A 72,089-nucleotide genomic window follows, 5' to 3' on the forward strand; every position below is an offset into this window, starting at 1 on the left:
ATTTTCTGGGTATAAATTGAACTTACAGAAGAGTGAATGTCTACCCATAAATCAGTCTGGCCAAAAACTAAAACAGAATGACATACCCTTCCACTTGGTGAATTCTAAATTTAAGTATCTTGGTGTTAAAGGTGAACTAAGTAACTTTTGTACCTTAACTGAACAGCTTCAGAGTCATTGGAATGGTTATATTACTTATTTCGGGTTGAATGGTGGTCGTTTCGCACCCCCCTGGTGCCCGTGAGCGGAAAATCCGCACTTGCAACTTTGAGCCGGCGGGCCGCGTCAGGAAGTATCGCGTGATATCAGGTCTCGCGATGTAAACAATTGCTTTAAGGCCAAAAGAAATCTGCTAAAATGCTGTCATTATTGCGCTCCCTCATGTTGTTCGAACCCGAATGAAGAAGACGTTTTAAAGAATGTCCCGTCTGCTTTGATGTCGTTGATCTACTAGCCTCTGGTGTCTGAGAATCGCCAACAAGTTTTTACAACAGTGTTGTCAAATATCTATTCCGAAGCTGTGGGGGGAGCTCTAGAGAGAAACCTGCGAGCAAAAAGCGAGAATACAGCGAAGAAATCCCGAAACTACTGAGCCCCGCTTTAATGTTACGCTTTCTTATTCCGCCTTAAAAGCAGCAAATTTTACACCTTTGGTTTCATACATGAAGTCCGCTTTTTTAAGATGGGCAACTCTCCCATTATCTCCACTAGGTAGGATAAACGCTGTTAAAATGAACATTCTGCCAAAATTTCTTTACCTCTTTCAAGCTATTCCTCTGTTTTTACCCAAATCTTTCTTCAAGAATATAGATAAACTAATAGAGTTTCCAAAATTTTGCTCCAAAAAAGTCGGCTAAGTGGAGGGCTTTCCCTGCCTAACTTTATGTATTATTACTGGGCGGCGAATATTCAGAAATTAGTGTTTTGGGTACAGACCCCCCTCTTTACCATGGCGCCGCTTAGAAGCTAAGTCTTGCATTTTAACATCTCTCCCTGCTATGGTATTCTCTTCTCTCCCTATGTCCCTTTCACATTACACGAAAAACCCAATAGTATGCTCTTCTCTCAAAATATTCTTTCAATTTCGGCGCCATTTTAAAGGGATAGTTCACTTTGAAAATAAATTTTGGTATGTTTTAGCTTACCTCAAGGGCATCCAAGATGTAGGTGTCTTTGTTTCCGCAGTCAGAGGTGGAGAGTCCAGGGGTCAGAAAGTAAAAGTCCTGCCATATGTTTATTCCACCCATGAACTCACACAGCAAAAACTCCAGTGTTAAATGAACTCTCCTGTGAGTTTATTTGGCTCCAGACTCAAGAGTGTTAAAGTTAATGAGATAATTAAGTGATTGTTTGAGTGATGATTGAGCATTATTGAAAACACCTGATGTTAACAAGCAGAATTACTGAAGGAGAAAATCTCTTTTTTAAGTTGCCATTATGGTGATCAGTGTTTGCTTTAGTTGGGCTCTTGACCCTTAAACTAATAACTTTAGATTTTGTTTGGCTGTTGTATCTGGGTTATAACTCTCAGATGAACAAAGAGAAACGTTGATCAGGTGGTGTTGGTTATGTTTTGACATAATCATAATTTGACCTGAATCACAAAACTTATTTAGAGAGTTAACCCTCTAAGCGCCAAAGTCGCAAAATTGCGACAAGACGTCATACTTAATAAAACAGGCTGTAGATCCTAATATGGTGTGATATCTCATTTGTATTCCCTACCACTAGATGGCAGACATGTAATACTTCAATTCAAGACCAAAATGACGTCATGTTCCTATTCAAAGTGTTGGAGGAAACAGCAGAGCAAGTGAGCGATCGTGTCATTGATGCGGAAGCAGTTCAGTTCAGAGCGTCTGAGTAAATTGTCAAATGGCTAATAAAAACTTGTACCGTGAGGATGTGTTGCTAATGTTATTCGCCGATTCTGACTCTGAAGGGGAATATTTGCCTTTTGGAAATGACGATCGGCCGTCTAATGATCGCGCTTCTCCTGGTACAGTACATCTTTGCCGTGCAATGGTGCCGTCCGCGCTTCTCCCGGTACATCTGTGCCATGCAATGGTCCCGCCCGCGCTTCTCCCGGTACATCTTTGCCGCGCAATGGTGCCGCCCGCGCTTCTCCCGGTACATCTTTGCCGTGCAATGGTGCCGCCCGCGCTTCTCCCGGTACATCTTTGCCGTGCAATGGTGCCGCCCGCGCTTCTCCCGGTACATCTTTGCCGTGCAATGGTGCCGCCCGCGCTTCTCCCGGTACAACTTTGCCGCGCAACGGTGCCGTCGTGCAAGGCGCGAGTGTTCACGAAGCACAAACAGATCATTTTGACCATTTGCCCAACGGGGATGGGGGTGGCAGGGGTGGACGTGGTCTTAGTGTACATAGGAGAGCTGTTGCTAGAGGTAAAAAAAACCCCACACCATATATATTTTTTCCTGAATATTACTGATGAACTGATCAAAAAGCAGGCTACTGTTCACATGTGTTTTACTACTAAAGTATTGTAATATAGTAATAATTTAGTACTTTCTCATATTTTATTGTTGGTTTCCTCTTTTCCGATCATTTGGAATGAGGATAAAAAGACTAAATAAATAAATTAATTCAATATCTACTATTTCCTGAATATTACTGATGAACTGATCAAAAAGTAGGCTGTTGTTCACATGCATTTTACTATATAGTATAGTAATAATTTAGTACTTTCTCCTGTTATTGTTGGTTTCCTCTTTTCTCATCATTTGGAATGAGGATAAAAAATATAAATAAAACATGCAAATAAGTTCAAACATCAGTTCAATATCTACTATTTCCTGAATATTATGAAATTCAAGAGGGTCGCCCCATGATGACGTCATAATATGCAAATTAGATGAGTATATTTACACCCAACATAAACTTTCAGTCATCCCCAACATTTTTCTAATTTACAGTAGATCTCTATCTTTAAGCCCTTTCAAGCCACAAGCTTTTGAAATTTTTATGTCAAAATCCAGCATTTTTTCAAAAAAACCTTGGCGCCTAAAGGGTTAAGTTTACTTTGTTAATTATAGCTGCCTGTGATTCTAATATTATGCCATGGTAATCATTTTCAATGTATTTAGAAAGATTTCTTGAAAGTTGTTCTGATCAAAGGACTTTGAAAAATTATATTATTTGGACACACTGACACCAAGAATCATCCTGTGATTCTCAACAATGGTGACAATAATAAAGCATGTTGCAGTGCATTCTGGGTGCCACCAATCAAAACTCATCCATGGCTCCCATCATGCATTGCGGTATGAATCAATTATGATCTGAATTGTCTTGTTTTCCTAATTGAATATTCTTTTTGTCACCATTGTTGAGATTCATACACTGAATCTTGATGTCTGTGTGTGCCTTACCGAAAGATTTTCGGTAACACTTTAAAATACGGATCCTTCGTTAATGAATAACTACACAGGAACAAATGAGTAACACAATGTTAACAATCTAGTAACTACAGTTAACTAACAAGTAACTCTGATTAACGAATTAGTAAGTAATAGCACACAGATTTAAGTGGTAGTTCACTATTAACTAATCAATAACTACTATTTTTTTAATACTTCCCAGAGAACTACTGAATTTTTTACAGATTTAAGTGGTAGTTCACTAATAACTAATCAATAACTACAATTTTTTAATACTTCCCAGAGAAATAATGAAAAAAATTCACAATTCATGCAAAACTTAATAACTAATGCAGGAAAAACTACTAGCACTAGATTAACATTACTGCTAGATACTGTACACTAATTATCAATATGTAGTAGCGTAGCAGACTTATGATTTGGGAAAGCTGTCAATAATTAGCCTATGCACTGCTGTCTTTTAGAGAACTATTCATAAACTAAATAATTTTTAAGAATTGTTTTTATAAATGCACTTGTCTGGAACACTTACCCTGTGGCCGATTTTCCGGCATTCCTCTGGACTGGCTTTGAATAACTACTCATCATGGTGAGTACTGGAACATACTGAGTCATCAGCCATCCAAATACCAGTTATTTTATTATTTAATCTACCTCTCAAAATTGTTTTTATGTATGTCTCTTTGTTCATGTATATATATATATATATATATATATATAGGTGTGTGTATATATATCCTGTGAATGATTAGATGATTCTACCCTTTCGGGTTGGCTCTTCATTAGTAACTACAGCATGGAATCATGATAACTAGTAATGACTCAAGTGTTAATGCATACTTTTATAGGACTTACAAATTATTTGGATCCATATTCTAAAGTGAAGATCATGTTAACTAACTAGTAATGACTCAAGTGTTACTACATACCCCTATAGGAACTACTAATTATTTGGATCCGTATTCTAAAGTGAAGATCATGTTAACTAACTAGTAATGACTCAAGTGTCTCAAATGACTCAAGCTATAATAAAATAACTGATATTTGGATGGCTGATGACTCAGTATGTTCCATTACTCACCATGATGAGTAGTTATTCAAAGCCAGTCCAGAGGAATGCCGGAAAATCGGCCACAGGGTAAGTGTTCCAGACAAGTGCATTTATAAAAACAATTCTTAAAAATTATTTAGTTTTTGAATAGTTCTCTAAAAGACAGCAGTGCATAGGCTAATTATTGACAGCTTTCCCAAATCATAAGTCTGCTACGCTATTACATATTTATAATTAGTGTACAGTATCTAGCAGTAATGTTAATCTAGTGCTAGTAATTTGTCCTGCATTAGTTATTAATTAGTTTTGCATGAATTGTGAATTTTTTTCATTATTTCTCTGGGAAGTATTGAAAAATAGTAGTTATTGATTAGTTATTAGTGAACTACCACTTAAATCTGTAAAAAAATTCAGTAGTTCTCTGGGAAGTATTAAAAAATAGTAGTTATTGATTAGTTAATAGTGAACTACCACTTAAATCTGTGTGCTATTACTTACTAATTCGTTAATCAGAGTTACTTGTTAGTTAATTGTAGTTACTAGATTGTTAATATTGTGTTACTCATTTGTTCCTGTGTAGTTATTCATTAACGAAGGATCCGTATTTTAAAGTGTTACCAGATTTTCTTTTTCTTTATCAGAACAACTTTTAAGAAATAATTTGAATTATATTGAAAAATCTGGAACTTAATCTGTAGAATTACTGTGATGTTGTAATGACCAATATACATTTAAGTCAGAGATTAGGCTCTAATTGAGTTCAGTGATTCAGATCAAATTATGATTATGTTCAAATATAACCAACACCACCTGATCAACTTTCTTTTTGTTCATCTGGCTGTAATAACTCAGATCAACAGCCAAACAAAATCTAAAGATAATCATTTGAAGGTCAACTGCCCAACTAAATCGAACACTAATCTCCATAACAGTGTCTAAAATTGTGATTTTTCTCCTTCAGTGATTCTGCTTGTTAACATCAGGTGTCTTCAATAATGGTCAATCATCACTCAATCAATCACTTAATTATCTCATTACCTTTAACACTCTTGAGTCTGGAGCCAAATAAACTCACAGGAGAGTTCATTTAACACAGGAGTTTTTGCTGTGTGAGTTCATGGGTGGAATAAACATATGGCAGGACTTTTACTTTCTGACCCCTGGAATCTCCACCTCTGGCTCTGAGCAGTGTTAATTTAACACTGGGGAATTTACTGTGTACTCTTACTCTAATATATGTATCATGATACACTCCTCCTGATTCATTATTACTCAATACAAAACTATATTTATTAATACAAAACAAAATAACTCCACATGATGTTTCTCTCTGGGCCATCTAGTGCTTTCAGACAATGATGTGTGTCTTTAATCATTTCTGTGCATGGCTGCATAATGTAATGCCGAAATACAAAATAATATGTTTTAAAGTTTAAAAAGTAAATTAAAATAAATCATGATCGTTTTCTAAAGTATGTTTTCATGGGTGTTAATCGCTTCATTTTTGTAGGAATAAAAAACAACTATCACACTGTGATAAGGGCTGAAGGTGAACGCAGCGAAACGTATTGGTATTGGATGAGAAACCGAACCGTCCCATGTTGCTCCCAATGCTCCAGTAACATTACATTATGTAAATTGCAATGCATTTATGACAAAGAACTGCACCGATGCAGATGTAGGCCTAATATCATAGCAATCTAACAATAAATGCACTCACGACAAACCTTGTACTCTCTGATGTTCGCTCTGCTCGGCGCCCCTGCAGATTGAAAAATGCGCTAACTCCAAGCAGACTCAGATAAGGGGAGGAGCCGAAACTTGACCGCCGTTTCAAATTAGTTTTTTTAAAGGGGACTGAAGCGATCAAAAATGTATTAATCAAATATTTTTAAGGGGGGCTGAAGCCCCCCTAAAAAGGGCCTAGTGACGCCCCTGAACTCAAGAGTGTTAAAGTGTTAAAATATGAGTGTTAAATTAACACTCAAGAGTGTTAAAGTTAATGAGATAATTAGGTGATTCATTGAGTGATGATTGACCATTATTGAAGACATTTGACATACTGTACCCCTATTTCTTAGCCTGGGAAAACCCAGACAACTTCCGGCAAATTTAGATTTGCTCTGCAAGTAGTCTGGCAAAGAGCTCATTCAAGTCCATTTCCCCATGCCGAGAAATCGCGGCACCAATCAGAAACGTTGAGGCGGGCTTTACAAGATGACGATCGCTCTGATTGGTTTTAGGTCTAACCTATCCAATTGTGCCCAGAGGCATTTGAGCAACGTCCACTCCGTTGGTGAAGCGCACCAACTTTTAAATGCAGCATTATTATATTCAGATCGCAAACACATGAGGACAGTCTCCATGAAAGACCCACTGGCAGATGAACGTGCTACTACATTTCTCTCCGAAACGGTAGGAAATTAAATTAGATTTAATAGAGGATTTTAACTGTGACAAGATGATTGACAGGGCAGTTTACGTGACAGGATGCACGCAACAGATCCGTCCGATAAAGATGACGAAGTAGTATGTCCCAAAGCTTGCCTACTTTTTTGCTACACATTCAAAAGTAAAAACCTTTTCTTCACAAAAAGAGTACATATTTTATGGCATAGTGTAACATAGGCGAATTGGGACGCAGCATATGGCTTTACACATGCCGATCGCTCTGATTGGTTTTAGGTTCTATCCAATTGCGCCCAGGGGCATTTGAGCGACATCCGTTGGTGACGCCCCTTTGGAAATGAGTTATTAAAGAAGCTTTGCCAGACTATAACTCAGTTACTACTGAGAATGGTCTGGTTTTAACCAGGCTACCTACACTGTAAAAAATGTTCGTAATTTTAACTGTAAAAAACTGTAAAAAAGCAACGAAAAAAAAAAGTTAATTCCTTAACGGTATGTACCCTTACTATATACAGTGAAAAACTGTAATAGCTCTCACGGGACATTTCATGTAATTTTACATTAATATACTGTTAAATGTACGGATTTTGGAAGTACACTGTAAAAAAAAAACGTAATGTTGCATTTAACGTACCTTACCGTAAAAAATACTGTAGCAAATGTTTACTAATTTTACAAAGTTTTACATCATCGAACTAAAAATTACGTTGAAAAACTGCCAGCTGGTTGCCAGTACTTTACCGTAAAAAATACGGTATAAATATTTATGTTTTACGGAATTGGACTAAAGTTTACGGTAAAAAACTGGCAGCTGGTTGAAAGCGATTTACCATAAAAAATATGGTAGTAATATTTTAGGTTTTACAGCAGTGATCTAAATATTACGGAAAAAAACTGGCAGCTGTGGTTGCCAGTACTGTACCGTAAAAAATACGGTAGAATTTTTTTTGCTTTTACGGCACTGAACTAAAGTTTACGGTAAAACACTAGCAGCTTGCAAGTGCTTTACCGTAAAAAATACGGTAGTAAAATTTTAGGTTTTATGGCATTGAACATTGAACTGAACTTTTATATAAAAAATAAAAAATAAAAACCTGCCAGCTGTGGTTTCCTGTAATCTAATTATTGAGAATTACCAGAGGTTTAGACGTTGATGTTTTATTGAAAATAATAAAGTTTGAAGTTACCATTATGGAGATGAGTGTTTGCTTTAGTTGGGCTCTTGACCCTTGACTTTTTAACTTTAGATTTAAGGCCATTGCACACTGAGTCCGAAATTTTCGTATGCATTTTTTCGTGTTCGTCAGCCTTAAAATTCGTCACGCACAGAAACCTTGCACACTGAGTCCGATGCGTATTTATTAAACCTTTGCGGAAAAAAACGCAAAAAAATACAAAATGGATTCGTCAAGCAGTGAGGATGATTTTGTTGCCCTCTTTCTTCTTAAAAAGAGAAAAAGAAAGAGGAAATATTGGGTCCATCCAATCCTGAGATTGTGCCGAGAGGAAGGAGAGTTTCACCTCCTTATCAAGGAGTTGCTAAATTATCCCGAGCGATTAAAAATTTACCTCAGAATGTCAGTGGAACAGTTTGATGCTTTGCTAGCGATACTGGAGCCACATATTAAAAAGAAGACCACCAATTTCCGTGAACCAATCGATCCTGAACAGAGACTGGCATGTCTATGGACGGACACACACACACGCGGCCGGCAGAAGCGCTGGGCAGACAGAACAGCTGTTTACAGGTTATATTTTATTCAGTGTCTTTGTAATCCGCATTTTGTTTTTCATACAGTACTTGTGCTGCGAGACGAAGTGTATCAACTTGTCAGACGTCATTCTGGATTTTGTCGTTCGCTTGTACGGTGGCTCTGAATTGTCAAAAAACCTCTCAAAATACTGGCTGTGGATGTGAAAAACGCAGAAAATCGAACCCGATCCGAATTTTTTTATTACAGACGAAAGTTTCGTAGACAGTGTGCAAGCATGATTGACATAACATGAGGTCGAATTTTTTTTTTTACGTGCGAAAATTTCGGATGCGAATTTCGGACTCAGTGTGCAATGGCCTTTACTCTGACTGCCTTAACTGTGTGGTTATATAACACAAACGTTATGGCATGAAAATCAGAGAGAAATTGTGACCAGGTGATGATGGCAGGTTAATGATGAGATAATCGTCATATTGTGGCCTGAATCACTGATCTCATAAAGAGTCTTATCTCTCACTTTATGAGCAAATTGATAATATTAATTATAATATTAAAAATAAATATTTCATATTATTGAGTATAATATTTCTGTAAGTGAGCAACAGATAATCTGAAGAACTTTAAAAATACATGGTGTAGAAAAAAAGTTTTGAACTATAGTTTGATTTAAACCAACACAGAAATCAAGATTCAGCGTATGAATCTCAACAACGGTGACAATCAACACAATAATCAGATAAAACTCTGAACATCACAAAACAAGCTACTAAAAAGCTGCAACAAAAACAACATAAAAAATAAAAGCAGATATAATAATGAAAGAAAATACTAAGGCAATTCAGCATAATGTATTCCTGCTGCAATGCATGCTGGGAGATACTGATGAGTTTTGATTGGAGGCTCCATCAAGTGCACTGCACTTTTATCATCACCATTGTTGAGATTCATATGCTGATTCTTGATGTCTGTGTGTGTCTGAAAGATCCAGCAATTCAAACCGTTATTGTACACAATGTTTTAAAAATTCTTCTGATTATCACAGCAATAATGGATCACATGCTGTAGAAGCATAGGGCTACTACAATCAATAATGTAAAATTAATAACACATATAATCAAAGATAAGAGCTCAGTGAATTAAACATGGTGATTGCCATCACTGATACACAACCATCATCACATGATTTATTTTCTCTCTGATTTCCTAGCCATAATCAATATGTCTTATAAACACAGAGTTACAGCAGGCAGAGAAAACCTAATGTCAGAAAGTCAAGGGTCAAGAGCCCAACTAAAGCAGTCACTGATCTCCATCATGGTGACTTCAAATGAAACAATCAATCATCAACATCTAAACCTCTGTTAATTCTCAAACAGAACTGTAGATGTCAGACAGAAATAAAGTCAGTCTGGTTAGTAATAAGTGAAGCTGGTAATGCTGTTTGTGGAGTTGTTTAATCCTCCTCTGCTGAGATCTTCACAGATGTAATGTCTTCTTTTCTCTTCAGTTGATTTCATCTAAGGCTGTGGCTGAAGTCAGTTGTAGTTCTTGTGTTTCTGCTCGTCTCTTTTTTCTGTTCCTGTTGTTTCTCTAAATGGACATTCCCAGAATTCCCTGTGTGACACTTCACATTTGATACTATTTAATTTAAATAATTATGTTTCTTCTTGGTTTTTGTTATCAGTTTTATACATTTGGGGTTTATATTACATCATATATTGTTTAATGAATGTTTATGGCATTATTTGGAGTCATGTGTGTGTCACCATGATGGTGTTTTGTGTTTGTGTGTATGACAATGTGCACCTTCTAAATATTAACATTTGCCTCAGTTTGTGGAAAACTAATGGTGTACTTAAATCATCGTGTGCTTTTCTTTTTTATCTCTTGTGTTATTATGATGGTTATCAGTATATTACAAAGATATAAAGCAGACTTTAATACTTTAGTGAAATTTAATGATAACATTTATCGGTTTATGTAATATAACGGTTGTCCCATGAAAACTAAAAGGTTCCTACTGTATTTTTTATGGTAAAGTACTGGGAACCACAGCTGATGTTTTTTTTTACCACACATTTAAATCCTGCTGTTTTTTTTAACAGTGTATTTCTGACAGTGTAGTTTCATAGCCCCTAAACCTCTGTTATCATGAAAAAAAACCCAGGAAATTTCATTTTTGACAATATCGGACTTTTAAAGAGCAGATAATGCTTTTCACTTTTTATTTTGTTGTTTGATTATTATTAAGTGTACAGACACTATTAGGTTTATTGCGCACTGTCACTTTAAGACCGAGTGTGCAGATCCATTTGCAATGATGCACATCCGATATTCTCACAACTGTACATTCTGCAAAGACTGTGTTTGAAGTCAGTTGTAGTTCTTGTATTTCTGCTCGTCTCTTTTTCTGTTCTCTTCTTTCCTTCAGTGATTCTGCTTGTTAACAGGCTTATTAAGGCTGAGATGACTCCATATTTAATATACACAGACTTTGTGGCTCAGATAAGGTCCAGTTCTGGTTTATTTCTTTGCTCTTGGCTGACATGTGGCATTGCTATGGCCTGCTTGTGGCCCAGATCTGGCAAACAGGAGCGGTCTGCCCAAGTGCCATCATTCCACGCCGCATGTGGGCCAGATCAGTATTCCACAAGTGCCAGATGTGGGCCGGTTCAATGTTGCTATCTAGGAGTAGGTCTAAATGTTTAGTGTTTTTTTATTATACAGATTTTCTTATTAAAACACTGTTGTATTTCATGCTGTAGAAACATTACTGTAATCAATTATATTAAATAATAACACACATGACAGTCTAGAAGAGATCAGCTGATCAGAGCACTACATCTTATACACTTACATCGTTATCATCATCATCATCATCATCATCATCATCACATTGCTGATATCATCTGGTCACAAGACAAAAATAAGAAAACAAATTATCCAAAGGTACACCGCCACATTTGCGCCAGAAAACTACTTTTCGGAGAGCCTCTACTCTTCCCTGTGGATGACCTGTGAACTACTTTCTGAACGATCTAAATATCTGCGTTTTGAATTTTAGAAAACTGAATTTGAAGTTCTGAATTTCTTCTTCATCTTGAAAACTTGAATCTGTATTTTTTAAAACTGTATATTTGCAGTCTAAGAATTCAGAAAAAAAAAACACACAGCTGTTTGAAAATACATGTCTATAGAATTCAGCCATACAAAAAACATTTACATTCGTTACATTTAAAATGCTCAACATCTGTCTGAAGAAATCTAATTCAGAACTATTTAAAATTCCACATAATATTCAGTTTTGTTAGATTACACTTGTCTGTAGTTCAAATTTACACATTTCAAAATTCAAATCATTTTGTCATATTATAAGCTCCACAGTGTCGTCTGTATGCGGAAAACTCAAAGGAAAAATTTCTCCTTTTTAAGCGTATCGTTGTCGTGTAAACGTACCCTTACTCTTCACTTTTTTTCTCCTCTACACAGAAAGAATGGGACATCTACACACTTCTCTCGTTTTGCTTCTCCTCTTCTGTTCACCATGTGCTGGGAAAACTTTCTTTACTCATCTCAGAACAAAGTGTATAGAAGACTGCAAGCTCAATGGTGGCGAGTACAAGTGCAAGTCTATTGATAAAGATGGACAATGCCAAGAAATGTACTGTTCACCTCAGGAAAAGATGGACTACTGGGGTAGGCAATGCTGGGAAGACAGTAAGTGTGGAAAGCATGGTCAAGACTACTATTGGTGCGGAACTGGTACCTTTCATTGGGGATACTGTGGGCTGGTGATGGACGACAAGAACCACTATGGATCTAAGACAGGTTCACTGTGTTACGACCACTGTGACCAAAGATATCAAGACTACTATTGGTGCCATACTGCGGACGGATGGGATTACTGCTCGCCATCAGAAAACACAGATTACAATAATAAGCAGTGTAAAAAAGACAGTCCATGTGGAAAGCAGGGTAATAACTACAACTGGTGCTGGCTGACGGAGGGAAGCTGGGGTTACTGTGGGCTTGTGGAACCAAAGATGTTTCTTCACCTGTCTATTAGTCATTATAGTTGCATAGACGAGTGCCAGTATTATGAGAGTGGTGATTACTACTGGTGCCACACTGCCAACAGCTGGGACTACTGCTCTCCAGAGGTAGATGTAACCTATAAAGGCAAGCCCTGTCGCTCAGACCACTCATGTGACTTACATTATTATATGTACAACTGGTGCTGGACCTCAGAGTCAGATTATGATTACTGTGGACCCATTGAATCTGGAGAGTGCACTTACATCACCTCTCAACATCGCAAGAGGAGAGCCCCAGGTGGCAAGAAGAAAAAACAAAAAACTCCAAGTGACAAAAAACTGATATGCACACTTAAGGACGAGCCTAACAAGATAACATCCACCCTTACTGCAGTTCCAGCGCCTAAAGACATCGCTAATGGCAGTAAATGGAGTAACGAGGCGGAAAACTTAATCAGTCGCTGGGACAATGGCTATCTGGTGGACCAGGCAAAATCAGAACTGATCAAATCAGATCATCTCCGTATCGACATGCAGGGCACGTTTAACCGCAACAATCAGAGATACTACAACCTGCAGATCCAGATGAACACAAACCGGGGTCCTGGTCAAAGCACCACCGTGTCTCAGGTAATCGTGCCTAATGGAGTTCCAGAAGAACACATCCGTAGAGCCTTCCAGGAGAGCTTTGATCGCAGAGCTCGGATTCTTGTTGAGGTTTCAACCCTAAATCAGTGTTCACTGTAAAAAATATGCTGTAAAAAAATGGCCAAATTTTGACAGTAACATGCTGTTTTCCATTAAAACAGCAACATACCATATAAAAAAATGCATTCTGGGTGATATTTGTCATTTTCGAGAAAGTAGCCTACAGGAATATACTGTGAATTAACAGCGCTCAAAGTCAACACTCAGAGACTGTTTTCCCAATCAAACCCTATACCCTCATTCACTATTCCCTACATTAGTTCACTAATATAGTCCACTTGAATGAGTGAACAATTTCATAGTTAAATCAGTTAATTTGCTAAATTAATTAAAACCCAACAAGTTAAGCCAACTCATTTCATTTGAGGACACCGATAACATCAATTCAATTAAGTTTATAAAACACAATAGTTATAAGTACCCTGAACGTGAGTCCACTAAAACTAGGATATTTCTTAATACACAATTAAACTTTACACTGCATTTAAATATCGTATTACTGACAGTGAAAAACACTGAAATTACAAACTTTAAATGAACTTTTAAGCTCTTGCAGTTACTGTTAGCTCACAATATCACACACAATGTCAAATCCTATAAGTTAAGCTAACCTTCGTGAAAAAAGTGTGCTTAATTGTATTAAAAGCTGACTTTTTTTTGTGTGCTTCAAATCATAAAAGTATACTTTTTGAAAAGTGCACTTGCAGATAATATAATAAAAATGAAAGACCACTTAAGTGTACTTAAAGGAATACACTTTTTTTTATTGTCACCATTGTTGTGAATCATATGCACAATCTTGATGTCTGTGTGTGACTATATGATACATTTGCTCAAAACATCATGTGCACATGCTTTTTATATACCTTCAAATAAGTCATAATTATAATGTTTTTGGCACCAATAATGCAGTTCCACAAGGTTGGTGGTTATTAATGCCAAATATAAACACAAATCTTTAAACACAATATTAGATGCCCATTTTGTGATGATTATGTCATCATCAACATTGAGCTGATAACACCTCAAACCTTTTCTAGGCTTTCTCTGCCACAACAATTGTGTTACACACTGTTACAGCAGCCAAAGAAAAGTTAAAGTAAAAAGAAAGGGGACCAAGAGCCCAACTAAAGCAAACACTGATCACCACAATGGTGACACTTCAAATGAAACAAATATCAACATCTAAACCTCTGTTAATTCTCACTAAGATCATCTGACAGCAGTAGTCAAAGTAATTATGTCTAAATGAGACCATAAATGACGTTGAAATATGTCCACAATGGCCACATTTGAACTAGTTTTAACCTTGTACGAAGGTTCGATGAACGTCTATATCGGACGTGCAGAACACGTCAAAAAAAGACGTCATATAAACTTTCATTCTGGCTCCTCAGTGGACGTCATTTCAACGTCCGATTTTTGTAACAAAGACATTGAAAAGACATCTTTCGGACATCATTTTGCTTAGTGGGTCTGGCCTGGTTGTAAAGTAGTTGTAGAGTTTTTGACTGCATCAATAATAATGTATACGATGGGTTATATATTAAATGTTCTAGCATAAAATTGTTAGACGAGCTTTCTTCCAACTTGCCTTCTCCATCACGACGTGTGTGTTCGCGCGATGTTGTTGGTTACCTAGTAACGAACGTACGGTGGCCGAGAGTGTTCCGTCAACTTCCGTGTGTTCGCGCATCTATGTTGCCTTGTAACGAACGCAATCTGGCCGAGATAACGCGCTGGCGGCAGGAAACTTGTGCCTGCGCCTCGTTTACAATGTTATATATAAAGCTTGCAGGACAACTTGGTTGGCATTGCCTTTTCAGCGTGAGAAATGCACGGTGTGGCGTGTGAGCGTGTGAACTGGCTGAATTGCGTGTGTCTCACGGCCAATGCGTGAGACTTGAGAACCCTGGAGACACTGCGCGGAAGTGGGAGATGGCCGCTCCTCCGCGAATTGCTACGGGACACTACACGGTTTAATTTCGTGCTGTTTGTCTCTTTTACTGTTTTATCCACTCCTTGACATGTATGTTAAGAGTGTGCTTGTGCGAACTATCCATAAGGACTACCAGTCCTGTGCCTCGGGTTTTCCTTCTCGCCTCGATCCGTCTTTTACTTCACCTGGACAGAACACACACCCTCTGGCAGACGTTACAACAACAACCCTCTCCGTTTTCCACAACTGTTTTATTCAACCAGTTCTAACTGCAAAGATGTCACTCTCTCCATAACACTATGAAAGAAGAGTAAAAAAAAAAAAAAGTAAATAAACTTAATGTCTTCCACATGAATTCCAAAGAGATCAGATACAATCAAGTGTTTTCTTACTGAAATGTGAGTATTACATTATTTACAAGGACGTTTGGGCAAAAGTAACCATTCAAAATACAACTACTGTACATATTAGCTAAGTATAACTTCACAAGCCTTTATATTCTTTATAACATTTAACACAACAACAAATCTCAGCTTGAACGAAAGCAGCAAAAGTATCACACTTTCTATTACCTGGCTGCGTCACTTCCGTGATCCACTTGTAACAGAAAGTTAACTTCAAAATTAACTCATGAGGTTAGTTAATGTAAATGCTCCACTGTCCCTGCCACACCATGTACTACATAAAATTCCATTTACACCTGGTCACATAAATGTGTTTTTGCGAAACGGATTTAAATCCGATCTTCAATTCCCGCGCTATATGCAGATTTAATGAAGTGCACGTCACGAAAGCAACAGATATGAGTAATGAGCTGCATTTTATTGATCATCAGCTAAAATTTCTAAATCAGAGACCGCAATAAGAGAGAGCGGCAACAGCCCTGGTAAGATCATTTAGTTTCTTTACTTTTAATGATGATGATTGTGTGTTAAGAGTCTGCGATTTACTTTCACTTTGATTTGCGATAGTTTGCACGTTGGCTTAATGAATAGATGCTCATCTGCGGTGACGCGCGTGTTCCAGTAGCGTCGTCATATCTGACTATAACCTTACATATATAACACGCTCTCACACGTTTATATTTCAGCATTTTTGGGAGGAGTACAATTTACATATGTGGTTTCAACAACCAGATGCATTTACACTTGTCCAGTTTCGTCTGGAATGCGTATCAGACCTCCTCCTGAAGTGGTTTGAGCGATCGGATTCAAATCCGTCTTGAATGCGTTTCGGAGGGCATTTACACCTGGTCTCTTCACGATCGGATAGCTATCCGATCTGAGAAAACGCATGAAGTGGCCAGGTGTAAACAGCCCCTAAGTTAGATTACACCTTATAGCTCTCTTCTGGCCTAATCAAACACAACACAAGATGATTCCTGGCTGCATTATGAGTCTGTGATTTCTGTTATTCAGAATTTTCTATACACCTCCTTCTGACTGGAGTCTGAAATACACCACAGAGAGGTTAAGTTCATTGCTGAGTCGTAGTCTGTCCGGCAGGTTGAAATTTGAAATTGGTAACTTAGCCAGGCTTGACTGTTTGCATTAAATGTGACTTAAATGTGCAATGTGTCCCTATCTGATCCTGACGCATAATAAATAAAACTTGTGTTATTCACACACAGCAACAATGGCTCCACCCAGACGTCACCGACGCGGAAGCATGGATGAACCACTTACCATGTCGTGAGATATTGTTATTGTTTTAATATTTAATGTTAATGTTTGTTATGGCTTTCCCATTGATGCAGAGGATTAATAAAAACCCAACCCAGCTCATTGGAAGAACTTCCCAGCCAGCACAGCCATGTGGGGCCCAAATGGGTTTGACCTGGGCTATCTAACTGGGACCCAGCCAGTTTTGTCCTCGGTTTCCATGTTGGCCCCACATGGGTTTGCCCAGATGAAATGAACACTGCTTAGTGTGCACAGTACAGGCTGTTTAATGTAACACTGAATCAGTGTTGGAGGTAATGAGATAATTAAGTGATTGAATAATGATTGTGCATTAATGATGAACACCTGCTGTTAACAAGCATAATCACTGAAGGAAAGAGAAACACAAGAACTACTTCCAGCCACAGCCTTGGATGAAATCAACTGAAGATAAAATACATTAAATCTCTCAATGTAAAATTAGCTAAGAAGCTTGAAATGTCATTGATGATAATGAACCCCAAATGGACGCACGAAACGTAACGGAAAACATTGCAAGGTGTAATGAGACGCAATGTTTTTTGGTGACTAATGATAACTTTGCTAGAAGAGGTATTGCTAATGAAAATCAAACTTGATATATGCTGGTAAATAAGTATCAGGCGGACAGCATAGGCTACGTACCACTCGAAATAGATGTTGTCCCTAGTTTCACTTGTAATGTTATATGTGCAGCTAAGAATACTAAATAATTTTTAAGTAAACTACAACAGTTTTGACGATGTTAGGTAAAGTGATGGTGAAGTTATGCCGTGGCGATCGACTGACCAGCTGATTTTGTGATCTGAGACTATTTCTGGCATTAGGCATAACATTTGTACCTGCAGTGTTGAACTGTGTGTTTTTTTTGTTTTTTTTTAGGTATGAAGGACCACTGTCATCCACTCCCATGAAAAAATGCCCAGTACTGACAGATCTCACTCTAACGAGCATCGGCTCAAGTGATTCTGATAAGTGAGTGTGCCTAACTTGTTTCAGGTCCTACTTTTCCCATCACAGGCATGTTTTACTGTGAACTAGATGTCATTATCATGACTAATTGAAAAGTTCACATTTCTGCCGCAGAATGTTATGTCACATTACCTTTTTATTATTTAGTCCAGTCAATTTTTTGTGTTCAACCTGTTACAGAGACAAGCATACCTCTGAAAAGGCCCGCAAGGGCTCAGCAGGTGTGGAAGAATTGACCAGGCTTGAGTGCAGGTAGGTCATAATGTGCACTGTGATTGCAGCTTCTTCTAAGAGCTTTTCAGTGTTACTTCTTTCTGATTTTGTGTTAATTTAATGTTCTGTCTTATATAATGCTGTTTCTTAGCCTTGGTGAAATGAGCATTGGTGCGGATGAACATCTGGATGAACAAGCCATCAATGACTTGAGGAATAGCACGTGAGTATTTTGATCATCGCAGTTGATGTCACTGAAGAATGTTATCTCGGTGTATATTATGTTATTGACTGTTTTGTCTCATCAGGATTGACTGGGCAGTTAACCCTCCACCTGTAAATGCATCAGATACTGATGATGAGGAGCAGGACAGCTCTGATGAAGAGTACATCCCTCCACTTTCTCTTCGGTAAGTTTCCTAATGTCTCTTGTACTGCAACTTAATACTACCATCAAGTCACATATGTATAGCTTAGAATTCTTGGCTGTATTCGTACTGTTGAAAACAGCCTGGTTGTTCTGGTGACCTACTCTACAAACTTTTTTTATTATGGAGGCACAACTTTATAAAAAGACAACGTATATCAGACAGTTGAAACGACAACCATCACTAATTCATTCCAGTGCATTGCCCAATTGGATGTTCCGAGACAAAGTGTCATGTCAGCCCCCATGTTTGCATGCGGAATAAGGTGAATAGGTGAAATTTCATGCTATGATGTTGATAAAAGGACTCACATGCCAGTTCTCCTTCAGACACTGCCTTGCAATGAAAATGTTTGTTCATGTTTTTGGTAACATATCTATGTTTGTACTGTTTGACTGAAACAGGTTGGGTGGAGCTTTACCAAATGTTCCAAACTTTGATGCGCTGCCAGTCATTGGTTTGGAAGAGACTGTACACGACCTCACTGCAGAATTTGAGTCTGAACCATCTACAGATCCTGACAGCTCCACTGCCTCACCAGCTGATTCAAATGTGCCAACTGTACAGAAGGCAGAGGACATTGTTGGTGCCAAGGCATCGATTGTGTATGATGACTGCTTGAAGTACCTTGCGGCCTTTGTTACACCACCGGTGAAACGGTGCACAGCAAAAAATGTGACCGGTGCAACATGCCAACACCATCCACCGTTCCTGGTGAACATCAAAGGGAAAGGCACTGCAAGCATGTTAGAATGGGTATGTGACACTTTTGTTATGACAATAAATATGTGAATGTACACTTCAAATGGACACAAACATGTACCCTTACCTCTAAATGTTTTTAAGAAAAAGTTAACTGGTACAAAAACTACTATAGCTGTTTTATAATGGCTCGTTTCCACTGAGCAGTACGGTACGGTACAGTACGGTACGGTTCGGGTCTGTTAACCATGGTCTGGCTAGCGTTTCCACTGCCAACAGTACCCTTACTTTATAGGCGTGGTGTTTCGATCGACGTCATTTTCGCGCGAAGAAGAACTTAGTAAACTACAATGGATGACATATACAGCAGATCTTGTTCTTGCTCCTCGACATGTTTGTCACAAGGAGACAAGCGCCGACATTAGGCTTTTCTCAATATTAAGTACGCAAAGTTTGTACTTGCCATGTGCGACTCACTCCTACATGCACATGGTACAGTGCGTTCTTAAAAGCGTCACTCAGCTCGCTCTGCTACTCCGGTTATCTCTGTTACTCTGTATGTAGGCCTACATTTTAAGCAACAATAAAACGAAATATGTTATAAAACACTACTCTGCCTCTTTTCGTTTTCATTTAAATAAATTAAACATTATAGGGACACAAATGTGGTTCATGCGCAACGCATATTGATTATTCACTGCACGTTATACGTTATTCTATTTATAACAAAACGAAATTTAAAACACAACCCTAACGTTAACTGTTACCTCTTTTCGTTTAAATAATAAAAAAAAATTACACATTACAGGCAATATATGCATTTGTACAAATGTTGCAATAAACATCAGTGATAATCTTGTAATAAGAAAATGACAAGAAACCATATTTCTTTTTGTAGAATTTCAGTTTTATCAATAATAGCCAATATAAAAGTTTAAGTAAAAGGTACAAGAAGCTATACAATAGAAATAAAGCAAACAATTCAGTCAAATGCCCAAATGCTGCGCTCTAGTCTAACATTACAACAGTAAAGTTAAATACAAATAGCCTATAATATGAAACTAAACTTAGCCCTCAGCCAAAACGATTGACAGGGAACGAATTATATATTCACTAGACCAAAGATCGCCCGTTAGGTCTGCACAAGACGAATTATATCTCATGTTTAACCACTACCGTCGGAGTCATCGGTGAACGTCAGAAGAACTAACGTTAACTTAGCCGAGGAAAGGCTCATCCAGCCGGGAAACATGAGCGCCGAGCGCCCGCTGATCGCATGGATCTCACAACCGAGGAAAAACAAATCATCTTTATAAATAAACCACAGATTTGAGCTTTAAACAACTACATTCTCGCCTGAAAAACTCTTAAAATTACATTTCGTGACACAGTAACAGTAGTATTATATTAAACTGTATATTAAAAAATGGCGCTTCTTATGTTGTCATTCCCCTCGTAGCACGCGCAAGTGACGATTCTCTGTCAACCAATCAACGTCCTGCAGTGAGTCTAGCTCCACCTTTTAGTACCGTACCACTGTGCTAGGTACCCCAACGGAAGGGTACCCAAAAAGTGGTACGGTACGGTTCGGCTTTTTGGTACCATTCTCAACTTTTGGCAGTGGAAACGCAAATAAAAGGGTACCGACCCGTACCGTACCGTACCGTACCGCTCGGTGGAAACGCGCCATAAGTCTATCTGTTCTTATCATTAGAGCTGTGCTGATGGACACATTGTGTGGCGATGGGTTTCACAGCCCTTGATGAAGTACGGACTCCAGGCTGGAGACTTTATGCTGAGCACCAACATCCTGCTATCAGGAAACAACTACGCTAAAATTGCACTGCTATTTAGATTTATGAACATGGGCATTTTTGGCCCAAACTATTTTTTCACCACCCAAGACACGTACTGTGTTGACTCCATCAAAAATTACTGGATGGAAAAAAGGGCAGATGTGATTGCAAGACTTCAGGACAAAGATGTTGTTGTCCTTGGTTAGTGATACACATACAGTTTATCTTTCTAGAAATTATGTTGCAGTATTTTTATCTAACACAAACTCTCTTATCCTACACATCTAGCTGATGGCAGAAACGACACTCCGGGTCACTGTGCGCAGTACTGTAGTTACACTACAATGGAAAACGAGACATTGGAGATAATCAGTGTTGTCACAGTAGACAAAAGAGAAACCGACAGACGGTCTGCCATGATGGAGAAGGAGGCCTTCATCTTGACTATGGATCAACTAGTCACTGAAGTTAAACTGATCGAAATCTGTACAGATGCCCACTCGCAGATTGGTGCCCTGATGGGTGAGTTTATATCCACATGTCCTAGTTGTTACTTAACATGTAGTCAACATTTGACTTATTTCCATCTGTGCATGTACATGTTTTGTAGATCCTGTAAAGGGGAGGTACAAGGACCATATGATTCATCACAGTTTAGATATGTGGCATGGTGCCAAGAATTTGGCAAAGAAGATTGCGGCTGTGAGTGTCCATAGTAGCAGTTTAATTGCACCCCTGCGCATTATAATGTTGTCGTTGTGCATTGCTATTAATAACGGTTTTTTATCCTTATACCCAGGCTGCCCAGGGAAAAGAACTGTCGGTCTTACTCCTTTGGCTGAAAGATATCGTAAATCACTTCTGGTGGTGCTGCAAAACAGCCGACTCCTATGAAGAGTTCCTGGTAAGTTTTGTGTCATTTCTCCCTTTTAATTTACCAAATCTTATTGTAAATTAACCGAATAAATAAGCCATCGCACTTGTGAACTGCCCACTGATACAGTGGGTCCCATTTAGAAGTGGCCACTTCATTCACGCTTTCCGTGATTTACGCAGCTGTGTGAAATTTATTACAACTAATAACGTACAACGTATTACGACATATTATGTACAACTTGCAACATATTATTTATGGTTGTTTGGGTCATTGTAGTTTCACTGGGGAAATTTAAATAAAAGACACATGAGGTCCCTTAAGAATCACACGTGAAACTGTACAATTCCAAGTGGTACCCACTGTAGATAACAGGTGAAAAACGGATCGTATCTCTGGGTAAGTTAAAGCTAACTATGAAACGCTAACAGATAGGCTACGGTTAGCCATCGCTAACAGTTGCACGTTTATCAGACAGCCTTCGATACATTTCTATGTTAGAACTTCACCTAAAAAACTACACAAACATATAAAACTAACTTCTAGCGACATAATAACAGCATCTTACTTACCAATCCAAAAGAAATGTTGCAACTTCGGAGTCGAACTTCATTTCTTTCGTGTCCATAAGTTGCCTCCAGCGATGGAAAGCAGTCCCAAGGTTAACTCTAGTTCTGTTCCGTTTTTTATCTGATTGTATTTGTGACTCCGAGCGCGTTTTTTTCCATGCAGCGGGTGGTTGTGGTGGTGGTAATGGTCTCTTGCCAAGGGCTTCAGCCATTCTTCTGCTCTCTTCCCTGAACTGAAACGAAGTAGTGGGCTGTACTTTCCACTTGATTGACATCAGGTTCAAGTACGCCCACAATCCGTGCGAGTTATTCGTGTATTGCAGGTTGGCTGGTGGTTATGTTGCCCGCAAAAAAAAAAAAAAAAAATTTTTTATTTAGTTGGGGCGAAAGAATCAACGTTTACTGTTATACTGATTTGAAAAGACAGAAACAAAGATGATCAGATAGTTTTCAACAACATAAAAGTAGAATAATTCACTAATCTCATCACTGACCAAAAGTAGTTATTTGATATCTAACAATACTCTCTTGCCACAGATCGGACATTCTGAATTTTGATTTTTAAAATACATTATGGGGAATTTTATTTTAATACATGAAAATTTTCAAAGCATGTCACCATTGTTGAGATTGATATGTTGATTATTGATGTCTGTGTATTAAGACAAAAGTTGGTTTAGTTTTGAACTAATTCAAGTCTAAGGGTGCTTTCACACTAGCACTATTGGTGCGCACCCGGGTTCGAATGACGTCAGAGCTCGGTTCATTTGGATGATGTGAACGCTGTCTTCCGAACTCGGGTGCGCACCCGCAAACCGTACTCGAGTCCGCTTCAAAAGGGTGGTCTGGGGTACCGTTCATGTGAAATCCAGTATGGTTCGCTGCTGATATTAACGCAGTCGTACCAAATCGCGGAAGTGATTTACTTACCTTGTGTGTGTGTGTGTGTGTGTATACACTTACCTTGACGAAAAGCGGGATTGACGCACTGCAAGCGATTTCTGGCTGCCTCCGCAAAAATTGTCTTCGGCGGACAGCCCGCTGTCTTTGGAACGATTTTAGTACTTTTGCGGCAGACAGACACAACTGTGTTTCTCTTTCTGTATCTTTTCTTTGAAAACAAAACCAAAGGTTCAAAAAAAGAAGAACAAATGTGAAGCGAGCAATTCTTTCCATTTTGGTGCCTTTTCATTCATAGCGGTTACCAAGCAACACGATTACGCACCAGCTGCAACTTGATGACGCAAGCGTACCGCAGTTAGCATACAAATAATATAATGTGAACACAGTCCATCGGGGGCAGGGGGAGGGGGAGCAATCGAACCAAGTGTGAAAGCGCCCTAAGACTCTATGAAGTTCATGGTATGTATTACACACTCCTGTACAGTTGGTGGCGGTATAATACAAAAGTAGTAATCTGCCAAAAACAAGAAGAAAGTTGGTTTGAGCGGATCCCTAGTATTAAAAGGTAAAAACTGTGATATTGTTCTAGTCAGTATTGTTATTGTGCTCCTGCCGAGGGTGTTAACCCCAAAACTCAATATTTTATAATATTTAATACTTAAACAATTTTAATACAATACTTAATAATTTTTCTAATTCTTTTGTTAAGCTGAATGTGCCTTTTGTAACTCATAGGGAGAAGGGTGCCATTTTTCTTTTGTTAATCTTTTTTTATTTGATGAAATACGGAGAGGAATTTGCAAGTTAAAAAATGGAGTGAAAGAATTCAACCAAAAGGCAGAAAGACTATCAGACAGTTTGAATTTAACATGACAAAATTAAAAAGTATGAACTGCTGAGGCTCAACTTGTTATTGGATCCACCTGACAGATAATGAGCAGTATTGCATAATTTCAACATTTTATTGTCCTACAACAACTGATGTTTACGTTGTCAAAAGTCAGAAATAAGTTGTTGTTTTTAGATAAAGGAAATTGATACTTTGTTGAATTCAGACATTCAGGAGTAAGATTGTTTTTGCTCTGCATTTTATTATAGATGTCATTGTGTGTATATTATGTGCTTTATATTAATCACTTTCATAACAAAACATGTAATAAATTGTACACACAAATAAATGTATTTGAAATATAAAGTGAATGAAGAATTTTTTTAAAGGGTTAAACCCTTCTTAACCCTTTAACGTCCTCACCAAGAACAAACACAACTATGGAAAATCATTTTCTTGCAGTTTTTTATTTAGTTGGGGTGATAATAAAGATAATCAATGTTTACTATTATACTGCTAGAAACTAATCTAAATGATTTCACTTTCATTCAGTGTCCAAACCTCAAGAAAAGCCAAATGGGTAACGCTTTAGATTATAGCCCGGAAAGTACTGCGGAATTAAGACAAATTTACAGCTTAGCTTTCAGTAATTATAGTGTACCTATTAAGTACTTGCATGTAAGTATAAGGGAACAATAATTATGCAAAGTTTGGGGAATAAATGGGTAACAACCAGGAGAATTAAAACAATATTTATACTGTAAGTATTATAGAACTAAGGGGTACTTATTCTACTATTATGATACGACAATCTTACACTCTTAAAATGGATGTGTTAAAAACAACACAATCTGTGTTATACAGTGAGGAAAATAAGTATTTGAACACCCTGCTATTTTGCAAGTTCTTCCACTTAGAAATCATGGAGGGGTCTGAAATTGTCATCGTAGGTGCATGTCCACTGTGAGAGACATAATCTAAAAAAAAACATCCAGAAATCACAATGTATGATTTTTTAACTATTTATTTGTATGATACAGCTGCAAATAAGTATTTGAACACCTGAGAAAATCAATGTTAATATTTGGTACAGTAGCCTTTGTTTGCAATTACAGAGGTCAAACGTTTCCTGTCGTTTTTCACCAGGTTTGCACACACTGCAGGAGGGATTTTGGGCCACTCCTCCACACAGATCTTCTCTAGATCAGGTCAGGTTTCTGGGCTGTCGCTGAAAAACACGGAGTTTGAGCTCCCTCCAAAGATTCTCTATTGGGTTTAGGTCTGGAGACTGGCTAGGCCACGCCAGAACCTTGATATGCTTCTTATGGCGCTTTTCCACTGCATGGTACGGTACGGCTCGGTTCGGTATGGCACGCTTTGGCGCTTTTCAACTGCATGGTACAGTACGGCTCGGTTCGGTACGGCTCGCTTTAAATGGTACCACCTCTGTTGAGGTTCCAAGCGGACCGTACCGATGCTAAAATGTGACGTGAAAACACTGCAGATCACTGATTGGTCAGACAGAATCATCACTTGGTCAGCGTCATTGTATTTACGACACGAGACACTAAACCCGCTAGATTTAAATAGCCAGTAGACAACAGCCAACACCGTAGCGCCTGTTTTAAAAGTATTTGCTTAAAAAAAAAAAGAGTATAAACTTCAAAAAAAGAAATGGCTGAATCGTGGTCAGTGGACGAGGTGCAGACGTTCCTCTCGTTGGTTGCCGAGGAGTGGATGGGGAAACACGGAATGAAAAATTCGCATTTAATGTGATGATGTCATGGCAGTAGAGACGGTAATAACGATCAGTCCCACCCACTTTGAAGCGGTACTAACTGCAGTGGAAAAGCAACCGAGCTAAAGCGAACCGAACCGTGCCGTACCGAGTCAAGTCGTACCACGCAGTGGAAAAGCGAAGCGAGCCGAACCGTTCCGCGCCGAGTCGAACCGTACCGAGCCGAACCGAGCCGTACCATGCAGTGGAAAAGCGCCATTACAGAGCCACTCCTTGGTTATCCTGGCTGTATGCTTCGGGTCATTGTCATGTTGGAAGTCACATTTTTTCATTTTTCATTTTTCTTTTTTCCTGGTTTGTTATGGCCCCCTAGTATAAGCTTTAGATAGCTTCTTTGGGGACCAGTTCACATGCATGATTATTTCTTTGTTCTTTGTTTTATCTCAAGTGCATATGAATATATGTATGTGTATGTGAATAAAAACTTTCTTCTTAAAAAAAAAAAAAAAAAAAAAAAAAAGAAGACCCAGCCTCGACCCATCTTCAATGCTCTAACTGAGGGAAGGAGGTTGTTCCCCAAAATCTCGCAATACATGGCCCCGGTCATCCTCTCCTTAATACAGTGCAGTCGCCCTGTCCCATGTGCAGAAAAACACCCCCAAAGCATGATGCTACCACCCCCATGCTTCACAGTAGGGATGGTGTTCTTGGGATGGTACTCATCATTCTTCTTCCTCCAAACACGTTTACTGGAATTATGACCAAAAAGTTCTATTTTGGTCTCATCTGACCACATGACTTTCTCCCATGACTCCTCTGGATCATCCAAATGGTCATTGGCAAACTTAAGACGGGCCTTGATATGTGCTGGTTTAAGCAGGGGAACCTTCCATGCCATGCATAATTTCAAACCATGACGTCTTAGTGTATTACCAACAGTAACCTTGGAAACGGTGGTCCCAGCTCTTTCCAGGTCATTGACCAGCTCCTCCCGTGTAGTTCTGGGCTGATTTCTCACCTTTCTTAGGGGAAAGAGACGTAGAACTCTTAACTTCTGGAGTTCATTTTTGATCCATGTCCCCAGGGGAGGAGGACCTTCACCCACACTTGCCGAACCAATAGGACTCAGGCCGAGAAATCCCCTCATTCGAGATATGCTGTTTGCGTTGGTGGAGCAAACACCAAGGGGTGAGGCATACTGCCTTGATGTTGCGCAAATTGGCCGTCCCCAAAAAAAACTGCTCAACTGCCTATTCCAACTGGAATGCCTTTTAGAAACTCTCATACCCACCAAGTCCCTTCTGTTTGTGGAGAAGGTCAAACAATGTACTGCTCAGGTAGTGTATACTGGCTTCACAATGTGTCTTAAACCTAACCCATCATTGTTGTATTTGAAGGGTGTGTTATTGTTCTTAAAATGTAATAAGAATTTGAAAAGCTCTGTAACATGAATCTGTAGTATGATAGAAAAACACACAATATAATGACATTTTTCATGGCTGGTATAATGGCTGACTTTAAACTCTTTGAACTACTAAAACTAATGGTGTCCACTGAAAGAAAAAATAACATTTTGACAGAACGTGCAAAGTAGCCTACCTTCACTACCTTCATTATCAGTTGGCATGACCAGAGGATTAATCACTGTAGACATCTTTTGCAATTTTGGAACAATATTTCCTTCCCATTTTCGGAGAAAGAGGTCAGCCTTCCCAGGAAACATTTTTTCCAAACTCAGTGTCAAGCTACAACACAGGATAGAATACACAATTACAACACTACTGTGTTTCCTCAGTATGTTCACAAAATATTGAGTCTTTTCAAGTCAAGTCTATGCAATCTTAACTTTAGAGAGGCATTGTGGGTCATTCCATGTTATGAATAACAGTAGAAAAAAAAAAATTCAAGTAAGGCATGTCTACAAATCGAGGATATTTTTCAAAAATCTGTTGGGGACTTGTTTGCGACCCATAACCTGCGATTACTGTATGTTTTCTCCATGCCAGATTTGATGGTATTGAGGTTTTCTGGAGATGGTTTCATCCTTTTGATCACAGTCGTCCACTCCCGAGAGGACTCCTCCTCCACTTCAGCAGTTATTTCCAAAGTGATAGACACTCCAGAGGAATCACTGATTCGACTACGTTTGCGCTGGTAGCGACGCTGATCATCATGAAGTTTCCTCCGTAGATTCCGAAGTCTCTTCTCAATAAATCCACTGTGGGAAACTGGGTCATAGAAATGTTCCTGGATGAAAGGGGGAGGATAACAATTGTAACTTTCACAAGAACCCATGATGTGTGACGGGCAAACCAGCAGAGTGGATGTACTTTTGGTGTTATTGTAACTGTAATATTGGTAATTTAAAAAATTAAAATAAAACCAATTACAGTCACTAAATTTTTAATTGATTTGTAACCTGTTAACTAATTAACATCACACTTACTATTCCAATTTGCATTTATTTAAAGTGGGCTTTGTGTGTTTTAATAAGTGCAACTTACAAATCCTTCATTCTCTTCTCCCATCTTGATCTTCAGAGAAGAAAACAGTGTTACCACACTTTCTGCCAACATCCGTTTCTCTTCATTACAAGGGTAACTATAAGCAAAATAAAGACATAACATGGAAGAATTACCCAATTCAACACATACATAATACATTAAAATAAAATACAGGAACCAAAATCAGTCAGTTTTCTCTGCTGCTGATCAGCAGTTTGTTTTACAAGTTTTTTCCCCAATTATGTTCAAATTATTAAAAGTAATCAGTGTGTTTTCAAAGTATTCAACATCTTTATACGTTATCGCATTCACAGTTGTTTTAGTTAATTTCTCAACTGTAAACTTACAATCCACTTTGTTCCACCAACGCACTGACTCCTACACAGCAAAAACTCCAGCGTTAAATGAATGATTGAATGATGAATGAAGTGATTGATTGAGTGATGATTGAGCATTATTGAAGACACCTGATGTTAACAAGCAGAATCACTGAAGGAGAAAATCTCATTTTTTAAGACACCGTTATGGTGATCAGTGTTTGCTTTAGTTGGGCTCTTGACCCTTAAATCATTAACTTTAGATTTTGTTTGGCTGTTGTAGCTGAGTTATAATTGCCAGAAGAACAAAGAGAAAAGTTGATCAGGTGGTGTTGGTTATGGTTTGATATAATCATAATTTGACCTGAAGCACAAATCTCATTTAGAGAGTTATGTCTACCTTGTTGATTACAGCAGCCTGTGATTCTACAGCAAATGATTATCAGCATTTTCAATATAATCCAAAATATTTCTTGAAAGTTGTTCTGATCAAAAGAATAAATCTTTTGTATCATACAAATAAATAGTTAAAAAATCATATATTGTGATTTCTGTTTTTTTTTTTTAGATTATGTCTCTCACAATGGACATGCACCTACGATGACAATTTCAGACCCCTCCATGATTTCCAAGTGGGAGAACTTGCAAAATAGCAGGGTGTTCAAATACTTATTTTCCTCACTGTAGACATGTTGTGTGTGTGTGCAATGGCACATAACAATGGCAAGTAAATTGTTAGGGACTGCATAACCAAGCATAGAAAGTATCTATGAAGATAGAGCGTTAAATAAGAAAAATTATATTATGAATGATAAGAGGCGTCTTCTCGCCTCTGCTTTTGAACTGTTGCCGCCGGGCCATCTGTATTTTTACACCGTTGTAGATTTAAATGGTCTTTCCTCAAGCAATTATTTTTTATGATATCTTTTTTTATTTTTTATTGTACATTGTGTATGTTTATCTATGCATATTGTGATCTCTGATGCCTGTGTGAACATAAGACAGACTTCACTTTTCACACACACACACACACACACACACAGTTCCATTGCAGGCTATGGAAGTACCCTGTTCGATAGGTCGAGATCGGTCAGAGATCCAGGTCCCCACTTGGCATGTAAAAAAAAAAAGAAGAAGCATATTTAAAGTTATATTATGAAAAAAGACCTTTAAAGAAAATGTTGTATGTCATTTTCGTTTCTTCAAAATGACCAGAAACACTAGTCCCCTCTTGGCCAGTGTAGAGCGATAGTCCCCTGTTAGTAAACTAGACGTGTATGTGTGTTTGTTTGTGTGTGTGTGTGTGTGTGTGTGTGTGTGTGTGTGTGTGTCACCTCTGATAACCAGCTCTGCTCACAGTCAGTATGTGTGTGTGTGTGTGTGTGTGTGTGTGTGTGTGTGTGTGTGTGTGTGTGTGTGTGTGTGTGTGTGTGTGTGTGTGCGTGTGCGTGTGTGATTCACCTCTGAGAATCAGCTCTGCTCAAAGTGTGTGTGTGGGTGTGGGTGTGGGTGTGTGTGTGCGTGTGTGATTCACCTCTGAGAATCAGCTCTGCTCAAAGTAGGTGTGTATGTGTGTGTGTGTGTGTGTGTGTTTCACCTCTGAGATCCAGTTCTGCGCACAGTGTGTGTGTGTGTGTGTGTGTGTGTGTGTGTGTGTGTGTGTGTGTGTGTGTGTGTGTGTGTATAATAGTTAAATAGCTCTAATTTAAGCAGAGACGTCAGAGAGTCAGGCTTCCTGTTTTTCATCTGTTTTTTGTTTTAGTTTTTTTTTGTCTGCACTGAACAGCAAAAACTCCAGTGTTTTATTAACTCTGTGTGCACTGGTGTTTTAGTTTCAGAAGTGAAGCTCGTCAGAAGATTATCTCCTGAACGACAGTTTTCCACTGGTCACTTGGTACTGTATTTTGTGTAAATATAATGTAGCTAAAAATAATGAGAATTAGACTAAATATCTGGTAAATGATGAGAATTTAAAATATTATTCTTTAAAAGCATGAAATGACATGATTTCTGATCGATTACAGGTTTTCTGAATTGCTAAAACACATTTCTTGAAACCATCACTGACTTTCTCAAAACCCCTTATACACAAAACCAAATCTTCAAACCACATCCAGAGAGACTCTGACAATGCTTTCAGATCATACACACATCAGTCAATATTATAAACACTACAGAGAAAAATGGAGATGCAGTTACAGAAGAAAAGTATATTTTAACAAAGTAAACAAATTTAGCAATTACTTAAAAAAGTACAGGAATGACAGCTTACCGTAGTTAGATAAATAAATACTGTATGTCCTGCAAGTGTAGTATTACACTGAATATTGTATTGAATGTCTGTATATTCAGCACTTGTGTATTGTGAAATTACAGTGACTCAACGGCAAAAGCCAAAAAGGTTACAGTAAAAAAAAACTCTTCCTCTTCTTACAAACTCTTTTTTCCTCTTTTCACTCTTATGTTGTTTCCATCCAGTGTTACTATCAACATTAGAGCAACAGTTTTGGCTCTCTGAACGGACTTGTATTATGTAGCTACAGTTGGTTTAGTCACATCATTAGAAATAAGTGTGAACTATTTTGAGTCGTTGTGTTTAAACGATGACAACTGTGTTGTAGTTGTGTTTAACTTTTGCCTGCCCACAAGGCACACAAACATGCCAAATATTAAAAATAAAAGGATTACAATGTAAAATATTAGTATTGTGTACATAAAGACATGGTGGAATCCAGCTTGTCCCATAGATGATCTGCTTGCGTTTTAACCTCTCTCACACACACATACACACACAGCTTTAACCGTAAGGAGGGTTTCAATGTTTCTTAGAAATTGTGAAAAAAAAAAATTCACGTGACATTCAGACTATGAACAACCGTGACTCAAAATAAAACTGAGAGTTGTGCTTGTAATACAAAGCACGTCATAATACATAATAAATTAATTTTAAAGTTGACATTTAATCTAACAGAAGAAAGATAGGCTACTCTGTCACCTCAACACAAAGTAAATCATTTCCACGTTCAGTACAATTCATTGCAAAATTATATCATTATACAACATTCTGCCGTTATAATATAACACTTAGCATTTTTCTAACTCAGTATAAATGGGGTTTCATCCATAAAAACTATATAAACTTCTTTTATGCTTTGGGAATAGGTTCCTTTGCAGGAGGATAATCATATTTACGGCAACTTTTAGCATCAGAGTTTGAAAACTCCTGCTCTCACTTATTCCAAAACAATGTTGCCATAAATGTGCATACAGTGAGAAAGATATTGTGAAATGCTCAGAAATGGTTGTTTTGTGTGATGTGAACATCTGCTTATTCATGCTCTCAGCTAAAGGTCAGAACTTTGACCTTTAAAAGGTCAAATCAGAGATTACGTAACTTCTTCAGCGAGTTTCATTACGTAGAGCCGGAAGTGAAAGTAAATCTGAGCAGCTCGACTCCTGCTGAGTTTGTATTTCTTTCTTGATTTATTAATATGTTTGGTAATGATAAACAAATATTGAGATTGTTTTTACATTTTGAATGGTCTTTGTTTTCTCAGAAGCATTATCCTGAGCTCCTGTTCGTACTGAGAGACAGTTAAAATGGTGACGACATCTAAAACACTTCCTGGTGAGATTCTGTTTGAGTAATAAGAACCCACTAAGCAAAATGATGTCCGAAAGACGTCTTTTCAATGTCTTTGTTACAAAAGTCGGACGTTGAAAAGACGTCAACTGAGGAGCCAGAATGAAAGTTTATATGACGTCTTTTTTTGACGTGTTCTGCACATCCGATATAGACGTTCATCGAACCTTCGTACAAGGTTAAAACTAGTTCAGATGTGGCCATTGTGGACATATTTCAACATCATTTATGGTCTCATTTAGACATAATTACTTTGACTACTGCTGTCAGATGATCTTAGTGAGAATTAACAGAGGTTTAGATGTTGATATTTGTTTAATTTGAAGTGTCACCATTGTGGTGACCAGTGTTTGCTTTAGTTGGGCTCTTGGTCCCCTTTCTTTTTACTTTAACTTTCCTTTGGCTGCTGTAACAGTGTGTTTGTGTAACACAATTGTTGTGGCAGATAAAGTTTAGAAAAAGTTTGAGGTGGTATCACCTCAATGTTGATGATGACATAATCATCACAAAATGGGCCTTTATATTGTGTTTAAAGTTTTGTGTTTATATTTGGCATTCATAATCACCAACCTTGTGGAACTGCATTTATTGGTGCCAAAAGCATTAAAATGATCACTTATTTGAAGGTGTATAAAGAGCATGTGCACAAGATGTTTTGAGAAAGTGTATCACATAGTCACACACAGACATCAAGATTTTGGATATGATTCACAACAATGGTGACAATCAAAACAAAAAAGCTTGGGAATTAAGGATGAGTTTTGTACTATGAAAGCTACCCATCATGCATTGCAGCATGAAGCTTTTTTTTTTTTAATTGTCACCATTGTTGTGAATTAGGGCTGGGCGATTTAAATCGCGATATTGTTATGCGCAGCTCGTCAGTAAAGCCGGTTCCTTGATTTAGTAGTAAATCACCATCACCTGCTTTCAGATGGAGCGGCATTTAGGGCTGAGAAGATAATTAAGTGATTAATTTAGTGATGATTGAGCATTATTGAAGACACCTGATGTTAACAAGCAGAATCACTGAAGAAGAAAAGCACAAATTGTAAGTTACCATTAAGGTGATGGATGTTTGCTTTAGTTGGGCTCTAGACCATTATATGTTTACTTTAATATTTACTGTTGTTTGTCTGCTGTTATTGATTTATAACAGTTAAATGAACAAAGTAAAATGTTATCTTGTAGTGTTGGTTATGTTTTGACATAATCATACTGTGATCTGAAAAGTGAAACATATTAAGACAGTTTGGTTTAACTTGTTAGCAGCAGTTTTGTGATTTTTCAGCCTATGATTATCAGGACTTTACTTATAATTCAAAATATTTAATAAACATTGCTCTTATCAAAAAGACGTTCAGACATCAATAATCAGCCTGTGAATCTCAACAATGGTGGTGACAATAATAAAGCATGTTGCAGTGGCTGCCACCAATCACAACTCATTAATGGCTCCCATCATGCATTGCGGTATGAATAAATTATGATCTGAATTGTCTATGTAATTTACTTTTCCTCATTGAATATTCTGCTCCTCACCATTGTTGAGATGCATAGACTGAATCTTGACATCTGTGTGTGCCTAAAAGAACGTTTTTTTTTTTTTAAACAAGTTTTAAGAAATCCTTTATATCAAAAATTCTGGCCATTTATTCAGATTCACAGTTATGCTGTAACCAACAACATAAATCGAAGTCAGAAAGAAGGATCTTAATGAGCTCAGTGATCAAGTTCAAATGATGATTGTCATAATATAACCAACAAAGATCTTTTTTTTTTCTTTGTTCAACTGGCAGTTTTAACTCAGATACAACCGCCAAACAAAACCTAAAGTACACATGAAAGGGTCAGAGCCCAACTAAAGCAACTACCCATCACAATAATGGTAACTTACAATTTGCGATTTTCTCCTTCAGCGATTCTACTTATTAACATCAGGTGTCTTCAATAATGCTCAATCATCACTAAATTAATCACTTAGTTATCTCATTAACTTAAACACTCTTGAGTGTGGACTCATACACTCCCAGGGGTGTTAATTTAACACTGGAGGTTTTGCTGTATACAAAGAGCCGTAGTTAACTGACAAGCTGAGCCATATCGCATTAAATATCGCTGGCGATACGTCCGCGATATTGATGTGATTTGGCTCAGCTTGTCAGTTAACTACGGCTCTTTGTAGTAAATGCCGCTCCATCTGAAAGCAGGTGATGGCGATTTACTACTAATCAAGGAACCGGCATTACTGATGAGATGCGCATAACAATATCGCGATTTAAATCGCCCAGCCCTATTGTGAATCATATGCACAATCTTGATGTCTGTGTGTGACTATATGATACATTTGCTCAAACATCATGTGCACATGCTTTTTATACACCTTCAAATAAGTGATAATTATAATGCTTTTGGCACCAATAATGCAGTTCCACAAGGTTGGTGGTTATTAATGCCAAATATAAACACAAATCTTTAAACACAATATTAGAAGCCCATTTTGTGATGATTATGTCATCATCAACATTGAGGTGATAACACCTCAAACCTTTTCTAAACTTTCTCTGCCACAACATTATAGCAGCCAAATAAAAGTTAAAGTATAAAGAAAGGGGACCAAGAGCCCAACTAAAGCAAACACTGATCGCCACAATGGTGACACTTCGAATTAAACAAATATCAACATCTAAACCTCTGTTAATTCTCACTAAGATCATCTGACAGCAGTAGTCAAAGTAATTATGTCTAAATGAGACCATAAATGATGTTGAAATATGTCCACAATGGCCACATCTGAACTAGTTTTAACCTTGTACGAAGGTTCGATGAACGTCTATATCGGATGTGCAGAACACGTCAAAAAAAGACGTCATATAAACTTTCATTCTGGCTCCTCAGTGGACGTCTTTTCAACGTCCGATTTTTGTAACAAAGACATTGAAAAGACGTCTTTCGGACATCATTTTGCTTAGTGGGAAGTGCATTCTGTTAGAGTTCATAGTTGATTTATCTTGTAGTTCAGTTTTAGATCATTTCTTCAAAAGTCAATTGGTTCCTATCCAGACCACCTTCAGATTGAGCTAAGATATATCAATTACTGACGGCTTTAAATGACATTTAGTTTGTTTGCTGATGCTGTCTTGTGTGTCGAAGTTTTTCATTCTTTTCTTAAATGTGAGGGATGAAGATACACTTGATCTTGTATATTTTATACGATCATACTTCTTATTTTCTGTCTCTTTCAGTGATCAAGAGATCCAGTCCAGATGATCCAGTGCTCCAGGTCCTTCTGATGGGCAGAAACGGCTCTGGGAAAAGCTCATAGATACACTATACTGGGAGAAAGAAAGTTTAAAGTTCAAAATCATGAGTCTGAAGTGTGTGATGGTAAAACACAGATAGGAGAAAAGCAGGTGTGTGTGACTGATTCTCCTGATCTACTGGATCCAGATCTGAATAAAGAGAAGATGGAGAAGATGAAGGATCAGCTGGTCTCTCGATGTTCATCACTATATGGACTATATGGACAAACTTCAACGAGTAAGTTGAGAATGGTGTGTGTGATCTGTCTCACCGAGGATTCTCTGTGTGGAACTACTCAGTGCTGACAGTGGAAACCCCCCACTCTATGTTAAGCTCCGCCCACTGCTAACTGCTCATATAAACACTGCAGGTCAATCAGTCACAATCACAACACAATCAGAAGCAGAGATTCCAGCAGGAGAACCAGATCTTCACTTATACCGACTTACAGGTATGAATGTACTATTTGATTACTGCAACCTATATTTGCACTGATAAATACATAAGCTTCGTATACAGTTCTGTTGTGCAGCACTGCATTTCACCAAAAGAATCATTGTTTCATTGCGAACTAAATTTTCAATTGCCATTTTATTACATGATGAAAGATAGATTCAACTCAATTGATTTGACATGATTTTGATGACTAAAATGTATTAAATTAATTAAATGGAAAATAATTTTCAAAAAACAGTCTGACTCTCTAACAATTAGGCCACGACTCACCCATAATGTATATTGTTATATTTGAGCTAAAAAATAAAAAAAATAAACTGAAGTTTAATGAAGTTTAAAGCATCACATGACCACGGGGTCTCGATGCAACTGCTGATGTCACTCAGAGCAGGCACTAACACACTGTAAATCTGCATATTTCAGTTGATTGTGATTCTTGATGTGTGAATATCTAAATCACTACACGCTGAAAATCGGTAATTTTTTGTTTTAAAACAGGTTCTTCATTTGAGTTGAATCATGATGTCTAACATCAGTGTGTGTTGTGGAGAGATTGAGAGCGCTGTGGGGTTTGTGTATGTGATTCTGCCTGTTATACTGAATCACACACTCAATGAAGACTGTGAGCAGAGCTGGTATTCAGAGGTGTCTATTACACACACACACACACACACACACACACACACACACACACACACACACACACACACACACACACACACACACACACACACACACACACACACACACACACATTCTTGTACATCTATCTTTATGAGGACTTTCATTGACACAATGCAACCTCTAGCCGCTTACCCTAACCTTACCCATCACAACTAAGTGCCTAACCCGACCCCTTACCCTAAACCGACCCTTAACCTAATTATAACCTGATCCCCAAAACCAATTATTGACCCTCAAACAGGCCTTTAAAGGGCTCTCAGAGAGGGAGGACCGGCCAACATGTCCTCACTTTACTCTCTTTGTCCTCACTCCAATGGTCTAAAACTCAAACTGGTCCTCACAAAGATAGTTGTACACACACACACACACACACTCTCTCATGATCTGATCCTCTTGTGTGTGTTCAGGACTGAAACACTGATGGATCCTGTTAGTTCAGTCTCATCGGATCGACTCGTCACGTCTCGCTGTGTGAACGTCCTTCATGAGATCCTCTGTGACGCTTCAGGAGTAAATCAACTCTCAACACATCATTCCTCTGTTTTCATATTTCAGACTGATCTCATGAAATGGCGTATGTATGACACGCCAATTCGTATTTCCATTTTTGGCGTGCTATCAACACGCATAATTGCTTTTCAGCGTGTTTATCAACGCCGTTGACTTAACGTTACATTACTGTATAAATATGACCTACCCCAGCTCCGTCCCTAAACCTACCCGTCACTGGGGTTAATACCATTTATGAGTCTTCCCCTACCATCCTAGGAAAAAAAATATCGATCCCCAGATGTAGATATACATTTTGCTCCGGTTTCGCTCGGACATTTAACGGCGTACACATACACGCGAAATAACTCTGACATTTAACGGCGTAGACATACACGCGGAAGATGACGGCGCGGACATACACGCGGATAGCTCAAAATGCGTATAGACAACACGCCACTTGACTTGAAAGTGGCGTGTATGTTTACGCAAAGTCATGATGTCATGTTGCATATTTAATCTTTCATGAACATGATTCTCTAATGCTTCTTTCTTTCTTCACAGTTCAGAATGGAGACCCTGTTCAGAGGTGAGAGAGACACTTGAGTAAAACATCAGTCCTGAATCAGACTAAAACTGAATCTTCTGGAAGTGAATCATGATGATTGTGAATGTGTTTTTCAGTGAGGAATGAAACTGCAGCGACTCCAAACTCAGGTGAGTTTCAGCTGATAAACGTGTGTCTGATTCACTAATAAAACACTGATTCAGATCTGATTCAGACTCAATCCAGTGGGAATGTTTTCTGTCATACTGTCTGATATCTGTGATCGTTGTGTGTTTTAAAGATGTTCTGAATGAAGTGACTCCGTCTCTCCAGATCTCAGGTCAAACATTTAAGAGCTTTAAACACCAACTCTAATATTGATTTATCATTATAGATCAGCTGATTTGATATTTGATCACTTGTATAGATCAGCTGTGGTGGCTGTTTGCTCTCTTCATCATCATCTTCATCATCTTCATCTTGATATGTTTCATGCTGCCTAAAAGGATCTTTGGGTGAGTCATGAGTGTTTAATTGTGTCTAAAAGAATAATAAGTCATATTAAAGGACGCCTAAACTATAAAATCTCTCCGAATAAATAGAAAATACTTTGCTGAATATAATAGTGTTTAATAATCAGTCAATGTGTTGTCAGGTATTTTCCAAAAGCAGAGACGATCATCTTTCAGCGTAATGATCCAGAAAACAGGTGAGTGAATCAAACCGAGAGAGAGTTGAAGAGAGTTTGACTGAATCAGAAGATCATGAAGAAGTGAAACAGACGTTCAGCTGAGACTCTGTGAATGAAGCTTGATCTGCTGAAACTGAATGTGTTTCTCTCAGGGATCCTGAATCTGATGATGATTCACTGAAGAAGCTCAAATCTGATGAATCTGATTCACTGCAGTTCAACATCTCCGTGTCCACAGGATGATCTTCATCGTCATCTTCACAGAAAGGGATTTTAGTTCATTCTGAGCTTCTCAACTCTTTTCATTCGCTCATCTGTTTTATTAATGCTGTTTAATTCTTAAAGGTGCATTGTGTAATATTTAGGAGGATCAGACAGAAATGCAAAATAATATACCGAACTGTATAAATGATAATGAACCGTAACATAAATGAACCGTTATGTTTATATTACCGTAGAATGAGGCATTTCTCTCTACACACACCGCGGGTCTCCTTACATCCACATGTTTCTACGGTGGCCCTGAACGGACAAACGCGTTTCGTCACTGTGTTGTTCTTCGTGTGAAGAAGCTAAAGCTAAAGTCAGCGAATAAAACACTGACACGATGATGAACAAGTGACAATATTATTCGCAATAATACATAATTTTACTGAATAATCTAAACCAAATTTCTTAATTTATCTTTGTAAAGAAACCTCATTACGACATCACTTCCTGTCGGCCACTGTAACTTCTGTTGGGTGCAGTTCACAACCTCACCACTAGATGAGCTGTGCATTTACTGAATGAGCACTGTGCCGCTGTTCGTCCGACTGTTTACTGTACTGTGTGTGTGTGTGTGTGTGTGTGTGTGTGTGTGTGTATAACCAAAATCATTAAAGAATATTTGTATTGCTATTGACTGACATTGAGACACACAGATCTCCTAATAATAATAAATACCTCCTCCCTCTGGATCAATAAATAAATACAATAAATCAATCAATAAATACCTCCTCCCTCTGGATCCAGATAAGACTGGATTGGTCCAAAAACATAGATGCCCTATACAGGAAGGGACAGAGTCGACTCTACTTCCTGAGAAGGCTAGGGTCCTTCAATATCTGTAAGAAGCTGCTGCAGATGTTCTATCAGACGGTCATCGCTAGCGTCCTCTTTTATGCTGTGGTATGTTGGGGGAGCGGCATTAAAAAAAGGGATGCTACGCAGCTGGATAAGCTGGTGAAGAAGGCTGGTTCTGTGGTGGGTGTGAAACTTGACTCTGTAACATCTGTAGCAGAGAGAAGGACCCTTAGCAAGCTTCTTTCCATCTTGGACAATGCCCAACACCCACTGCACAAGATCATCATCAGACAGAAGAGCAGCTTTAGCGACAGGATGCTCTCTCCGTCCTGTTCTACTGACAGACTGAGGAAGTCGTTTGTCCCTCAAGCGATCTGGCTTTTTAATTTATTCCTGTGAACAGGGTGTAATTTAATTTAATTTAATTGTATTTATTAATTCGGCAGCTTGTCTGTCTTGTTTGTTTTTTAGCTGTTGCTACTGGAAACCTGAATTTCCCTAGTGGATGAATAAAGTATCTATCTATCTATCTATCTATCTATCTATCTATCTATCTATCTATCTATCTATCTATCTCTGTCTCTCTATTTCTTTACATTTAGTTATTTTAATGAATTTAATAATTCAGATTGAAACAATTAATCTAAACAATATTTCACTAGTCTGTTGGAAAGGCAAAGTAATAACAATGAAAAGTTCAAATTAGTGAGGGAGAAAGTGCGCTGAGTGTCCGGCAGATGGCGCCAAATCTCCATTCCAGATATCAGTGATGACGTTTGCTCTCCCGCTCGTGCACCTGCCTGCAGATCGGTGTGTGTGTTTACATTATTGTCATTCAACACTGAGCATTGCAGACACAGGCCTGATGATGCGCCTTTACTTCTGTGTTATTGATGATGACAAAGAGTCGAGTGACTGGCGTATTGAAATATTGTTGCTTTCCGTCTGTCAGATTGTTCCTCTTTCTGCAGGTACAACGATTTTGATCACAAAAAGCAGTTTTTTTGGTGGGAACTCGCAGTTAGAGTTAGTTAAAAATTTAAAGCAAGGTTTTAAAAAGGGTTTTACTCGATATTAGTACACATTTATATAAATTATTGTAGGCTATAGTATAAGTGTTTTACTTTCATGTTTTGATTTTCAACAGATTGTTCTGCTCTTAATGTAGTTTGGATCAGTCATATTTGTAATTTTTTTGATCCTCTAAATTTAGCTGGAAGCGAAACACTGTCTGGTCACAAATAGCACATCTATGACACAAATTGATAAATAGTTAATATGTGCAGCTGTGATAGATGTCGACAGTGGATTGAAACGCGTCATGAACAGCTGGCTATCAGCTGATGCGGCCTGCCTGAACTAACGCGATGCTTGATTTTTAAAAAGGTTTTTATTTTTTGTGGTTCTACGGCACGAGATCAGCAATGTTGCCGTTTTCTGCACATTTTTTTTTTTAAAGAGTACAGGAACTTAAAGTCTACACACTGTAAAAAAAACACACAAAAAAACACAAAAAAAACAGAGTGTGTTAATGGTATTTTCACACATGTTGTGTAGATTTTTGTGTTAAAATGCAACTGGATAGAATAGCACTCGGTGGAGGGCATTATTATGAAAATGATTTTATTTGGTATCCCATAAAAACTCTAAAATAAATAAAACAATATAAATACATACATACATAAATAAATAATATATTTGGTGAGTGTGACTAACTTTTTCAAATTATAATTTTACTTGTTTCATTATTTATTTATTTGTGGAATTTATTCTAGCAATCTCCATGTGTTTTGGGGTTTTGTTTTACTGTTGGTATTTTAGGATGCCAAATTACTTATTCTAATGTGTGTTAGTGTGAAAAGAGAGAGAGTGTGGAGTGATACCCAAATTATAAAATGGTGTTTAACAGGAGTCACTGAGTCATTAACTTATCATTCACAAAACACAATCAAACAAACACAATTAACCTTCTTTAAAACACATTTATTACCTCCACTGAACATTTCTAAAGGACAGTAAATGGTTCAAAGTAGCTTGTTTCTTCTGCATTGATTTTTCTTAAGCTGGTTCAGTACGCACACAAACGGCTTCTTTTTAGAACATGTGTCATCATTCCAGTTTCCATCTGTTGCAAAATATTTGTTTGTATCATTTGTGCATTATGAAAAAAAAAAAAAGTGTATTTAGTTTATTTAGATAGTTTATGAGCATTAACAGCAGTAACTTACAGGAATTAATCTCAAGGCAGTGCTCATATCCGTTCTTGTTATTGGGCTCTCCATACAACCATCTTTGAAATTTCATTTTGGATCCATCACTCCAGAGCCAATGTCCCTCCTGTGAACAGAGTTGTGTTTATGTCCACAGCTTACATGGCTTAATTTAATCTTTATTCATCTAAAATATGATTCCTCATGAACCCTAACCGCATCTCCACTTTAAAAATGTCAGAAATTTAAACAGAAATTAATAGAAATTATTTCACAGAAAGGGTAGGCTATCAGTAAAGAACATGTGAAAAATATTTACGGCAGGGCTAAATTACTCAATTATCATATCAGCATCTATTTCACATCAAGTTTCACAATACAAACACTCGAGTATGTCATGATCATGGTGAGCGGTGCCCATCTCATGGTTGCCAATGCCCTAGACTAACTATTCAGAGGACCAAGAAAAAAAAAAAAACATATTTATAAAAACATATCTATCTTCATGCATTTTGAAAAATGTTTTAATGTAAAATTTGTTTTAATGTAAGTGTAACTGTTAATGCCCAGAAGCACAAAATGCATGATCAAAAAAAAAAAATTGCATACATGAACAGTATCATTGCCTCCGATCCAGGTACGAGTTGCGGTGTTAGTTTCGGATTTAATCAGGTTCTGTATAAAAGTGTACTCGTCAAGGCTGTGAACAGAAGCAAGGTTCCCATCAAAGTGAGAACAGATATTCTGTAGAGGCAAAGACATGAACAAACACCACTATTATTAAAAAAAATAAAAAAAAAATAAAAAAAAAGTGTTATTTTAAATTAATTTTCCAAAATCTGTGACATGCCTTCAAATGTATTATTTTACGTGTGAAGTCTAAATTCTGCCTTTTGAGGCGGGACTACTTTTGTAGAAAAGGTTCTGCTTATACAGTATAGATTAGATATAACTAATCTAGTTTTTAAGTGATCCTAACACACTACTCTCATGATGTGTTGTGTCTGTATCTTCCTAGAGCTCCATTGTAATTTATTTACTGTTAACATATTTTTGTTTTTAAACTGAGGAACAAGTTGAAATTATTTTCCTCTGATAATTGACAATTGTCACAAATGTTTACAGAGCTTAAGTTGTATTTAAAGGAACACTCCACCGTTTTTTGAAATAGGGCTTATTCACATTCTTTCCTACATTTAGATTGGTGGGTAAATGCATTTTTGTCTCAGTGCATGCATTGTTTTAGTTTGACAGGGTCGGCGCTAGCTTAGCTTAGCACAATGAATGGAATCCTTTGTTGCCAGCTAGCATGTCCTGAGTAAAAGTGATAAAAAAACAAAAAAAACACGTAATTACTTCTTGTGGCCTGCGTATTCACAACGAGTACAAATAGCAATGCAGATTAATACTAGGCGATTTCCTAGGCAGATATTGACTTGGGACTATATTAGGGGGAAGCACAGGCGAAGCACAGCTACTTAGGCGAAGCACTGCTACTTGGGCGCAGAGATATCACGCAACACATGAAATCCCACGACCTCCGTCAACATACCGGCGTGCAACGAGTCAAAACACAGAAGAAGAATAACACGCGTGACCTGCACCGAGTGTCTTCGCTTTTGGATTGTTGTTTTTTTGAGAAGTTACAACTACAGGCAAACATGGTAATTACCTGCGTAGCAAAAGGTTGTGAGAACAAGTAAAGGAAATACACGAATGTAATGTTTCACAGATATCCATCGAATGTGGAACTGAGAAATAAATGGCTAGCTGCTCTGGAGATCTGTACTTCAACGCCTCTCTACAAAATCAAACAGTATCGTGTTTGCGAAGAGATACTGCATTTGCACCGGAGAACTAAGTTACTTTGAAAAACTGGAATATGGGCCCAGAGAGACGGTACTACGTCTGAAACATACGGCCGTCCCATCCCATCTATTTTCAAAGCACAGGCAGAACAAAGTGCACATGTAAGTTGTCTTTTATTACTCTTCCTTATGTTAATCTGTGTCTTTATTCGGTTGTAAGATAGATGCTGAGAAGCTGAGAAGACCACGGTTCAAATAACGTTAGCCTCCTCTAACGTTAGTATAACCTCATGTTGAATTCAACCTGTTTAGCATGAACAAGCAAACTAAAATAAAAATCGCTGTTATCGTTACCTGTAAAATGAAATGACTGAGGGCTAAGTTAGCTATATTTCTCTCACCGAGTTAGTCTGGTTCTTTTGACTCAGGAGTTTTAGTATAACTACTAGAGAGGAGAAGGCTACAAGCAGTTTACTATACATGTGTCATGTTTAAAATAATCACTTACTCTGTGGACAGCTGTCCATTTGGTCTATTCGGCGTGGGGCGTTTTTTCCAATTCACTTTATCACACCGGGAAAAAAAAATCGAGTACTGCCGGATGAATCAACGCCGTGAAATCCGCGGTAGCTGTGACACAACTGCGGGCACGCTCATCTTGATCTGACACGTTGAGCCTGGTTATCGATGGCAGAAACTTGTCCCACTCGCCACAGCACAGACACTCTATTTCAGTCGGCATATTCCCCCACATTCACACCACCAGTTCGTGTTGGCTCTCATCCTCACGTCCTCGGGCTGTTGAGCAATCGCAACCTCTATGGAGGTAGATTTGTGTCTTTATTATTCAATCAAAAAAAAGGTTGCTTCAATCAAAAAATATATTTTCAATCAAAAAAAACCGTTTCAATCAAAGAAAAAAAGTGTTTGAATGCAAAAATATATTTGAGACTCAAAAAAATGCATTTGAACACTATTTTTTTTTGCTTGAAAATGTTTTTTTTGATAGAAGTGAAGGTTTTTTTGTTTGAAGCAACTTTTTTGATTGAAGTATTGTTGTTTTGTGTTTGGGCCATATTATGGGTAGGACATTTGTGTCTTTATAATTCAATCAAAAAAGAAGTTGCTTCAAACAAACAAAACATATTTTCAATAAAAAAATCACTTCAATCAAAAAATAAACCTTTTCAATCATAGAAAAAATGTTTTTGAATGCAAAAAAATATTTGAGACTCAAAAAATTGCACTTGAACACTTTTTTTTTTGATTGAAAATGTTTTCTTTGATTGAAGTAATCTTTTTTGTGTTTGGACCATGTTATGGGTAGGACATTTGTGTCTTAATTATTCAATCCCAAAAAAGTTGCTTCAATCAAAAAAAAACATTTTCAATAAAAAAAAAAATAATTTCAATCAAAGAAAAAACTGTTTAAATGCAAAAAAAAAAAAAATCATTTGAAGTGTTTTTTTTTATTGAACTTTCTTTTTTTTTGAATGAAGTGAAAAAAGTTTTGAAGTCGTTTTTTTTTAAAATCATTTTGACACAAACGTACCGCAGTGGGGGCGGGTGCTTCCCCATTGGTCAGACATGTTTGAGTGACAAGTGTCTACACCAACGACGTCTTTCTGACAAGCAAGTCATGGTCGCCACTCGCCAGCGAGCCAGGAAGCAGTGGTGGAGTTGTTGGTAAGTAGATAAAACCGTATTAAAATGATTGGTGTCACGTTATTAGCCTACTCTGTTTGATATTTCGATTAAACATACAGCTTGCTAACTTAGCTCACGTTGACTAATTTGTGTGATGGTGTTAGATATCTGACGCCTCATATTGTCAGGCAGGCTAGCAGGGTGCGCTAACGGCTAATTGAATTGTTTATTTCACTTAAGTAACGTTACAGAGGCTTGCTATGTGCTTGTGCTATATTGTGTTATAATACGTAACGTCATTAGTGGTCAAACAACAGTCCACAGGCCAACTGTTGCCCACAGCGCTGCCTGTTTAGCAGCAACAGGTCATGCAGAGCCTGAGTCTATCTTCTCACACAGCCCACAGGATTACAGCTATTTGACCGTCCCGCTCTCTCTCTCGCTCACGGGTAGTGGTCTCCCCACCATCACAGTCAAATGCTCGCAGACACAGAGGCAGATGCTGTTATTTTGAGAGCGTAACCCTACCCTAACCCTAACCTACCCTAACCCTAACTCTAACACCATCACACAAATTAGTCAACGTGAGCTAAGTTAGCAAGCTGTATGTTTAATCGAAATATCAAACAGAGTAGGCTAATAACGTGACACCAATCATTTTAATACGGTTTTATCTACTTACCAACAACTCCACCACTGCTTCCTGGCTCGCTGGCGAGTGGCGACCATGACTTGCTTGTCAGAAAGACGTCGTTGGTGTAGACACTTGTCACTCAAGCATGTCTGACCAATGGGGAAGCACCCGCCCCCACTGCGGTACGTTTGTGTCAAAATGATTTAAAAAAAAAACGACTTCAAAACTTTTTTCACTTCATTCAAAAAAAAAGAAAGTTCAATAAAAAAAAAACACTTCAAATGATTTTTTTTTTTTTTGCATTTAAACAGTTTTTTCTTTGATTGAAATTATTATTTTTTTGATTGAAAATGTTTTTTTTTTTTGATTGAAGCAACTTTTTTGGGATTGAATAATTAAGACACAAATGTCCTACCCATAACATGGTCCAAACACAAAAAAGATTACTTCAATCAAAGAAAACATTTTCAATCAAAAAAAAAGTGTTCAAGTGCAATTTTTTGAATCTCAAATATTTTTTTGCATTCAAAAACATTTTTTCTATGATTGAAAAGGTTTATTTTTTGATTGAAGTGATTTTTTTATTGAAAATATGTTTTGTTTGTTTGAAGCAACTTCTTTTTTGATTGAATTATAAAGACACAAATGTCCTACCCATAATATGGCCCAAACACAAAACAACAATACTTCAATCAAAAAAGTTGCTTCAAACAAAAAAACCTTCACTTCTATCAAAAAAAACATTTTCAAGCAAAAAAAAATAGTGTTCAAATGCATTTTTTTGAGTCTCAAATATATTTTTGCATTCAAACACTTTTTTTCTTTGATTGAAACGGTTTTTTTTTGATTGAAAATATATTTTTTGATTGAAGCAACCTTTTTTTTGATTGAATAATAAAGACACAAATCTACCTCCATAAACCTCCTCCTGTCGTTCTGTTTCCAAAGCTCACAACTCATTTTCTGTAAACTCTTGGTCATATAGGTATGGTCCTTCTGGCTCTTGACTGTCTGAGAAGTCACTCTCTTTGTCTCTCACAAAATCAGCCATGTTCATCGCCATTCATGTACTGTAGGGTAAATAGCCAGGCAGCTACTATTCACGCCGGTATGTTGACGGAAGTCGTGGAATTTCATGTGTTGCGTGATATCTCTGCACCCAAGTAGCAGTGCTTCGCCTAAGTAGCTGTGCTTCGCCTGTGCTTCCCCCTAATATAGTCCCAAGTCAATATCTGCCTAAGAAATCACCTAGTGTTAATCTGCATTGCTCTTTGTACTCGTTGTGAATACGCAGGCCACAAGAAGTAATTATGTGTTTTTTTGTTGTTGTTTTTTTATCACTTTTACTCAGCCCATGCTAGCTGGCAACAAAGGATTCCATTCATTGTGCTAAGCTAAGCTAGCGCCGACCCTGTCAAACTAAAACAATGCATGCACTGAGACAAAAATGCATTTACCCACCAATCTAAATGTAGGAAAGAATGTGAATAAGCCCTATTTCAAAAACTGGTGGAGTGTTCCTTTAACTAAGAATGTTCATTTATGATTGTTATGTCATATTAGAAGATGAATGTATCATACCTCGGCATCAATCCACATTTGAGCATAATTGAAAAACCTGAAGCATTTGCATCCATAGGCAGACCATCCTGATGAACAGGCTGTTAAAGGGAAGTTTTGTGTGTTATTATTTTTTTATTTCATTTTTACCATTAATGACCTTTCATGTAATTAAATTCATCATTTTAAGGTACAGTGTGTAACTTTTGTCCCTTTACCGGTTAAAACTCAAAAAGGCATGCGACATTGTTGTGGTCGTGCTTCAGCTTTGCATGACAGTGCAGATGAAGGCGACGCTTCACAATAGATGCTTTACAGTGAACTCTGTTAGACAGTCTATCTGTTCAATAAAACACCTTTGAGTAATAAAAACACCATCATCTCCACTTCGCTTTTACAACATTTCAAATCCCTCAGTTCTCTCCATCTCCTAAAGCTGATGTTGGTTCTTGTTTTATTACGAGTTCTGTCGCGTTCTCTTTTCTCCTCTGTTCGGTGTTTGTTTAAAACGGGTTTTTGCTGCTCCATCTCTTCCTTTCTTGCTCATGTGAAAGCTAACCCCTGCCACTCACACACCAGACACATGGCAAAGTAACCGCATAGGTGGGTAATCCAGGGGCCAAAGAGTAAAAGTCCTGCCATATGTTTATAGTGTGACAGTGAAGCATCCTTTCTCCTTTATAGTCTTGACTCCCAGAATGTTATCTTTCTAGGCAAATGATGGTATTTCAACCATATGTGGAACATTCTTAGACGTGTTCATCATATTGTGTCCTTGAGTGGAGGCCCTCCTGTCACATAACAACACTCTTTACCATTCCAATACAATTCCATATTAGAATAAGGCTTGTGTGGCTCTTTTACTGTTAAATGATGGTCACACACATCTTACTGTAAGTAAATATAAAATAAATGTTTAGAGGAGAGAGTAAAAAAAGAAGAAGAGTAAAATAGGAAAACATTTTTTTTATTTTTTTTGTGTGTGTGTGTTGTACTGTGTAGTACATGAATGAATAAAAATGTGCCAATGTATCCATTGGTTGTGTCTTTTGTGTTCATCATGTGAAAAGGTTTGTGAGGGGGGGGGGGGGGGGGGGGGGGACCACAAGCAACATAACTTACCAGTTTTGGAAATGTTGTTTTGAATTTATTGCACCAGTGTGTTAGACTATGTTGTAGTGTGTGTGATTTTGAGGGCTTGTGTGTCCAGTCTGAGGGCAAAGTTTGGTTTTTCAGCAAGAGTGAATGGTTTTGAGTGTAGAGCTTCATTTTGACCTGAAAATAGGATGTTTGGAGAATTGGGTGAGACGTTATGGATTTGTGTTTACAGTTTTGAGAATACGAGGCATAGTTTCAAGAAATGTGTTTAAGCAATCGAGAAAAACTGTAAACAACTCCACAAACAGCATTACCAGCTTCACTTATTACTAACCAGACTGACTTTATTTCTGTCAGACGTCTACAGAAGTTTTATTGAGAATTAACAGGGATTTAACTCTGTGTTTCATTTGAAGTCACCATAAGAGTGATAAGTGTTTCCCTTAGTTGGGCTCTTAACTCTTATTACATCTTTTGTCTTCTTTGGCTGCTGTGACAGTGTGTTTGTCGAACACATTTGCAGCAGCAAAGAAAGCTAAAGTGAAATGAGATCAGGTGATGAAGGTTACCAGTTGTTGGGTTAATAATCATCATGAAATAGACTGATTCACTGATGTCTTTTGAATCTTAACAATTGTGTTGATCCATTAATATTTTCACATCACAATCCCTGTGTTACTGCAGCAAGAGATCCAGCAACATTATAACAATCAGTTAGAAGACTTTAACAAACATGATTCTTTCTATTTCGTGATGATTATAAACAGGTAACCATCATCACCTGATCTCGTTTCACTTTAGCTTTCTTTGCTGCTGCAAATGTGTTTGACAAACACACTGTCACAGCGGCCAAAAAAGACAAAAGATATATTAAGAGTTAAGAGCCCAACTAATGGAAACATTGTTTCCATTAAAAAGTATTAAAATAAGTATTTTTTAGTTTTTGTTTACATTAATCATGCAAACCTGTTTTTCAGTCAAATGTTCTTGTTCAGATGCTCTTTAGGACATTTTAAAGCATGCTGGAGAACATGATCATCAGGTATCACACACACTTAAGATAGAGAAATGCAACGGTTTTGGACTGTATACACACTGATAAGAGAAGTAGAAGACAAGAGAAGCCGCCACAATTACTTCCAACAGGCCTCGCTTCCACTTAAAAAGAAAGAAATACTACATTTTTAAAACAGAACTGCTAATAGCAGCAGCAGCAGTAGTGGTACTGCTATACTATTACTACTACTACTACTACTAATAATAATAATAATAATAATAATAGTAAATATACTACAGATTTAACATGTTTATTGTTGACAAAAAAATACAACAACAAATACATATAATACATTCATAAGAATCAATAACTTTAGCTGATATAATTGTTGTTGTTTTATTGTCTAAATGTTATTATAATAATTAAGAAACAAACTCAGGTTTACTTTAGTGCACATACTGTATTAGATCATTCTTCTAGTCATTACAGAGTCCCAGGTGTGCTACAATTCATGTTAAAATAACAGTAATGATGTGAAACGTTGAATAATGCTTTACCTGAAGCTCTCAAAGCTGTGAGAAGACAGAGAGACAGGTAGACAGTCCAGACCGTCATTGTTTCTCAACGAATACTGAAACAGAAATATTCAGAATTAATTATTACAAAGTTTTGTATTTTTGTGACACAATCCTGTTCAGTAGATCAATATCAACGTCTGGATATTGCGTTGTGGAGCGGAGCCCTGGTTTATCTTTATATATACTGGAGGGGAGTGTGAACCCACTGTATATTCAATAAACATGTTTGCAGGACCAACAAATGCTGTTCTCAAATATTTGAAGGGACAGTTGGCCAAATGGAGAAAAGGGGCACCAGATCAATGTGATGTACCGATGTGGAGGACATTTGAACAGCGGTGGGTAATCCAGGGGTCAAAGAGTAAAAGTCATGCCATATGTTTATTCCACCCATAAACTCAGTCAGCTGATTCACTAATTAGTTCTGTCTCCTGTCTGAATTAGCAAATTATGACTTTTACTTTCTGAACCTGGACTTTACACCTCTGCATAGCAATGCCACATGTCAGCCAAGAGCAAAGAAATAAACCAGAACTGGACCTTATTGTAGCCAAAAAAATCTGTAAATATGGAGTAATTTCAGCCACAGCCTCAGATGAAATCAACTGAAGAGAAAAGAAGACATTAGATCTGTGAAGATCTCAGCAGAGGAGGATTAAACAACTCCACAAACAGCATTACCAGCTTCACTTATTATAAATATATACATATATATAACGTAAACTCAGCTAGCATACTCAGTTATTTGATTCAAAGTCATATCAGTGAATCAGGTCACCATATGATGACTATAACATCATCAATAAGTGACCGTCATCATCTGATGAGATTTTCTCCTGCATTTTTGGCAAAACAAACTTATATCAGAAACACAGTTAACCCTCTGAGGTCTGAGGGGTTTTTGGGGTCCTTGAGATGTTCTGACATGCCCTGACATTTGTGCTTTTTTCAGTTGCTTATAAACATATTAATGGCAAAAAAAAATTACACACTATTTAGCACAAACAGGGCTACCATAATATGTGAGCAACAAGAATGTACATGTCTGCATTTTTGAGAGAATAATGTTTATGCGTGGTTATTGAAAAAACTAAAAACTAAAGTTTCTGAAATAAGGCCATAAAACACATACTAAATATGTGCCAATAAGACTTTTGTCTAATAGATGTCATTGCCTAGTGTTTTTTCTTCAAAATGATGTGAAAATCATCCTGCCCTTATCATTCACATAACACAATACATTGATTTGAATTTTGCAAAGCACTTTCTGTTTGGAAAGGCAATATGCGGAGTGGGCGTCAACGATCATGCATATTTAGTGGTTCACACCTTAGGAGACAATGGGGCCTGCATACTTAATGACCCTTTCATTCAGGTGAGTCACTGAGCCACAAGAATGCAAGAGCAACAGTTGGAAGCATCTCAATTATTTTTTATTTTTCCACATATTGTGCTTGCAATTTGGCCTATAATATCCAAGGAAAACATGTCTAGTAATTGTGCAGTTAATTCTCATACTGTATTTTCAGTTTTGGAATATTTATCCTCTCCCCAAATTTGTCACTAATAAAACACAATAAAAAGTATTTAAAGAAAAGGCTTATTACCTTATTACCTTTTAATAGTTTGTTTACATCTACCTTGTAAATATATTTTTTTATTAAAAAGGTTACAATTACAACAACAATTCAAGTGTAATCTTTCTTTGTAAAAACTAAAGTATACATTTTATCATACATATTTCAAAGTTAAGGATTTGATTGATTATTTGATTACTTTATTTTTGACAAAACATACTATATTTAACATGAGCAAATATTGGCAAACAAATATTGGCTTATTTGAGTTGGCAGATATTTTACAGTAAAAATGTATAATCTATCCAAAACTAATCAACGAAATGTTGTCTTTCATATGTCTGTAACATAGGTCTTTCATTTTTATTATAAGAAATATAAATGTTAATTTGCAGTTTAATACGTTGCTTATACAAATACATTTTATTTCAACATTTCAGTCGATTTTTACTCAGTATAGCAATACAGTTTGCTAAAACCGAAACATTCATTCACAAACAGAAACGCCTGACTGTAACGTTGTTTTTATGAAATATTAGGGCATATAAATGTTAATTTTCAGTTTACTCATCTCAGTATAGCAATACAGTTTGCTAAAACATCATCATTCATTCACACAGAGACGCAATTTAAATTTAAACTGTCTTTTTGCGAGCTGTGATAAACAGCGCGCATCTCTGCGGCTGCCGTTCATTCATTCACAGAAACGCGATTAACTTGAGAAGGAAAAAAAACTTACTACATATTCGGATCCTCTCTCCTGCAATACCCGCACTCTGAGGTAGATTTTCCGTTATTATTATTCCTCACAGCGCTGCCAGATGGTGTAAACACGTAGGCTACAATGATATGATTAAACTTGTGTTTTCTCGAGCTGATGGGGGCGTTCACAGGTTTGCCTCAGTAATTTGCGTTTGAATAGCGCGCGCTCTCCGTGGGCGGAGTCACATTACCTTTGAATGAGCTCTAATTAGCTGGACTGGAATCGCTCTTTTAATACAGATTTCACAAGATGAGAATATTTGTTTTTTATATAAATTACCTAATTTTAAAGAAGAGAATTCAAGCTTCATGCCTGTGTGTCTGTATGCCTGTTTGACTCAGTATTCGCTGAGTTATTGTTCATTTTCGGACGCGTTTCAGAATGGTCTTCACTGACAGAGAGAAGGCAGAACTCGCATCACGTTTATTTTTCTTTATTTGGCAAAAAGCACAACACTTTGTTTTTATTGTGAGTATACACAAAAATAATACACATTTAACAGAATCGATTGATGTATGAAACTTGCTTGTAATATCAAAGTCAACAGAGCAAAATTAATTTCTTTTGAACTGAACTGAAAAAAATCCAGCAAAACGCGCGGGCGCGTTTGTCGACCTCAGAGGGTTAACTTTTTGAAGCAACCACCTTCTCCCAAGGCATTTGGGACACCTCTCCCTGCAAAAAATTAAGTGTTTTTAGTTTGTCTCTCAAAAAAAAAAAAAAACTGGTTGCTAATAAGAATAAGAATACCTGGTATTCTGTGGGCATTCCACGAGTCCACTACTCTTCCTACACCAATACGGCCTATCTGACATGCGATATCAGACACACAGTAGCGAGTGGTGGGGTCCTCCATGTCAATCATTTCCTGGTCAGTCAGCTGAATCAAAGCCTCCTTAATAGGGTAATTGACCCGGTTGTTTATCTCCGGCCACATTCGCTCAATCCTGTGGTTCTGATTTAAAACTTAAAATTACAATCTTGCAGTCCACCACTTTTATGCATACTGAATATATGAATCAAAAACATTAACTTATAGAGGGCCTACCACAGGTTTCAAACAAATGATTTATTTATTTATTTTTATTTTTTTAACTACTCACCTTTGTTGAAGGTGTCTGCTTGTAAGGCTCCCTTACTGTGTTATATCTGTATGCAGCTAGTATCTCTTGCATAAAGAGACATAAATAAAATTCTTTCCCACAGTCTACACGTACTTGGTCCCAGATTCCATTGGTCAGAACAGCTGGTCTGAAATACAATAAGGAAAGCGTTAATAAAAATGGCCCAAATCCTAAAAGCATACAGTTGATATTAAAACACATATCTATTAGTTGAGCAGAATGACTCAAACAACACACATTTAACACCAGAACTCAACTATTTCATTTTACTAATGATTTCTTATTACAGGGGGTTTTCCAACTAACCTGTACACCTCCTCATAGATAGTAAGGTTGTTCTTGACAGGCATGGTTGCATGCCCAACGACTCTGTATCTGTACCCATCAACTGCGATCACATGCGTAACTCCGAACATTACGAGTTTCTCGTTTTGGTCAATATGTAATTTGTGACCAAAATACTCAGCATTGTAAGGAACTGGGTTTAAGTTTCGTGCTCCCTGGGAATTTAAATGGTAATAAATGTATGAGTTTACTAGTTCATTAAGGTTAATAATGTAACATACACAATGTGTTGTCTATTCAGTTTAATTGTGCAGTCTTTGATTAGTATTGTATTAATTCCTCATACCCCAATTTTACTATACACATCAGGCCCGGCTGCAGAATGAAATGACTGAGGGGGCATGTGAAATTGTTAAGGGGGCTTAACTTTATACCATCAATGAACAATACACACACATAACTTGCTTAGTAAAAAAAGATAAGGCAGCATCATTTATTATGCATATTTTAACCCTTTCACGCTTAATTTTAATATTATAACTGACTCCCCATAGTGAGTTTATTCAAGGCGACTGTTATTTTAGAATTTAGAACGTTCCCCCTTAATGTTTCCATGGCGACGCGTCATATTTGTCACGTGACACACCGTGGATGTATCGCTTTTATTTCCTTTTCCCTTTTTTATTCAAAATCAACAGATTTTGCTAAACCCATTTTATTCTATCTGATATTCCGATTCTCAAAAATGTGTATGTGAGTGTGTTTGGTCATTTAAAAACCTTTATAAATAATCTTGATCTTGATCTACGTGAGATGGCTGTTTCTTTGTGCCGCAGTTCAGAGAATCCTGTGAGTCATCAATTTCTCCCGAAATACATGCAAGAAAGTGGAATAGAAGAATAGAGTAAACTACTTTATAGTTACTACCACTGTGTTTGTCTGATATGAATAACACACGTCAGCAAATTATATTTGAATAGATTGTTATTGCTGCTTCCACAGACATCAGTGTGTATTTTACAAACTCCAAATGTATTGTTTTACTAGTGCTTAATGTGTATTTAAATGTCTGAAACCTAAAATAAACATTGTGAGGTTGAAAACACTGCATAGTTGTGATATGACAGCGCTGAGCGCGTCCGACTCTGGCTCAGCGCCAACCAACGCGCGAAAGCACAGTTTGAATCTGGCAGTTATGTCGTCACTGAACATTCTAAATCCCATATGTGGGACCGTACTCTCAGGGGCACTGAAATAAAAAATCCCATATATGGGACTGTACCGCTCAAAAAGTTAATCATTTAATTTGTAACCATGAATACAAAAATGAAACTGAGGGGGCACAAATAAGATCTGAGGGGGCAATGCCCCCTTTTGCCCCCTCGTGGCGCCGGGCCTGATACACATACTAATCAAACACTGCATACATTATTACACAATTAAACTGAAAAGACAGACAACACTGTGAAATAGGCACCTGTAAACGAGCTTGGTGGTAAGGTTGATGGACAAGCCTCAGTGCTGATCCAACGCGGCGTTCTGAAACGCGGAGTCCCTTTGAGGCAAGGTAACCCGTCATCATTTTTCGGCCAAAAGACGGTCCAGTCTGTACGAAATAATATTAAACCGGATATGTCAAATTGCAGGCGGACAGTACACATCCCTTAGTAGTAGCAGCAGCAGCAGGATTATAAAAAATAAACTCACCTCTCGAATAGCACTGGCCACTGCCACCTCCAAATGATCATCTGACAAATGCCCTCTCTTTACCAGGTTGCGGTCGCCAAGGAACTTCTTTATGCTGGCCACAGAATGGCCTCTTTCAATTCCAATGGACGCCAAGGCAGTGGAAACATCAGAATACGTTGCTCCATTATTTATCATATTAACTATGTTTTCAGCGTGATTTTCCAGGACTGACCCCATCTTGATTGATGAACTTGTTTGTCACAAGCATAGATCGCAAGCGCCAGTAACCAGGGATACAGTAAACTTCCGGTGAACTAATACGCGCTTTGTGCATTAAAAACCTTCATTTTTCGTTTTTGGTTTTATTGTATTTTCATTTGATGCATTAGAACAACGAGTGATGAAAACAAAATAAAAAATATAAATAAAAGAAACTGAAACTCGTTTTTTATTTCCACGACAAGGTTTGAATATGCAATAAACATACGGTTTCTTCGTTTTTCCGTTTTTTAAACAAAAACGAAAAAACAAATTATCCGAAGGTACACGGACCCAGATCACACTTTACTTTGTTCATTTAACTATTATAAATCAATAACAGCAGACAAACAACAGTAAATTTTAAAGGAAACAGTTAATGGTCTAGAGCCCAACTAAAGCAAACACCCATCACCTTAATGGTAACTTACAATTTGTGATTTTCTCCTTCAGTGATTCTGCTTGTTAACATCAGGTATCTTCAATAATGCTCAATCATCACTAAATAAATCACTTAATTATCTCATTAACTTTAACACTCTTGAGTGTTAATTTAACACTCATATTTTAACACTTTACACTCTTGAGTGTGGACTCATATACACTCCCAGCCCCAGGAGTGTTAATTTCACACCACTCCATCTGAAAGCAGGTGATGGCGATTTACTACTAATCAAGGAACCGGCTTTACTGACGAGATGCGCCTAACAATATTGTGCGATATATCGCCCAGCCCTACTCAGAATGCATTGCAGCATGAAGCATGTCACCATTGTTGAGATTCATATGCTGATTCTTGATGTCTGTGAGCAAGTAGAACTTTCAGTAGTCCAACATGTGTAAATGGGGTTTTAAAAATCATTTGATGTTCTGATTAAACTGTGCTGGATCTCTTGCTGCAGAATCACAACAATAAAACAAAATGAATGACATACTACCCGTACAAACCTTACACAAAATATCAGTGAGTTAAGCCACTACATGACGATGCCTATACTCTTATCATCAATCAGCTTACAGCATCTGATTGCATTTTCTCTTGCTGTTCTCGCCATAACAAAAAGATACAGCTGCCAGAGAAAAACTAATGTTAAAAAGTCAAGAGCCTGACTAAAGCACACACTGATCACCACAATGGTAACATCAAATCAAACTATTACTTTCAAATAAGTAATCAACATCTAAACCTCTGTTAATTCTCAATAAGAATTTCTGAAGACGTCTGACAGAAATAAAGTCAGTCTGGTTACTAATAAGTGAAGCTGGTAATGCTGTTTGTGGAGTTGTTTAATCCGATCTTGAGAAATGTAATGTATTTTATCTTCAGTTGATTTCATCCAAGGCAGTGGCTGGAAGTAGTTCTTGTGTTTCTCTTTCCTTCAGTGATTATGCTTGTTAACAGCAGGTGTTCATCAATAATGCACTATCATTATTCAATCACTTAATTATCTCATTACCTCCAACACTGATTCAGTGTTACATTAAACAGCCTGTACTGTGCACACTAAGCAGTGTTCATTTCATCTGGGCAAACCCATGTGGGGCCTACATGGAAACCGAGGACAAAACTGGCTGGGTCCCAGTTAGATAGCCCAGGTCAAACCCATTTGGGCCCCACATGGCTGTGCTGGCTGGGTAGGAGGATAGAGTAAAAGATTAACATAACATTTTCGTTGTTTTGTTGGGTTTATCTTGCCTTATGTCTTAGATTGTTAGCTGTTTTTCAGTATCTGAGCTTCAGATGGTCTGGATCATCTGAGGGATTCGACTGAATCAAGATGCTGCTGATCATTGAAGCTCTTCTTCTCATTTCAGCTGTTCTAGGACAGGTGAGCTTGTGTTTGAGTATGAATATTACAGACATGAATACTGATGATTGATCATTATGATTCCTGTTACTGCAGGATCACAGAACTGCTGATTATGAAGGACAGATATTTCCACTGGATATGGCACTGGATTCTGTTGATGATCTTTATGTCGGTTGCAAAAATACCATGAAATGTCTGGTTGAGAGAGAATTGCTACAGCATGAACTCAATAACTCGCCTAAATTCAATAGGTCCTGGCAAATTGCTGTACATAATTTTACGCCTCCAGCAGATAACTTGATGGAGATTCATTCAATCGCCATTCATGTCTACACTAACTCGGATTTTGATCTATATCAGGATTTTAATGATGCTGTTGGTAGTGATAAACAAAAATACAAACACAGAACATACACATGGTATTCACTTCAGTTTTTGCTGACAGAAGCAATACAGATTCTGAAGGAAACACAAAATGGATGCAAGTCAACTTATCGAGGAACAAATATTACATTTGATGAGAGTGTTCTGAACACAGAGGTTCGTTTCGGCTTATTTTCTTCATCCTCTCTTGATTGTAGAGAAACAGAAGCATATGGAAATACATCTTGTTTTGAAATCAAAACTTGTGAAGGTGCTTATGTGGCAAAATATTCAAGGTTTCCTGAGGAGGAAGAGGTGCTGATTCCTGAGATGTTTAAAGTTACTGATGTCAAGAAAATAAGAGATCATGCAGGTCTCTGGTGTGACACTGTGTTTGTGTTGGAAAGCATTGGAGTAAGAAGTGAACTGAACTGTGATCTAACAAAAAAGGTCAAGATTTAGGAAGTATCGGTTTGGTTTGACATTTAGGAAAGACAGTGATTGGCACTTCAATTCTGCTCTTCAGTTTGAGCTGTATAATACTTATATATTAATAAACATATATTGAGTGCTGATTTACATGATTGCATCACATTAGTTCCACATAAATCAATGTCGTACTTCACATTCATCTGTCTATCTATCTACTCATTTAACATATATTCATTTAAAGGAACACTCCACCGTTTTTTTAAATAGGGCTTATTCACCTTCTTTCATACATTTAGATAGGTGGGTAAATGCATTTTTGTCTCAGTGCATGCATTGTTTTAGTTTGACAGGGTCGGCGCTAGCTTAGCTTAGCACAATGAATGGAATCCTTTGTTGCCAGCTAGCATGTCCTGAGTAAAAGTGATAAAAAAAAAAAACAATAAAAAAACTTTTTTACTTCTTGTGGCCTGCGTATTCACAACGAGTACAAATACACAGCAAAATCCCCAGTGTTAAATTAACACTCCTCAGTGTTTATATGTGTCCACACTACAGGGTGTTAAAAATTAACACTGAAGCAGTGTTGAAGTTAATGAGTTAATTAAGTTAACACTGAAGCAGTGGTGAAGTTAATGAGATAATTAAGTTAACACTGAAGCAGTGTTGAAGTTAATGAGATAATTAAGTGATTAATTAAGTGATGATTGGCCATTAGTGGTGACACCTGATGTTAATATGCAGAATCATTGAAGGAAAGAGAAACAAGAACAGAAAAGAGAAACACAAGAACTACTGACTTTGAACCATTATTGCACTTATTATTTTACCAGTTTGACTTTATTTCTGTCATACATCTACACACAGTCTTATTTAGATTTAACAGAAGTTTAGATGGTAATGTTTTATGGAATGTTTCGTTTCATGTCACCATTATGGTGGTCAGTGGTTGCTTTAGTTGGGCTCTTGAGCCTTTACTTTGTAAAATTAGTATTTTTCTGGCTGCTCCAACTCTGTGCTTATAGAGCATATGTGTTGTGGCAAGAGAAACTATGATTTGGGATGTGTTTCCTGACAACATCACAAGCCTAATTTGATCGTACAGACCATTTGTTGCAATTGGTCTGCAATCAAGTTAACTTTAAGATGCTTTTGGAAATTCAGCCCTGGTTATGTTTCAATGATGAAATTACTAGTGACCTGATTCAATGATGTCACCCAGCTTTATAAAATGATTATCTAATTGTTTTATTTATTAATTTTTCACTACAGTAGTTACTTCCAGCAATATTTTAAAGATCTGAAGGATTTAAAATCACACACAGACATCAATAATCTACATATGAATCTCAACAATGGGTACAATCAAACAAATGCTTAATGTTGCAATGCATGATGGGAGCCACCAATCAGAATGCATCAATGGCTGACATCATGCATTGCAGCATGAATAAATTATGCAGCTGAATTGTCCTGTAATTTTCATTGTTTTTTCTGTTGGCTTTTATTTTGCTATTGTTTTGTTCTGAATTTAATAGCTTGTTTTGTGATGTTCAGAGTTGATCTGTTTGTCACTAGTTTGTTTATTGTCACCATTGTTGAGACTCATATGCTGATTCTTGATGTCTGTGTGTTTAACCCTCTGGGGACCAAGCTGTTTTTGGGGCCCTTGAGATGTTCTGACATGCTCTGACATTTGTGCTTTTTTCAGTTATTTATAAACATGTTAATGGCAAAGGTGTAAGTTCACTCTATATAGCACAAACAGGCCTACCATAATATGCGAGCAACATGTATGTAGATGTTTGTATTTTTAAGAGAATAATGTTTATGCGTGGTTATTTAAAAAAATAAAAATGAAAGTTGCTGAAATAAGACCACAAAACTCATACAAAATATGTGCCCACAAGACTTTTGACTAATGGATGTTTTCTCTTGGAGTTCTAGCTTCAAAATTATGTGAAAATAGTCTTGCTTTATCGTTCACAAAAAAAAATACATTGATTTAAATGGTGTAAAACAGGTTTTGCTTGGAAAGCCAATATGCGAGGGGGAGGAGTAGTTTACACCTTAGATTACCCAGTCCCACCCACTCTGCATAATGACTCTGCATAATTAGCCATTCATTCAGGTGTGACACTGACTGAGCCACAATGCAAGGACAAAATAGCCTATATATTTAGAAGAAGACTTATATTGACCATTTAAGATTTTGCTTACATCTATCTTGTAAATATGTTTTGCTATTTTATTAAAAAGGTTACAATTACAACAATAATTACAATTTCAGCAATATTTCTGCAAAAAAAGTACTCTTTCTTTGTAAAAAAAAAAAAAAAAGATTATAGGCCTACATTTGATCATATGTATTCATTAGTTTGAATATAGCCAACATTGGAACATCTTAGTCTATGACTTTATTTTTGACAAAATAGTATTTTATATATATGAGCAGAAAAGCTTATTTGATGTGACAGTATATTCTACAGTAAAAACTGTACCCAAATCTAGTCAACAAAATGTTGTCTTTCATACTTCGCCTGACTGTAACGCAGTAACTGTAACTGTAAAAGCAGTTTATTCTTTCACACACAGACGCGCGATTCATATTTAGGCTAAACAGTCTTTACAAATATGTACCCTTCATTCATCTCACAGAAACGCTATTCATATTATAGAAACGCGATTCATCTTTTTGTTTACATAAGCCTACAACGTTATTCCATAACGTTATTCCACATTAACACTTGAGAAAGGATAACTTAGCCTACCTCACTCCTCAGCGGGATCTGCTCCTCATATCAGCACGGAAAATTTTCTCCATAAGGTAGGCTATATTATGCCTCTTTGTTTACAGCTGATGTGGGGGCGTTTCACAGACTGAAATGGTTCTCAGAATTTGCGTTTGAATAGCACGCGCTCTCCGGGGCGTGGTCAAATTACTTTTGAATGGCTCCTAATGAGCTCGACTGGAGTCGCTCTCTTTTTATACAGATTACAGAAGCTGATAATATTTGTTTTTTATATAAATTACTTCATTTAAAAGCTGCGATCTCAAGCTTTATGCCCGTGGGTCTGTTTGCCTGTTTGACTGAATTTTCGCGGAGTTATAGATAATTTTCGAACGCGTTTCAAATGGGAGTTTACTGACAGAGAGAAGGCAGAAATAGCATCATGTTAGTTTTTCTTTATTTGTCAAAAAGCAAAACACTTTATTTGTATTGTGAGTATACAGAAAAAAAATAGAAACTGAACAGGATCGATTGATGTATTACACGAAAATGAAAGATCAAAATTAACAGAGCATTTTGTGTTTATTTTTCATTGCTAAAAAAAAAAACGAGCAAAACGCGCGGGCGCGTTTTTGGTCCCCAGAGGGTTAAACCAAGGGGCAACATTCTCAACTGAAAAATGAAGCCTACCCGGAAGTGCGAAAAACTGCAATACATCGAAAATCCGCTAGGGGAAGGTCCCAAAAGGGAGCAAATGTCCATAGCCCCCATGTTAAAATGTCTGTTTTCACAGCATAAATTCATGTTTTTACAGGTTGGTCCCATGGACTTTTATTGTATTTTTCGATAGGTTCCAAGTGCCTGACAACGGCGAGGGTAGTGAATTTTTTTCTAACTCGTTAGTTTAGATAGTATTTTGATATAAAATGTATGACACATAAGGGCGTGGTTAACTTTGATTGACAGCTTGATTGACAGCTGATAACGAGAATAGGCTGCGCCGAGTGGAATTCCTGAAATTTGACGTCTCGGCCATGATCTGACAACACATCATACCACCTCTTTATCCTTTCTTAACATTTGTATTGAAATATCGTACATAAAATGGGTTGCTCTGCTATAAACTGCACTAACCGACACTGCAGGAGGACTTCGCTCCATTTTTTCCGGTAAGTGACATTCCACTACTATTTCACGTAGTTAGCATCAATGTTTGTGGGCAGTGCATTACATCGCCTCAGATAAGTTAGCGTCCGAGGTAACTTACTTTACCTACCGCTAACATACAGTAATCGCTGTATCACCACACAATTGAAAACAGGTCTCAGGGAATTACCTTTCACGAGCAAAACTGAAAATTTGTTTCTGGTTGTATTTCATTTAAAAATACCACTGTTATTGTGTCACGAAATTAGGGCTGGGCGATTTAAATCGCGATATTGTTATGCGCATCTCGTCAGTAAAGCCGGTTCCTTGATTTAGTAGTAAATCGCCATCACCTGCTTTCAGATGGAGCGGCATTTAGGGCTGAGGAGATAATTAAGTGATTCATTTAGTGATGATTGAGCATTATTGAAGACACCTGATGTTAACAAGCAGAATCACTGAAGAAGAAAATCACAAATTGTAAGTTACCATTAAGGTGATGGGAGTTTGCTTAAGTTGGGCTCTAGACCATTATATGTTTATTTTAATATTTACTGTTGTTTGTCTGCTGTTATTGATTTATAACAGTTAAATGAACAAAGTAAAATGTTATCTTATAGTGTTGGTTATGTTTTGACATAATCATACTGTGATCTGAAAAGTGAAACATATTAAGATAGTTTGGTTTAACTTGTTAGCAGCAGTTTTGTGATTCTTCAGCCTATGATTATCAGGACTTTACTTATTATTCAAAATATTTAATAAACATTGCTCTGATCAAAAAGACATTCAGACATCAATAATCAGCCTGTGAATCTCAACAATGGTGACAATAATAAAGCATGTTGCAGTGGCTGCCACCAATCACAACTCATTAATGGCTCCCATCATGCATTGCGGTATGAATAAAATATGATCTGAATTAGGGCTGGGCGATTTAAATCGCGATATTGTTATGCGCATCTCATCAGTAATGCCGGTTCCTTGATTAGTAGTAAATCACCATCACCTGCTTTCAGATGAAGCGGCGGCATTTACTACAAAGAGCCGTAGTTAACTGACAAGCTGAGCCAAATCACATCAATATCGCGGACGTATCGCCAGCGATATTTAATGCGATATGGCTCCGCTTGTCAGTTAACTACGGCTCTTTGTACACAGCAAAACCTCCAGTGTTAAATTAACACCCCTGGGAGTGTATGAGTCCACACTCAAGAGTGTTTATGTTGTGGAGTAAAGGTGTTGCACAATGTATTTTATATTGCATGATCACATTTCATTGCTGTGTTTTCTTTTGTGTGAATTGCTGTGTTTTCTTTTGTTGATTGCTGTGTTTTTCCAGGCAGTATTCCTATAGCCACACCTCTATTTGTGATAATTCAATGAACTAATCAGTGATGGACTTTGGGGTGGAGCGGTGAATATGTTCCCCTATAAAAACGTAACCATGACTGAGACTGATGGTGGCAGTATCGCGCATCCGTTGAAGTCAACAGCGAGAGCGAGAGAAGGAGAAACCACGTTGTGCTTGCATCAGAGAGTGAGTGTTTCACTTGCGTTGAGACGGCTTATGGCTATTCGAGATTGCAGCACATTGTAGACGAGTAATCACCAAGTCGGTGATTCGCGGAGCACTGTCGGAGTAGCAGCGCGTGAGACGGGTCGATGACCGTATGCAAGAGACTACTGCGAGTGCTGAGGAGACGAGTGAATGATTGACGTGGTTCTTCTGCCGTGAATACATTGGACTGGATAGCAGGCTTGCTGTCCAGTCATGCTGTGAGTACATTCTGACTTCTACTTGTGAGGTGTCCAGTAAATCCAGATTATTGCCTCCTAACGGACGAGAACGAGCCTACATTGCATAATTTTACTTGAGTGACTTTTGAATCGGCCGATATTTTAAGGAAGTTCTATTTTTATTTTATAAACTCATAAATTGTTTATACATGAAGTAATGTGCGTTGGGCGTCGTATGCTGGCAGTTCTTTCTCTTTTGTGTTCCAGCATTGGGCTGATACTGGCCTCTATGAGGGACTGAGCGTGAATGGATGTCGGCTGTAACATAGATGTCTAGCAAAGACTGAGTTGAACTTTGACGGTCGCCTGGATTGGAGATCTGGACTTGGACTTGCTGCCCTCTTTTTATTTATTTGATTCATCTTTCTTACAGACAATTTTATTGTAATAAAATAGTTTTTTTCTACTGCTATTTTTGGGTGTTGTTTTCCACTGTTCCCTTCTCCGTTAAAGAACCTGGTTTTAATATTGAGTTCCTGGGGTCTCAGTTTCAACTCTAGGTGGCGTAGTCGGCTACAACGTTAAATATATATTTTAAAGTTTCTTGGCCACTGACATAATTTGGCGTAGTGCGGCAGGGTCGGATACGGGAACGGTGGAACAGCACTTAATTTTTTTTTTTAAATTTTCACTTCTTAAAAAATGATGATGCCAGTGTTTCCTGGTGCCCCTTGGGTGCCAAAGTTTACGGGTACTGATTGTGATTTGAAGTATGGAGACTGGAAAGAACAAATGCAAGGGCTTTTAGAAGCCCAAGAAGTACCTGAAGCAAAGAAAGTTAAAATTGTAATGGGTGCCCTGGGTGGTGATGCAAAGCGGGAAATAAGTGTTTTGGCTGATGGAGATAGGGATAAGGCCAGTAAGATTTTTGAGCATTTGGACACCTTGTATGCTGGAGAAATACCTCTTCCTGTCCTTAGGTCACATTTTTTTAGTTGCAGACAGAGGCAAGATGAATCTTTTAAGACATTTGTGTTGCGATTACGAGAGCTTTATTGCAGGTTGCGGCGACGTAGTCCAGAAGGGGCCCTTGTGGAAGATCAACTGAAGGAGCAGTTGTTGTTGGGGTTGGAGGATGGACCTTTTCTGAGAGCCCTGAGAACGTATGCACGCCGAAACCAAGAAGGAACATTCGCAGATCTGCATCAAGAGGCTTTACTGTTGGAAGCAGAATACAGTCAACCAAGGTATGAACTGGCTTGTGCTGCTGTTAGTGGGCCTGGTAGGATTGATTCTCGCTCACAGGGGACTGATTGGAAAGCTGAATTAAAGCGAGAAATTCTGGAGGAAGTTAAAGGACAGATGCGAGAATTGACACAGGAAGTGATGAAGGAGCTGAAGTCGTCTAGTCCAGTGGTGCAACTAAATCATGCACAACCTAATTATGTACATTTCCAGCCACAAAATGTTTCTTCTAGGCGACAAAGGGGGCAGTCTTCCTCGAATATGTGGGATGCAGAGGGGAGGCCGATCTGCCGGCGCTGTCAACAGTCAGGACATATAGCAAGGTATTGCAAGGAAAGTGTGCTGCCTAATGGAGATTTAAACTAAATTGCCCTGCTGCAGAGGTCCAGGCGGTGGGGCCAGTAAGACCATCAGAAAATTCAAGGACCATTTCTTCTTTCATTGGTGGCTGCCCAATGGTGAGTGTCATGATTCAGGACATTGAGTGTACAGGACTTTTGGACACTGGCTCTCAAGTCACTCTGATGCAACAGAGTATGTTTGAGGAGAAGTTCCCTCAGTATAAGATGGGCCAAGCCCCTGTTTTGACTTTAAGAGCTGCAAATGGCCTTGAAATCCCCTATATTGGATATGCTGTGTTTGATTTTAATGTTGCTGGAGTCCAAGTTCCAGAGCGGGGTGTTGTCATTGTAAAAGATGAATTTTCTACGAATCATTTAATAATTGGTATGAACGTGATTTCACAATGTTGGAGTGCTCTCTTTCAGAATGAGGGGCATTCTTCATCGTTGTTTCAGAGTACCAGAGAACGACAAGCATGGCAGCAAGTTACGGCAGTTTGTCAACGTGTTGCGGCACGCATTCATGAAGATGGCTCACTGGGAAATGTGTGGCTGGCTAACAGACGAGGTGTACGTGTTCCACCAAGGAGTGAAATCATAGTCTGGGGACGTGCTCGGATGGGTCTGCGACAGCGTGATTACTGTGGACTTGTGGAGCCTGTGTCTGAACAACCTGTGGCTGCTGCACGAACAATTGCCATGGTAAGAGATGGTAAAATGCCTGTGAGACTCTGTAATATACATCCATACAGTGTTTTCGTAGGAAAATATCAGAAGCTTGGACGGCTATATGAAATCAATAGCCCTGATATTTATGGATGCAGAGACCTTGGATTAACGTTGGGTACTGAAGGCATTGTGGAGGTGAGTCTTACTGAAGCTAGCCCCATTGTAGAAGCTGCATTTTCCCCTGGTATATGCCAATTTTCTCAAAGATCTGATTTGACCACACAGCAGTGCCAAGACCTTGATGCACTCTTGAGAAAATGGTCTAAAGTCTTTTCTGAGGGTGAAGAGGATGTGGGGTACACAGAGGTGGTACAGCATAGAATTCACACTGGAAATGTGCCTCCCATTCGGGAACGGTTTCGACCATTGCCTCCTATGATGTATCAAGAAATGAAGGCCTTGTTGGCTGACATGTTGGATAAGGGAGTCATTTCGGAGAGTGCTAGTCCATGGGCAGCCCCAGTGGTGATGGTTAAGAAAAAGGATGGGAGTTGGCGATTCTGTGTGGACTATAGGAAATTGAACGCCGTCACCCACAAAGATGCTTTTCCTCTTCCCAGAATTGAGGAGACTCTGACCACTTTGAAGAGGGCTGAGTGGTTCAGCACTCTGGATCTGGCAAGTGGGTATTGGCAGGTGGGTGTAGACCCAGAGGATCGTCCCAAGACTGCCTTTGCTACCCCTTTGGGGCTATACGAATTTCAGCGTATGCCTTTTGGCCTGTGCAATGGACCTGCCACATTTCAGCGGTTAATGCAGCGTTGTTTAAGTGACTATTTAATAGACTTTTCTCTGGTGTACCTGGATGATATTATTGTGTACTCATTTGACTTTTCTACCCATCTTAGCCACCTTGAACAGATATTCCAGCGGCTGTCCCATTATGGGTTAAAATTAAGATCTGACAAGTGCCGGCTCTTCCAACAGCAGGTGAAGTTTCTTGGCCATGTGGTGGACAAGGCTGGCGTACATCCTGACCCTGAAAAGACAGCAGCAGTTCAAGATTGGCCTACCCCTACAACAGTCAGGGAGGTAAGGGCCTTTCTGGGCCTTGCAGGCTACTACAGGCGTTTTATTGCTAATTTTTCCAAAATCGCTCAACCTTTAAATGCTCTCTTGGTTGGCTTTCCGGTAGATAAAAAGTCTGGTACACGTCAGATTGAGTGGACTGCTACATGCCAGGTTGCATTTGAGACCTTGAAGTCCTGCCTAACAAAAGCCCCTGTATTAGCCTATGCAGATTTCGCTTTACCATTTGTCCTGTATACAGATGCCAGTCACCAAGGGTTGGGTGCGGTCTTGTCACAAGTGCATGACGGACGGGAGCATGTGATCGCTTATGCTAGTCGAAGCCTTCACCCTGCAGAGAGAAATGATGCAAATTATAGTTCCTTTAAATTAGAGTTATTAGCATTGAAGTGGGCTGTAACAGAAAAATTTAGAGATTACCTGACTGGATCAAAGTTTACAGTGGTTACGGATAACAACCCTGTGGCCCATTTACAAACCGCTAAGCTTGGGGCTGTGGAACAACGCTGGGTGGCCCAACTAGCCAGTTATGATTTTATAGTGAAATATCGGGCGGGGAAGGAAAATGACAATGCCGACAGTTTGTCCCGATTACCTGTGCCCCCAACAGAGCAGAACCAGTTTGCAGAGGTCCAGCAGATTGATGCCAATGGAGTTGCCACTGTTCTTGGTGCTTTGGGGATTGAGTGGCGAGAGGCACAACAAGGGGATGAGGATCTTCAGGTGGTCATGCGGTATGTAAGGTCTGCCAGTGTACCAACTACCCTTGAGAGAAAAGCATTACCCCTGATTGCACAGCAGTTGCTTCGCCATGTATCACGACTTGTAATCCATGATGGAGTGTTGTACAAAAAGATGATTCATCCAAATACCCATGAGTGTCAATTGCAGATTGTTTGTCCAGCTGTCCAACAAGAGGAGGTGTGGAGGCGATATCATGAAGCATTGGCCCATGCAGGTGTTGAACGTACACTGACCAAAGTGCGGTCCCACTTCTACTGGCCCAAGATGGAGGAGATGATGCGAGGGTTCCATTCTGGGTGCGTCGCCTGCAGCCTGCAGAAGGGTAGGGATAGTCATAAGGCGCCCCTTAATCCTATCTCAGTGTCTTGTCCATTAGAAGTGGTGGCTTTAGACTTTTTGTCTTTGGGACGGCCTAGTGATAGCTACCAAAACATATTAGTTATGGTAGATATGTTTACGCGTTACGCATGGGCAGTTCCAACAAAAGATCAGACTGCCCAGACCACAGTGAGGGCCCTTTGGACTCATGTGGTGCAGACCTTTGGTTGCCCCTTGCGTTTCCATTCAGACAGAGGACCAAATTTCGAGTCAGAGTTGGTGCAGGAGTTTTGCCAGTTATATGGAACAGCCAAAAGTCGAACTACTTCCTATCACCCTGCAGGAAATGGTAGGGTAGAAAGAGTTAATCAGACTTTGTTAAATATGCTCCGTACTTTGGGACAAGAGAAACAGGATAGGTGGCCTGACTTCCTCCCTGAGCTGATGCAAGCCTACAACAACACTGTACATAGCGCCACAGGTTTTGCTCCATCATATCTGATGTTTGGGCGTACAGTGAGGATCCCTGTAGATTTGGGGCTGGGTGTAGTGGTTGATCAGCAGAAGTGGGATCATAGAGGTTGGGTCCAAGATCATTACAAAAAGTTAAAGTGGGCCTACGCTGTATCAAAGAATAAGATGGATCATGCTGCTGAGAAAATGAAACAGACTTATGATCGTGGGGCTAAGGATGTACCCTTGTTAGATGGTCAGCGAGTTTGGGTTAGGGACCGAAATAGGCAAGGTCGCGGAAAGCTGTGTGGCTGGTGGGGTCCAGTGCCCCATGTTGTAATAGGAACATTGGGAGAGACAGGGTTGGTGTATCGGGTAAGACCTGAAAAGGGAGGGAAAGAAAAGGTTCTGCACCGTAATGCACTTAAATTGTGTGCTGCTTCTGAAGTGGAAGTTTTAGCACCCCCTAGTACTCTTAATACTGTGCCTATAGTCATGGCTCAGGACCCTGTACCATATAGTGTTTGGGTTGCTCCGGCTTCTGAACCTGTAAATATGAGAAATGAGACTGTTAGACGATCTACACGTACAAATGTTGGACAGCGACCCATGAGATATAGAGAGGGAATTGAATAACTTTTGGCAGGGACTGCTTATATTTTACTGTGGGGGGGTGTTGTGGAGTAAAGGTGTTGCACAATGTATTTTATATTGCATGATCACATTTCATTGCTGTGTTTTCTTTTGTGTGAATTGCTGTGTTTTCTTTTGTTGATTGCTGTGTTTTTCCAGGCAGTATTCCTATAGCCACACCTCTATTTGTGATAATTCAATGAACTAATCAGTGATGGACTTTGGGGTGGAGCGGTGAATATGTTCCCCTATAAAAACGTAACCATGACTGAGACTGATGGTGGCAGTATCGCGCATCCGTTGAAGTCAACAGCGAGAGCGAGAGAAGGAGAAACCACGTTGTGCTTGCATCAGAGAGTGAGTGTTTCACTTGCGTTGAGACGGCTTATGGCTATTCGAGATTGCAGCACATTGTAGACGAGTAATCACCAAGTCGGTGATTCGCGGAGCACTGTCGGAGTAGCAGCGCGTGAGACGGGTCGATGACCGTATGCAAGAGACTACTGCGAGTGCTGAGGAGACGAGTGAATGATTGACGTGGTTCTTCTGCCGTGAATACATTGGACTGGATAGCAGGCTTGCTGTCCAGTCATGCTGTGAGTACATTCTGACTTCTACTTGTGAGGTGTCCAGTAAATCCAGATTATTGCCTCCTAACGGACGAGAACGAGCCTACATTGCATAATTTTACTTGAGTGACTTTTGAATCGGCCAATATTTTAAGGAAGTTCTATTTTTATTTTATAAACTCATAAATTGTTTATACATGAAGTAATGTGCGTTGGGCGTCGTATGCTGGCAGTTCTTTCTCTTTTGTGTTCCAGCATTGGGCTGATACTGGCCTCTATGAGGGACTGAGCGTGAATGGATGTCGGCTGTAACATAGATGTCTAGCAAAGACTGAGTTGAACTTTGACGGTCGCCTGGATTGGAGATCTGGACTTGGACTTGCTGCCCTCTTTTTATTTATTTGATTCATCTTTCTTACAGACAATTTTATTGTAATAAAATAGTTTTTTTCTACTGCTATTTTTGGGTGTTGTTTTCCACTGTTCCCTTCTCCGTTAAAGAACCTGGTTTTAATATTGAGTTCCTGGGGTCTCAGTTTCAACTCTAGGTGGCGTAGTCGGCTACAACGTTAAATATATATTTTAAAGTTTCTTGGCCACTGACATTTACGTTAATGAGATAACTAAGTGATTAATTTAGTGATGATTGAGCATTATTGAAGACACCTGATGTTAACAAGTAGAATCGCTGAAGGAGAAAATCGCAAATTGTAAGTTACCATTATTGTGATGGGTAGTTGCTTTAGTTGGTCTCTGACCCTTTCATGTGTACTTTAGATTTTGTTTGGTGGTTGTATCTGAATTAATACTGCCAGTTGAACAAAGAAAAAAAAGTGATCTTTGTTATTATGACAATCATCATTTGAACTTGATCACTGAGCTCATTAAGATCCTGCTTTCTGACTTCGATTTATGTTGTTGATTACAGCATAATTGTGAATCTGAATAAATGGCCGGAATTTTTGATATAACATAAAGGATTCCTTAAAACTTGTTTAAAAAAAACATTCTTTTAGGCACACACAGATGTCAAGATTCAGTCTATACATCTCAACAATGGTGAGGAGCAGAATATTCAATGAGGAAAAGTAAATTACATAGACAATTCAGATCATAATTTATTCATACCGCAATGCATGATGGGAGCCATTAATGAGTTGTGATTGGTGGCAGCCACTGCAACATGCTTTATTATTGTCACCACCATTGTTGAGATTCACAGGCTGATTATTGATGTCTGAACGTCTTTTTGGACAGAGCAATGTTTATTTTGAATAATAAGTAAAGTCCTGATAATTATAGGCTGAAGAATCACAAAACTGCTGCTAACAAGTTAAACCAAACTATCTTAATATGTTTCACTTTTCAGATCACAGTATGATTATGTCAAAACATAACCAACACTAAAAGATATCATTTTACTTTGTTCATTTAACTGTTATAAATCAATAACAGCAGACAAACAACAGTAAATATTAAAGTAAACATATAATGGTCTAGAGCCCAACTTAAGCAAACTCCCATCACCTTAATGGTAACTTACAATTTGTGATTTTCTTCTTCAGTGATTCTGCTTGTTAACATCAGGTGTCTTCAATAATGCTCAATCATCACTAAATGAATCACTTAATTATCTTCTCAGCCCTAAATGCCGCTCCATCTGAAAGCAGGTGATGGTGATTTACTACTAAATCAAGGAACCGGCTTTACTGACGAGATGCGCATAACAATATCGCGATTTAAATCGCCCAGCCCTAATCTGAATTGTCTATGTAATTTACTTTTCCTCATTGAATATTCTGCTCCTCACCATTGTTGAGATGCATCTACTGAATCTTGACATCTGTGTGTGCCTAAAATAATGATTTTTTTTTTAAAACAAGTTTTAAGAAATCCTTTAT

At 38.1% G+C, this 72,089-nt stretch overlaps 2 protein-coding genes and 2 long non-coding RNA genes across 4 annotated transcripts; 2 read left to right on the forward strand and 2 right to left on the reverse strand.

Moving 5' to 3' along the window:
• The first annotated feature begins 32,234 nt into the window (after positions 1 to 32,234).
• Positions 32,235 to 37,253, forward strand: LOC309477147. The gene is made up of 3 exons (XR_014198546.1): positions 32,235 to 32,428; positions 35,689 to 36,197; positions 36,701 to 37,253. It is a non-coding gene; the product is annotated as an uncharacterized lncRNA (long non-coding RNA).
• A 72-nt stretch (positions 37,254 to 37,325) lies between these two features.
• On the forward strand, positions 37,326 to 39,202 carry LOC309482076 (uncharacterized protein). The gene is made up of 7 exons (XM_082147297.1): positions 37,326 to 37,396; positions 37,940 to 37,964; positions 38,060 to 38,092; positions 38,224 to 38,262; positions 38,350 to 38,437; positions 38,578 to 38,631; positions 38,766 to 39,202. The coding sequence occupies exons 2-7, from the start codon at positions 37,946 to 37,948 to the stop codon at positions 38,854 to 38,856; spliced, it is 324 nt and encodes a 107-aa protein (XP_082003423.1). The 5' UTR covers positions 37,326 to 37,396; positions 37,940 to 37,945; the 3' UTR covers positions 38,857 to 39,202.
• A 2,739-nt stretch (positions 39,203 to 41,941) lies between these two features.
• LOC309503104 lies at positions 41,942 to 48,123 on the reverse strand. The gene is made up of 3 exons (XR_014207503.1): positions 47,559 to 48,123; positions 42,498 to 42,632; positions 41,942 to 42,015 (listed from the first exon to the last, which is right to left on the reverse strand). It is a non-coding gene; the product is annotated as an uncharacterized lncRNA (long non-coding RNA).
• A 5,043-nt stretch (positions 48,124 to 53,166) lies between these two features.
• Positions 53,167 to 56,196, reverse strand: LOC309514106 (uncharacterized protein; the record flags this gene model as incomplete). The annotated part of the gene is made up of 6 exons (XM_082190238.1): positions 55,667 to 56,196; positions 55,437 to 55,565; positions 53,981 to 54,174; positions 53,654 to 53,801; positions 53,301 to 53,505; positions 53,167 to 53,225 (listed from the first exon to the last, which is right to left on the reverse strand). The coding sequence occupies exons 1-6, from the start codon at positions 55,883 to 55,885 to the stop codon at positions 53,167 to 53,169; spliced, it is 954 nt and encodes a 317-aa protein (XP_082046364.1). The 5' UTR covers positions 55,886 to 56,196.
• Between the last annotated feature and the right edge of the window lie 15,893 nt (positions 56,197 to 72,089).

Source organism: Leuciscus leuciscus, assembly GCF_965113295.1.
Source record: "Leuciscus leuciscus genome assembly, chromosome: 1".
Lineage (NCBI taxonomy): Eukaryota > Metazoa > Chordata > Actinopteri > Cypriniformes > Leuciscidae > Leuciscus > Leuciscus leuciscus.

Excerpts from the sequence above, each read along its gene's own strand:
- LOC309482076 (XM_082147297.1), top strand. Across the intron at positions 38,093-38,223 it reads TGCAGCGACTCCAAACTCAG|ATGTTCTGAATGAAGTGACT; the intron begins GTGAGTTTCAGC and ends TGTGTTTTAAAG. Across the intron at positions 38,438-38,577 it reads CTGCCTAAAAGGATCTTTGG|GTATTTTCCAAAAGCAGAGA; the intron begins GTGAGTCATGAG and ends ATGTGTTGTCAG.